At 46.1% G+C, this 72,089-nt stretch overlaps 1 pseudogene; it reads right to left on the bottom strand.

The window, feature by feature from the left end:
- Positions 1 to 51,212: 51,212 nt before the first annotated feature.
- On the bottom strand, positions 51,213 to 52,853 carry LOC141476760 (uncharacterized; annotated as a pseudogene).
- Positions 52,854 to 72,089: the final 19,236 nt, after the last annotated feature.

Below are 72,089 nucleotides of genomic sequence, written 5' to 3'. Positions count from 1 at the left end.
TATTTATTAGTATTAACTGATACCTTTTCAGGTTGGCCAGAACGGACATTGCTCAAATTTGGCAACAGTCAAGGGTACTACACCAAGTATCTCAAGATGATGCTTTACTTGTTTTTTCTGATCTTTGGAAAAAATTAACCTCGTGGCTGCCTGACTTTGCTTGGTTGAAGCAGTTGTTTGTATTATTAATTACAATGATAGTCTTAGGGATTGCAATTTGCACTTTACTTAGATGCTTTATGTGCTGTGCAAAAGGAACCACAAGTGATTACGAACTTTGGAAGAAGCATCAGCTTCGACAAAAAGTCGAGTCAGGAAAATATTTTAAGAAATGCTTAGAGAAAGAAAACATGCTGTAGGAATAAATAAAAGAATTTACTAATCTCTTAGAAAAGGGGGGATTGATAAGGGGAACTAACACTCAAGGGTTAATGGCAGGGCCATTGCTTGGCTTAAACTGTGTATCTATAGCCTTAGCCATTGCTAAGGTGTTTAGGCAAAGAAAGGATGTATTGAAACAAAGTGGTCACATGGCCTCGCTGGGAGATAAGGGAACAATTGGTATTCAAAGAAGGAACCCAGTTGTCCTGACAGAATGATCATCTGGTTTCCCAACCCCGTGGCCTGGAGCAACACATTAACATTAAAAGCAAGAGGTACACAGCAAGGAAGACATACGGCCTTCATCCCCGAGACCCCGGCCCACGACCACCAGGAGACACTGCGCATGTGCGGCTGGGAGGAGTTAAAGGCGGAGACTATGGAAATGATTTCTCGGAACTCATTGTAATAAAGACTGCCTTTTCGGGGAAAGGTTATGGATATGTATAGGTGCCCCTTGAATATGTAAAGTGTGATTGTATAAATTCTAAGCTAACTGCCGCAGTGGGTGCACACGATTTTGGTGGGGCGACCCCCTGTGCTGCCCGGCGCCAAATAAACATACCTACTTTACAACCTCACAGGTTGTGGAGTCTGCTTTCCGCACGTCAGTTCCCTCTTGGTCTCTGGCAGAGGTAAATCTACTATTCCTTTGATCCTTTCAAGATTTATTTTTCGACTCCCTTCACTGACTAGATGTCCCAAGTACTTTACTTCCGTTTCCACATACTGCAATTTTGCTTTTGAAACCCTCAAACCTTGCTGGCCCAAAAAGTTCAATAACTCATTCGTAGCTTCTTTTACCTTGCCTTCTTCCTCCCCAGATACAGAATCACAGAATCACAGAATCACAGAGGTTGGAAGGGACCTTTTAAGATCATCTAGTCCAACCAATGAAAAAAAAAAAAAAAAAACAAAAACCACCACACACGCAACCCACACACACACCACCACACCACCCAACACTAATCCATATTCCCAAGCACTATGTCAACTCCTCTCTTGAATACCTCCAGGGATGGTGCCTCAACCACCTCCCTGGGCAGCCCATTCCAATGCCTGACAACCCTTTCAGTAAAGAAATATTTCCTAATATCTAACCTGAACTTCCCCTGGCGCAACTTGAGGCCATTGCCTCTTGTCCTATCATCTGTAACTTGGGAGAAGAGACCGACCCCCGCCTCTCTACAGCCTCCTTTCAGGTAGTTGTAGAGAGCAATAAGGTCTCCCCTCAGTCTCCTCTTCCCCAGGCTGAACAGCCCCAGCTCCCTCAGCCTCTCCTCGTAAGACTTGTGCTCCAGACCCCTCACCAGCTTCGTTGCCCTTCTCTGGACCTGCTCCAGCACCTCAATGTCTTTCCTGTGGTAGGGGGCCCAAAGCTGGACGCAGTACTCGAGGTGGGGTCTCACCAGTGCCGAGTACAGGGGGACGATCACCTCTCGGGTCCTACTCACTACACTGTTCTTGATACAGGCCAGGATGCTGTTGGCCTTTTTGGCCACCTGGGCACACTGCTGGCTCATGTTCAGCCTGCTGTCGACCAACACCCCCAGGTCCTTTTCTGCCAGGCAGCTCTCCAGCCATTCTTCCCCAAGCCTGTAGCGCTGCCTGGGGTTGCTGTGACCCAAGTGCAGGACCCGGCACTTGGCCTTATTGAACCTCATCCCGTTGGTCTCAGCCCATCGATCCAGCCTGTCTAGATCCCTCTGCAAAGCCTCTCTACCCTCCAGCAGATCAACACTGCCACCCAGCTTGGTGTCGTCTGCAAATTTGCTGAGGGTGCTTTCGATCCACTCGTCCAGATCATTGATAAAGATGTTGAAGAGAACCGGCCCCAGTACCGAGCCCTGTGGGACACCACTCGTGACCGGTCGCCAACTGGACTTCATTCCATTCACCACCACTCTCTGGGCCCGGCCCTCCAGCCAGTTTTTAACCCAGCGGAGAGTATACCCATCTAAGCCATGAGCATCCAGTTTCTCCAGCAGGATACTGTGGGACACTGTATCAAAGGCCTTGCTAAAGTCTAGGTAGATAACATCCACAGCCTTTCCTTCATCCACCAAGCGAGTCACTTTGTCATAGAAGGAGATCAGGTTTGTCAAGCAGGACCTGCCCCTTGTGAACCCATGCTGGCTGGGCCTGATCACCTGGGCATCCTTCATGTGTTGCATAATGGCACTCAGGATGATCTGTTCCATCACCTTCCCAGGCACCGAGGTCAGACTGACAGGCCTGTAGTTCCCTGGATCATCCTTCCGACCCTTCTTGTGGATGGGCGTCACATTTGCTAGGCGCCAGTCGGCTGGGACCTCCCCAGTTTGCCACGACTGTTGGTAGATGATGGAAAGTGGCTCTGCAAGCACTTCTGCCAGCTCCCTCAGAACCCTCGGGTGAATCCCATCTGGGCCCATAGACTTGTTTATGTCGAGGTTATGGAGCAAGTCCCTCACTATCTCCCTTAGAATTACGGGGGCTTCGTCCTGCTCCCCGCCCCTAACTGCTAGCTCAGGGGTCTGGGTACTCGGGGGACACCCTACTCCACTGCTAAAGACCGAGGCAAAGAAGGCATTCAGTACCTCAGCCTTCTCCTCATCCTTTGTCACTATGTTACCTTCCATATCCAGGAGAGAGTGGAGGTTCTCCCGAGTCCTCCTCTTGCTATTAATATATTTATAGAAATTCTTTTTATTGTTTTTAACATCCAGGGCCAGGTTCAGTTCTAGCTGAGCTTTGGCCTTTCTAATCTTTTCCCTGCATAACTTTACTACACCTTTGTAATCTTCCTGAGTCGCCTGTCCTTTTTTCCAAAGGACATAAACTTTCCTTTTTTCCCTGAGCTGTGACCTTAACTCTTTGTTCAGCCAGGCCGGTCTCTTCCCTCGACAGCTCGCTTTCCTGCGCACAGGGACAGCCTGCTCCTGTGCTTTTAGGACTTCTTCCTTGAAAAGTGTCCAGCCTTCCTGGACTCCTTTGCCCTTCAGGGCTGCCTCCCAAGGGACTCTGTCAAGCAGACTTTTGAAAAGACCAAAGTCTGCCCTCCGGAAGTCCATGATGGCAGTCCTGCTGGTTCCCCTTCTTGCTTCCCTGAGAATCAGAAACTCTATCATTTCATGATCACTGTACCCCAGACGGCCTCCAACTGTTACATCCCCCACAAGTTCCTCTCTGTTTGCAAACAGCAGATCAAGTAGCGCTCCTTCCCTAGTTGGCTCACTCACCAGCTGTGTCAGGAAGTTATCCCCAACACACTCCAGGAATCTCCTAGACTGTTCCCTCTCAGCTGTATGGAGTGCCCAGCTGGTATCTGGTAGGTTGAAGTCACCCACCAGGACAAGTGCAAGTGATCTCGAGACACCTGCTAGCTGCTTATAGAACATTTCATCAACCTCTGCATCCTGGTTGGGTGGTCTGTAATAGACTCCCACCACAATATCAGCCTTGCTGGTCCTCCCCTTGATTCGTACCCACAGGCACTCAACTCTACTATTACCCTCATTTATCTCCACACATTCATATTCCTCCCTAACATACAGGGCCACTCCTCCTCCTCTCCTTCCTTGCCTGTCCCTTCTGAAGAGCTTGTAGCCATCCATTGCAGCACTCCAGTCATTCGATTCATCCCACCACGTTTCCGTGATGGCAACTACATCATAGCTTTCATGCCGTACAATGGCTTCCAGCTCCTCCTGTTTGTTGTCCATACTACGTGCATTTGTGTAAATGCACTTTAGCTGGGCTAGTTTTCTTGCCATTTTTATGGGGGGGTGAGGCCCAACACCTCCCTGACCATGCTCAGACCCTTCTGTGGTATCCAGCCTATCACTGTCCCTCATGTCATTACCACATGGGTTACCATCCTCCACCTCTGCTGAGGCAACAGGCCACAAGACCTTGCTAGCACTTTTACCCATCGGCACTGGTAATCTGCTCCCAGGCTCCTCCTTAGTAATCCTGCTTTCATCCCCATCCCCCTTCAACCCTAGTTTAAAGCCCTTTCAATGAGCCCTGCTAATTCTTGTCCTAATATTCCTCTTTCCCTTTGGGTAAGGCTTGCCCTACCAGTTGCCACCAGGTCTAATGTCCTATAGAACATCCCATGATGAAAGAAACCAAAGTTCTGACGGTGACACCAGCCTTGGAGCCAAGAGTTAATCTGCTGGCTCTTCCTGTTTATACCCTCATCAATCCCTGCAAGTAATGGGATGGAGGAGAACACAATTTGCGCTCCTGATCCCTTAACCAGCTGTCCAAGGGCCCTAAAGTCTTTCTTCAGGGCCCTTGGACTACTGTTAGCTACCTGATCCCTGCCTACTTGAAATACCAATAATGGATAGTAATCCGAGGGGCGGACCAGGGCAGGGAGATTTTTCTTTATATCCTTAATCCTGGCCCCAGGGAGGCAGCAGACTTCTCTGTGGGAAGGATCCGGTCTGCAAATGGGGCCTTCTGTTCCCCGCAAAAGAGAGTCACCCATCACAATTACCTTCCTCTTTTTTTTTGTTGCTGAAGTCCGAAGGCGTGGGGGTGGCTGGCTGACTCTGGGTAGTTCACTGTCTAAATCCTTGTCCCTATCCTCGTATGCCTGGCCCTCGACTTCCAAAGCACCGTACCTATTTTGTAGGTGCAACTGGGAAGGTGACAGGGGCTGGCAGGAGTTTTGCTTGCCCTTCCGAGGAGGGACCTGCCTCCATTCCTCATTGTCCCTTAGGTTCCTTTCTTCTGCCTGGTGACAAGCAGAAGGGAGATCATCCACATCCTGCAGAGCCTCTGCCCCACTCCTATGCCTCAGTGTACGGCTCCACCAATCTATTTCGCTTTCACTGTCTCTAATACTTCTAAGTCTATCCACCTCTTCCTTCAGTTCAACCACCTGCCTGAATAGGTGGTTTATTTGATCACACCGCACACATGCGGTGTCTCTGGCTCCATTAGGAACACATGCCAGGCTGAGGCATTCACTGCAGCTGGAGACCTGCACAGACACGTGTTTTTGTGGGACCTCCGTCTGAGTTTCCACATTCTTCCTTGTGGGGCATTTTGCACGTGTTGGGGCCATGTTATTGTCTAGAGCCACGAGGGGATCGACAACTGATGGCTGCTCCCACCCGCTGTGCGCTCGTGCGCTAATATATTTGCCCTTGCTCTCACGCGCACCCGGCACGCGCTCTGACTCTGCTGCGGCTAGCTGCCGCTGTCGCTGTCCGCGTGGTCTGGGCGAAGCTCGCGCTATGGCCGCTTTTAAGTTTGCCGCGGCTCGCCCGGCCCGCCCCCAGACACGTCAGCCTCTCGCTCCCTCTCGCGATTCCCGAGTCCTTTCGGGCCTCTCCGCCTTCCCTCGGCCTCTCCGTCTCCGGGAAGCCCCCTCTAGCTCGAGTTTAAAGCTGCAGCACTCACCGCTGCCGCTGTCGCTGTCCGCGTGGTCACATGGCCTCGCTGGGAGATAAGGGAACAATTGGTATTCAAAGAAGGAACCCAGTTGTCCTGACAGAATGATCATCTGGTTTCCCAACCCCGTGGCCTGGAGCAACACATTAACATTAAAAGCAAGAGGTACACAGCGAGGAAGACATACGGCCTTCATCCCCGAGACCCCGGCCCACGACCACCAGGAGACACTGCGCATGTGCGGCTGGGAGGAGTTAAAGGCGGAGACTATGGAAATGATTTCTCGGAACTCATTGTAATAAAGACTGCCTTTTCGGGGAAAGGTTATGGATATGTATAGGTGCCCCTTGAATATGTAAAGTGTGATTGTATAAATTCTAAGCTAACTGCCGCAGTGGGTGCACACGATTTTGGTGGGGCGACCCCCTGTGCTGCCCGGCGCCAAATAAACATACCTACTTTACAACCTCACAGGTTGTGGAGTCTGCTTTCCGCACGTCAGTTCCCTCTTGGTCTCTGGCAGAGGTAAATCTACTATTCCTTTGATCCTTTCAAGATTTATTTTTCGACTCCCTTCACTGACTAGATGTCCCAAGTACTTTACTTCCGTTTCCACATACTGCAATTTTGCTTTTGAAACCCTCAAACCTTGCTGGCCCAAAAAGTTCAATAACTCATTCGTAGCTTCTTTTACCTTGCCTTCTTCCTCCCCAGATACCAATAAGTCATCCACATACTGAAGCAGGAATACTCCCGATGGAGGTTTGAATTGTTCGAGCACTTGTTCTAACACTTGCCCAAACAAATTCGGGGATTCTGTAAATCTTTGGGGTAGTACAGTCCATTGATACTGCTGTTTCCTTCCGCGTCTGGATCCTCCCATTCAAATGCAAACAGGTCACTACTTCCCTCATCTAGGGGACAAGCCCAAAATGCATCTTTCAAATCAACCACACTGAACCATTTGTGTTGGTGAGGAGTGTTAAAAGGGGACATGCAGGGTTCTATTAACCCATCTTTGGCTAGTGCTTGTATTACTGGTTGCAGCCCTCGCCTTCCCTCAAGGGGAATTGGGTACTGCTTTTGTTGAATCACATTCGAATGTGGATAGAGTTTTACCTTGAGGGGTTCTATTTTTAATCCTCCTCGGTTCCCTTCACTCATCCATACCTCAGGACTTATCTTTTGCTCATCCTGTTCTGTTAACAACTTCATAGATACTGCTATCTGTCCTCTTAAAGTTTCTATAACTCCAAACCAGCAATAAGATCCCTACTTAGGGGGTTGCTCCCGGCTTCTGGTATGCATAACAGAGTTCCCATCGCTTTCTCAGTTTTGCTTCCCACAGTCATGGGTTCAGACATAGGGACTTCACCTTTTCTTCCTGACACAACTATTCACTAATTAGACAATCTTGCCCCTTGGGGTATAAAATTCAAAGAAGTTCTAGAAGCTCTGGTATCGACTAAGAAGATCACTTCTTCTTCCTGAGGTCCCACCTTCAAATTTATCAAGGGTTCCCGGTGGGACCTTGAGCTGGGAAACACCTGACCTCCCTATGCTACATCATCAAAATTCATCAACAACACTCATTCTTTCTTTCTCCAGTCAGGGCACTCTCACTTAAAATGGCCTACTTTCCCACCCTGCCGGTGACCCTTGAGTTGCTGGTAGGAGTGGACAGGGGAACCCTCTTCCCCATCCTCTTCTCCTGTTATTCACCCCTCTTCCTCACCCCCAAGTTTCTCGCCTTTGAGTTATCACAGGATCAATCCTTTGTTTTACAACTTGATCTGCAGTAGATACCATCATTTTTACTTTCTGCTTCTGGTTTTCCTCCTCCCTTCTGACATATACTTTCTGGGCCTCCCTCAGCAAATCTTCTAAGGGTCTCTCACTCCACTCTTTCATTTTCTGTAATTTCCTTTGTATATCCGGCCAGGCCTTCATAACAAACTGAACTTTTAATAACCCCAGTGTTACTGGATCATCAGGGTTCATGCCTGAATATTTTCTCATTTGATCCCTCAGCCTTTGTAAGAAGGCCGAGGGTGTCTCATCTTTTCCTTGTTGTATTTCAAAAGTTTTAATAAGATTTTGTGACCTAGGAATAGCTTCTCTAATGCCCAAAATTACCATTTCCCTCAGGTCTTTCATATTTGCTCTGTGTTCAGGATCATTATTATCCCACTGGGGATCCACATTCGTGAATTTCTGTTCGGCTGGCACTACACCCTGACCAGGTGGATTTCGTCTCTCCCACTCTTGCATAGCGGCCCTTCTAATCATTCCCCTCTCTTCTCCCGTGAACAAGATGTTCATTATTGATATCATCTCACTCCAGGAGTAAAAACTTGGTCCTAGAAATTGATCCAATTGTTCTGACACCCCGATAGGATCTTCAATCAGAGACTTCATTTCCTTCTTAAACGCCCTTACTTCAGTATTAATAAGTGGAGTGCTCACATAACCTACGTCTCCTAATGCTGTGGGAACTTCTCTCAGAAGGTATGCAGTCACCCTTTTCTCATTCCCTCCTGACTGTCCTTTTATTGGAGGGAAGGGGAGGTTTTCTACATCCCGGCGGCACTGTTCTATCTCTTTTCATAATCTGGAGTACTGCAAAGGAGGAGGGGTGGCACTGGCAGTTGGAGGGGGGGGACACTGGCAGTTTCTTCTTGAGAAGGCGCTATTTCTTCCCTTCTGGGATTTAAGGTGGTTGGATCTGGTGGGTCTTGAGGGGGGTTATAGGAAGGGGGTAAACAATCTAAGGGGTCCCACTTAGGGGGTTCAACTTCTTTATCAGTTAAGATATGACTAGCGGTCTGGACTGGGAACATATAAAACACATTTGGAAGGCCCCTAGTCCTAGATCTATTCATCTTAACCCAACAAAAATCATATTCACTTTCTTCTAATGAAGAGGGTTCCTTATTATTTACATACATGTTTAAAGTCTGACAAACCCAATCCTCATCAAATCCAAATTTAGGCCAAAATACACTAGGAGGTCTTATAGGTTCTTTGATCCAAACAAAACAACAATAATGTATAATTTTCTTTTTATCTTTATCCCTTGTACAATAAGAATTATTCCAAAATCTCAACATTCTCCCTAAAGGACTGTCTAGGGGAATGTTCCGAGGGTCTTTCTTATTATCCCCTTTTTCATCCCTAGGCCTAGAATTATTATTCCCCATTCTTATACTCCTTCCTTTTGCTTTGTCCTTCTCCAGCTGCGCCCCTCGTGGGACTACAGAACCGCGGATCCAGACTCCGCACTCGCTTCATACTACAGTACGTCTCAATCACTCTCACACACAAAGTCTCTTAGAATGCTCCCAACCAGCAAGGTAATAATCAGACAATCCAACTTTCTTACCTTGGTGTCCTGGTTTGAGGTAAAACAGAATTAATTTTCTGTTCAGTAATTTTTCCTTTTTAGCTGGGCCTCTTCTAACTAACTAAACTCTGAAATTAACAGCATATTGTTCAGAAACTGCTCACTCTCACAGTGATAAGACCTGATTATACCAAGGAATGATATGCAGAGAGGCCCTTGCTTATACTTATTGCTATAACAACCAAGGTCAGGTAAATTTATTTGCCCCATTGGAGGGTCGGAAGCAGAAAAGCGTAGAGGGGTCACACCTGTAGGGAGGAATGGACAGGACAGGTGACCCAAAACTGACCAACTGGGGTATTCCATCCCATCTGCATCATGCTCAGTATAAAAGCTGAGGGATCAAAGGGTCATCTCTCTTCCTTCAATGGCCGACATCTGAGGAGGACCCTGTCTGTTCGTCTGCCTTTGATCCCGATCCGAGCAATCCTGACTCCAGATCCGGAATCCAGCTCCTGTCCATCACCGAGTCCAGCCTGGGACTTTCCCCTGTGCCTGCTGGTGATGTGATCATCACCCTGGGAGCTTGATACGGTTTTGTATATACTGTATTTTTTTTTTCTTTTTTTTTAATTATTTATTATTTCATTATTTATTAATATTTTCATTAAAGTAGTTTAGTTTTTTCTAAACTCATAAATCTCTTTTATCTCTTCCTCTCCTCTCTTTTCCTTGGGGGGGGGGGGAGGGGCCATCTGTCGCTCTGATTGGTTAATCTGGTCAAAACCACGACAGATTTATTGGCGCCCAACGTGGGGCTCGACTGTGGTACGACTAGAGCTCTGGTAGATTGTCTAAATAGTTTGAATTCCAGCTTTCTCAGGGATTAAAACAGACAGCTCACATCATGTTTTTAGACAGGATATTGTATCATATCTTGATGGGGATTTCGTCCAGGTTACTTGATTCGGCACTGCATAATTTGCCTTATGTGTTGTATAATTTACTTGCTCTTTGTGTCTGTATGCGGTGGTTCAAACGTGGTATTGTGTTTGATCCTGATCCATACCGTGATTGAATGGCTGGTTTCTTTACCTAGATTCCTCGGGCATTTTGTACTGAATTCTGTTGCTAATTATACTTCGAATTTTACCTTGGGAATGTTTACTTCACCCTTTACTGCTCAGGCGAATATGTCATCATCAGAGACAGAGGATGCAGCCCCTTTGAATAGTGTGAATGACAGCTGCATTCCTAAAATCATTATTTTAGTGTTGATATTGCTGAATGGGCTGCAGGGGTGGTTTCTCTTTAAATCTTGGCGCAGAAATGCGATATGCACTGACACTGACCTTACTCGGACTCCATCCGCACCGGTACAAGTTGCTCCGGTGACCAGAAGGAAAAGGAGGAGGTCAGCTCAGCCCTCTGTCCCTTGTGACAAACAGCAAGTAAGGCCAGACAGCAGGGGAGAGGACTTTTCTGACGGAGATGCAGAGGAGCGTCCTTCTAGAGCTGATAAGGGAGAGGCTCCTGTGCCAGCAAGGGAGGAGGACTCAGATACAGAGATAATCATTAAATCCTTCTCTATGAAGGATTTGCGGAATATAAGAAAGGATTTTAGCCGTAATGATGGTGAGACACTTGTCTCCTGGTTGCTCCAATGCTGGGATAATGGAGCTGGTTGCATGGAATTAGACGGTGCAGAAGCTAAGCAGTTAGGAAACCTGTTCAAAGAGGCTGGTATAGATAAAGCTCTTGGGGAAAAGTCACAGACTCTCAGTCTCTGGAGACGACTCTTATCAGCTGTAAAGGACAGATACCCCTTTAAGGATGATATTGAATGCTGCCCAAGTAAATGGACCAACATAGAGAAAGGTATTAAGTACCTGAGAGAATTGGCTGTGAAAGAGGTGATTTATGGTGACTGGGATAAAACTGTAAATCCTGATGAGATGCCATGCAGACAACCTATGTTGCGGAAGTTTTCACGGAGTGCACCACCAATGTATTCCCACACTTTGTCGGTACTGATTTGGGCAGGAGTTGATGATGATTCATTAACTGTAAGTGAAGTGGCTAGCAGAATGCGACAGTATGATGACAGTCTCTCTCGTCCCCTAACTGTAGCAGCTGTAGAAAAATTGACTGATAAAACTGAGAAAATGATTGAGAAAAATGAGAAACTGTTTGATAAACTGTTTGATAAACTGTCTAGGATGGAGGAAAGATCCTATTCTTCCCCTCCATGGACCAATGTTGCAGCTGTCAGGAGAAGACACCCTCCTATGAGACCAACTCAGAGGAGACAGAACACACTACGAAATATCCTGTGGTTTTGCCTCTGTGACTATGGAGAGGACATGAGTAAGTGGGATAAAAAACCTACCTCGGCCCTACAGGCACGAGTAAGTGAGTTGCAAGGTAAAGCAGATAGAAGACAGAATCATTCCAGGAGGACTGCTGCTCCAGTTCGTAGGGGGCGGTTCTCCGGTCCACGTAGAAACTCATGTGCCAATTATAGACGTTAGAGGTGCCCTGCCTCCAGCCAGGAGGAGGAGAGGGATAACCGAGTTTATTGGACTGTGTGGATTCGATGGCCTGGCACATTAGAGCCACAAAAGTATAGAGCCCTGGTGGACACAGGTGCACAGTGTACCCTATTGTCATCGAATCATAGAGGGACAGAATCAGTCACTATTTCTGGTGTGACTGGTGGGTCTCAAGAACTGACTGTACTGGAGGCTGAAATGAGCCTAACTGGGAATGAATGGGAGAAGCACCCCATTATCACTGGCCCAGATGCTCCATGCATCCTTGGCATAGACTTTCTCAAGAGAGGGTATTTCAAAGACCCAAAAGGGTATCGATGGGCTTTTGGTGTAGCAGCTGTAGAGACTGAGGACATTACACAGCTGTCTACCTTACCTGGCCTTTCAGATGACCCTTCTGTGGTGGGATTGCTGAGGGTTAAAGAACAGCAGGTGCCAATTGCTACTGCCACAGTGCATCAAGGACAGTATCGCACAAACCGAGACTCCCTGATTCCCATTCAGAACCTGATTTGTCAGCTGGAGACACAAGGAGTGATCAGCAAGACTCGCTCACCCTTTAACAGTCCGATATGGCCAGTGCGAAAGTCTGACGGGGACTGGCGTCTAACAGTAGACTATCGTGGCCTGAATGAAGTCACACCCCCACTGAGTGCTGCTGTGCCAGACATGCTAGAACTGCAATATGAACTGGAATCAAAGGCAGCCAAGTGGTATGCTACAACTGACATTGCTAATGCCTTTTTCTCTATTCCTTTAGCAGCAGAGTGCAGGCCACAGTTTGCTTTCACCTGGAGGGGTGTCCAGTACACCTGGAATCGACTGCCCCAGGGGTGGAAACACAGCCCTACTATTTCCCATGGACTGATCCAGACTGCACTGGAGAAAGGTGGAGCTCCAGAACACCTGCAGTACATTGATGACATCATTGTGTGGGGTAACACAGCAGCAGAAGTTTTCAAGAAAGGTAAGAAAGTAATTGAGATTCTTCTGAAAGCAGGTTTTGCTGTGAAAAGAGGTAAGGTCAAGGGACCTGCACAAGAGATCCAATTCTTAGGAATTAAATGGCAAGATGGTCGTCGGCAGATCCCAATGGATGTTATTAACAAAATAACATCTATGTCCCCACCTACTAACAAAAAGGAAACACAAGCCTTCTTAGGCATTGTGGGTTTCTGGAGAATGCATATTCCAGGTTATAGTCAGATTGTGAAACCTCTCCATGAAGTGACTCGAAAGAAAAATGAGTTTACGTGGGGTCCTGAGCAACGACAAGCTTTTGAGCAAATTAAACAGGAGATTGTGCGTGCAGTAGCCCTTGGACCAGTCCGAAGAGGACAGGACATTAAAAATGTGCTCTATACTGCAGCCGGAGATAATGGGCCTACCTGGAGCCTCTGGCAGAAAGCACCAGGGGAAACTCGAGGTGGACCCCTAGGATTTTGGAGTCGGGGATACAGAGGATCTGAAGCCAACTATACTCCAACTGAGAAAGAAATATTGGCAGCATATGAAGGAGTTAGAGCTGCTTCAGAGGTAATTGGTACTGAAGTACAGCTCCTCCTGGCACCCCGATTACCAGTGTTGGGCTGGATATTCAAAGGTAAAGTTCTTTCTACTCATCATGCCACCGATGCTACCTGGAGTAAGTGGGTTGCCTTAATCACACAGCGAGCTCGAATAGGAAATCCAAATCGTCCAGGAATTGTAGAAGTGATCACAAACTGGCCCAAAGGCAGAGACTTCACAATGCCACTAGATAAGGTGGTAACACGTGCTGAGGAGGCCCCACCATATAATGAACTCTCAGATAATGAGAAACAGTATGTTTTGTTCACTGATGGATCTTGTCGTATTGTAGGAAAGCATCGAAGATGGAAAGCTGCTGTATGGAGTCCTACACGACGAGTTGCAGAAGCAACTGAAGGAGAAGGTGAATCAAGTCAATTTGCAGAGGTAAAAGCTATCCAGCTGGCCCTAGACATTGCTGAACGAGAAAAGTGGCCAATGCTCTATCTCTATACTGACTCATGGATGGTGGCAAATGCTCTGTGGGGATGGTTAAAACAGTGGAAGCAGAGCAACTGGCAGCGCAAGGGTAAACCCATCTGGGCTGCTGAATTGTGGCAAAATATTGCTGAACGGATAGAGAAACTAGTTGTAAAGGTACGTCATGTAGATGCTCACGTACCCATGAGTCGAGCCACTGAGGAACATCGAAACAATCAGCGAGTGGACCAGGCTGCTAAGATTTTCCAGACAGATTTAGACTGGGAACATAAAGGTGAACTGTTTTTAGCTCGATGGGCCCATGACACTTCAGGTCATCAAGGAAGGGATGCAACATACAAATGGGCCCGGGACCGAGGGGTGGATTTAACCATGGACGCTCTTGAGCAGGTTATCTGCGATTGTGAAACATGCGCCGAAATCAAGCAAGCTAAAAGGTTAAAACCTTTGTGGTATGGGGGACGATGGTTAAAATATAAGTATGGAGAGGCTTGGCAAATAGACTACATCACACTCCCTCAAACACGCCAGGGTAAGCGTTACGTGCTATACAATGGTGGAAGGAAGCACCGGATGGTTGGAAACCTATGCCGTGCTCCATGCCACTGCCCGGAATACCATCCTGGGCCTTAAAAGCAAGTCTTGTAGCGACATGGTACTCCAGAGAGAATTGAGTCAGACAATAGGACTCATTTCAAAAACAATCTTATAAGTACTTGGGCAAAAGAACACGGCATCGAGTGGGTATATCATATCCCCTATCATGCACCAGCTTCTGGCAAAATTGAGAGATACAATGGATTGCTGAAAACCACCCTGAAAGCAATGGGGGGTGGAACCTTTAAAAATTGGGACAAGCATCTAGCACAAGCTACCTGGTTGGTGAACACCAGGGGATCCATCAATCGAGCTGGTCCTGCTCAGTCAGACATTTTACATAATGTAGAAGGGGATAGAGTCCCTGTGGTGCATGGCAGGAATATGTTGGGGAGAACTGTTTGGGTTTTCCCTCCTTCAGGCAATGGCAAACCCATTCGTGGGACTGTTTTTGCCCAAGGACCTGGATGTACTTGGTGGGTGATGCTGGAGAATGGAGAAAGTCAATGTGTACCTCAAGGAAATTTAACCCTAGCTGAGAATACTCAGTTCTGAGCTGTATGATATTAATTGTTATATAATACTAACATTATCTAATAAGTGTTTTTCAGGATAAATAGTGGTGGTGAAACCTGAGCTAGCTTCTCCAAGTGATGTCCAGCAAACTCTTCAAGAGGGACATGCTACCTGTGGATATGGACCACAATGAATTTCATATCATCTTTTCTGCCCTGAGAGTCTGCTATGACAAAAAACCTGCAATTATGGACTAAAAGAACTCAATGAACTTTTGTGTATAAAGATAAATCATAAATAAGGGACTTCTGTATATATATTTGTATGTATTTGATGGATAAGATGTAATGATAATCAGAGCACAATGCAAATGGTATGGAATAAGGGGTGGAATGTCCTGGTTTGAGGTAAAACAGAACTAATTTTCTGTTCAGTAATTTTTCCTTTTTAGCTGGGCCTCTTCTAACTAACTAAACTCTGAAATTAACGGCATATTGTTCAGAAACTGCTCGCTCTCACAGTGATAAGACCTGATAATACCAAGGAATGATATGCAGAGAGGCCCTTGCTTATACTTATTGCTATAACAACCAAGGTCAGGTAAATTTATTTGCCCCATTGGAGGGTCGGAAGCAGAAAAGCGTAGAGGGGTCACACCTGTAGGGAGGAGCGGACAGGACAGGTGACCCAAAACTGACCAACTGGGGTATTCCATCCCATCTGCATCATGCTCAGTATAAAAGCTGAGGGATCAAAGGGTCATCTCTCTTCCTTCAATGGCCGACATCTGAGGAGGACCCTGTCTGTTTGTCTGCCTTTGATCCCGATCCGAGCAATCCTGACTCCAGATCCGGAATCCAGCTCCTGTCCATCACCGAGTCCAGCCTGGGACTTTCCCCTGTGCCTGCTGGTGATGTGATCATCACCCTGGGAGCTTGATACGGTTTTGTATATACTGTATTTTTTTTTCTTTTTTTTTTTATTATTTATTATTTCATTATTTATTAATATTTTCATTAAAGTAGTTTAGTTTTTTCTAAACTCATAAATCTCTTTTATCTCTTCCTCTCCTCTCTTTTCCTTGGGGGGGGGGGGGGGCATCTGTCGCTCTGATTGGTTAATCTGGTCAAAACCACGACACTTGGTCTGTGCACAGAGTTGCCTGGTTGTAATCTCTGTGCCTACTGCATTAAGTTCCTTTGTCTCCCCTTTTGGGGTTCGTATGGTCAGCCGTTTAACAAAGTCTCGGGATCCTGGTCAACTCCCCCGGAGCCTCAGGCGACAATACACGAGACCATTGAAATCAACGGGACGCGTCTTCCAGTCCTTCAGCGACAAGGACCCCCAAATGGGATGACTTTGGATCCCGGACGAGCCCCCAAATTTGTGAGAAACGCTCCTTGTCCAGTAACAACGGCTCAGGCAGTGATCAATACAAAGCACGTTTTATTTAAACATTCTTGCAAGAACTGGTGACCCAGCAAGCAAGCACACCAGGTTTGGGCACGTTTTGGTTTTATTCCCTTTTCCCAGCCGAAATTTCCCTCCCCCGTTTCCCCATTGGCTGGGTATTCCAGAGGTTACAGCCTATCAGAGACACCTAAGACTACTTCCATTTGTCCCGCCCCTGTTTACTTCTCCCCATCACTCCGCCTATATCAATTACTTCACTTATTTATTTATTCCCTTTTTTGGTAATATTGCTCAAGTTTGCTGGTCTCAGTTAAACGTTCATCCTCCTGTTAAACCGCCATTCCTGCATAGACTGGTTTCTTCTTTGTCTAAGGGATGAGCATTCTTGCATGTCTCCTGGTAAGCCTTTGTGTTGTTAATCATTCCCTAACTACCTCATTGCAGATCGACCAAGTTGTTCTGCAAAAGCTGGCCAAGCTGTTCCTTTGCAAAACCAATATCTTAATTTTTCTTACAAGTAATTTGTACTTTCATGTTGAAAAACTGTAGTCTGAAAGTCTCCTGGTTCATGTGCTTCATAGAAGCTTCTGGGTCAGGTCCCAGTCTGGTGGTCTTTCGCTGGCAGCAGTGGGTTTGCATCCTTTGGGCTTAGCAACGCCTAGAACAGATGCTTCAGAGGCTTCCTTACCTGCTGGCCATCATCCTTCAAAAACCTTCAGGCTGAGGGTAAGGGAATGATTCAGAGAATGAATGGTTAAAGGTCGTTAGTGTAGATTTAGTACAGCTTGGCAAAGAACAGAGCTCGGAGCCCAGGAGCCCAGCATTCCAAGATAAGGAAATGGCCTTGTGTATAAGAAAGTAGGAACAGCCTGCACGCTAAGGAGGAACCCAGTTGTCTGGGTAAAGTGTCCATCTGGTCGGGACCAGTTTCGCGGTTTGGGGTCCGGCCAGCCCAGCATTCTAAGCCAAAGGTAAAAGTACACGGTGAAGAAGACTACGAGCCTTCCTCCAGAAGACCCCGGCCCACGACCACCGGGCGACAGTACGCATGCGGCAAGGGGAGGAGACTTATGATAATGAGTTCCTAGAAATAATTAGAATAGTAATGCCTTTTCTTAGAATTAATTATAATAACCCAGCCCATATTAATGAATATGCATGCTTTTTATCATAAATAGATGCTTGTTTTACGACCCGGTGTGCAAGTTTGGAGGAGCAATCCCCCTTGCACCTAGCACTGCAATAAACATACCTGCTTTGTAACTCTCCGCGAGTTGTAGAGTCTGTTTCCACGCCTCAGGAACATATAATATTCAAAAGGTGCAAGCCTGGTTTATGGTTGACTGATATTCTGCCTGCAGTTCTACTTCTGGTTCAGTTTTTGCTGTGGCAGCAGATGCTGTTTGACACTTTTTTCTGTGCAGGATGCCTGGCATCCTAAGTTTTCTCTACTCAGTGGCTTGATTGTATTGCATATTTGATAGCTTGGTGGAGCTGGTGACTGGGCAGCATGTGATGGTCAATGTGCAGGAATACATCTGCTCTCTTTTTATGTCAGCTGGAGAATGTAATATCCCCAGACTGTGATATTACATAGGGGTTATGGTTTGCTGAAACCTCCTTTCTGTCTTTCTGCTGGGATTGCAGGCAATACTTTTCATGAAACAGATGAGGGATAGATGAAGTGCCTCCTTCACCCTTCCCCATACCATAAAGCTGCTGTGTCGCAAGGGTACCTTTGAGCTCTGGGAATAAATAAAAATAAGATATTGTGTGTAGCTGTACCTGCCTGATGCTCTTTCCTGTGGTTAGCTATGCTGAAGCTGGGCCAAGCATCAGATCCTGCTGGTTTGACAGCTCAACTTGGAGTGCTTCACGATAAACTTGTTTTTCTGCTTGCTGTATCCCTCCCAGATGTTCAGGGAGGCTGGTTATCCCAATTATGCTTGGCTTCACGCAACCTGCCTTCTGCTGAACACTTAAGTCCCAGTTCTTCACCAAAGCCCTGGACACATAGCAGGGTGTTTTCTGAGGTTTGTTTGGTATAGGTCTCTGTTCCTCTGATTCTGGAACGTGAAGCCTGGTTGGGATTTTGCTTGTGATAGTTACCGCTCAACTGAAGACCACAGTTTCCCCCCCTCTTCCCATTCTTGTGTGTGCTTGCCTGGACTGGGAATGTTGGTTTCCACAACTCACATCTGTTGTGCTCAGGGTGGGTATTTGCTGAGCATTCTTTGTAGCCCTTAAGCCTTGCCCTGGACTCTGCACTTCCAATTGAGTCCTCAGTAGACCTGGGGATGGGAGTGTGTCTCCTGCTCAGGATTGCTCATATCTGAACAGTCTCCCCTGTGGGCAGCTCTTGGTCTATCATTACAAATGTTCTGCTGACACCAGTATCTGTCTGGCACAAGCTATAAAGGCTGTTGTTGGAGGACACTGCCTTAGGATGCTTTCAGCTTCTCTGCTAGTTCAGTTGCTTTGAGACTTCGGAGTTTTCTGCTTAAGAAACTATATGCAGTATGGTGGTGGTGTCTCTCGGGCAACTCGTTAATGTCCTTCACAAGAACTTGTTGTCTGGTTCAAACTGCACCAGGATCCTCCACAAGTGCCAGGGCAAGACACTGGTTCAGATGGCAGTGTGTTGTGGTTCGGGCCAGGCTGGCCACTGAGACAAACAACATATGCTCTCCCTCACCTCTCTCTCCAAGGAGAGGAGGGAGCGGGAAAGAGACTTATGAGTTTAGAAGAAAATAAACTAATGAAAATATTAATAAAATAATAAAAAGAAAATAATGGGATATATGCAATATATACAAAACTGTATCAAGCTCCCAGGATGATGATCACATCACTGGCAGGCACTGGGAAAGTCCCTGACTGGACTCAGCAATGGATGGGAACTGGATTCGGGATCTAGATCCAGGAATGCACGGATCAGGATCAAAGGCAGACCTCCGTGGATGGCAGCCATTGAAGGAAGAGAGCTGACCCTTTGATCCCTCGGCTTTTATACTGAGCATGAGGCAGATGGGATAGAATACCCTGTTGGTCAGTTTTGGGTCACCTGTCCTGTCCGCTTCTCCGCACAGATGTGACCCCTCTATGCTCTTTCCCTTCCAACCCTCCAACGGGGCAAATAACAAAGTTAGCTGACCTTGATTGTTATAGCAATAAGTATAAGCAGGAGCCTCTCTGCATACCATTCCTTGGCATAAACTGTAAAGAATCAGGTCTTATCTCTCTGAGAGTGAAGAGTGTCTCCACAATATGCCATTAATTTCAGAGAGTTCAGTTAATTAGAAGAGGCTTAGCTGCAAAGTAAAATTACTAAACAGAAAATTGTTTCTGTTTTACCTCAAACTAGGACACAGTGTGTAAGCACAAATTTGATGTGCTGCTAATCTCATCCCAGCACTGGGATGTGGAGTGTGGCCATCCTACTGCTGTAACGGTTGTGCTACATATACACACCATTGAGACTGTGCCTGGCAAAGCCTACGGGCAGGTGTCTGTGATGGGGTGAAGGGTTGGGAGGTTTCTTTTGAGACTAATTGGATGTTGAAGGGAAAGCAGGAAGAAGGGGAAGTGCCTGTGCACTTCAATCCATTGTCAACAGAATAAGCCCAATTGTATTAAAAGCTTTGAGGACAGCCTGGCCTCTCAGTACAGGTGTCTACTTGTGCATGACCCTATGTCAGCACAAGTTCAGATGCAGTGCACAGGCATTAGAGCTCCACAGCTCTTTGCATCAGGCCACAGCGGGATATCCCACTGAGACAGAGGATCTCTGGTTACTGTGCTTAGAGTACTCCTTGTCAAACACCAGGCTTTGCAATGCATCAAAGCTCTGGTACCTGCAGTGCCTGGGTCCCTCAGGGACCTGTGTGGAACACATGCTCTGCAACACATCTAGCTATGATTTGGAAGAGGAAGTGAAGAATATAATTTTTTGATGATTCTAAGTTAATCGGGGTAGTTGGTTTGAAAACTGACTGAAGAATTACAGGAATTCCCACAACATTCTCCTGGAGAAACTGGCTGCTCATGGCTTGGATCGGTGTACTCTTCAATGGGTAAAAAACTGGCTACATGGTCAGGCCCAAACAGTGGTGGTGAATGAAGTTAAATCCAATTGGCAGCCGGTCACAAGTGGTGTTCCCCAGGGCTCACTATTGGGGCCAGTTCTTTTTAAAATCTTTATCAATGATCTGGATGAGGGTATCGAGTGCACCCTCAGTAAGTTTGCAGATGACACCAAGCTGGGAGGGGCAGGAGTATTGATCTGCTTGAGGGTAGAAAGGCTCTACAGAGGGATCTGGACAGGCTGGATCGATGGGCCGAGGCAAATGGGATGAGGTTCAATGAGGCCAAGTGCCAGGTCCTGCACTTGGGTCACAACAACTCCATGCAGCGCTACAGGCTTGGGGAAGAGTGGCTGGAAAGCTCCCTGGCAGAAAAGGACCTGGGGGTGTTGGTCAACAGCTGTCTGAACCTGAGCCAGCAGCGTGCCCAGGTGGCCAAGAAGGCCAACAGCATCCTGGCCTCTATCAGGAACAGTGTGGTGTGTAGGACTAGGGACGTGAATGTCTCCCTGTACTCGGCACTGGTGAGGCCCCACCTTGAGTATTGTGTCCAGTTTTGGGCCCCTTGCCACAAAAAAGACATTGAGGTCCTTGAGCGGGTCCAGAGAAGGGCAACGAAGCTGATGAGGGGTCTGGAAAGCAAGTCTTATGAGGAGCAGCTGAGGGAGCTGGGGTTGTTCAGCCTAGAGAAAAGGAGGCTGAGGGGAGACCTTATCACTCTCTACAACTACCTGAAAGGAGGTTGTAGTGAAGTGGGGGTCGGTCTCTTCTCCCAAGTCACAGGCGATAGGACAAGAGGAAATGGCCTCAAGTTGTGCCAGGGGAGGTTCAGATTGGATATTAGGAAAAATTTCTTCACTGAAAGGGTTATTAAGCATTGGAATGGGCTGCCCAGGGAGGTGGTTGAGGCACCATCCCTGGAGGTATTTAAAAAATGGGTTGATATAGTGCTTAGAGACATGGTTTAGTAATGTGGGTGTGTTTTTGTTTTTTTGTTGGGTTTTGGGGTTTTTTTGTTTGTTTTTTTTTTCTCAGAGTTAGGTTGATGGTTGGACTAGATGATCTTCAAGGTCCCTTCCAACCTAGACAATTCTATGATTCTAGAATGTTCATTGCATGTGCAGCAACAGCAATTCTGCCAAGGCACAAGTGACAGTCCTGCAGCATCCGCAGCCTGCCAGAACCATGAGCATTGACCTTGGCTGGGGAACCCTGTCTACAAGCTCTCCCCTGTGCTTTCTGACCACACCTGGAAAGATGGAGGAAAGTGATATCCACAGAAAATGTGGCTTAGCAATTTGTACAGCCTGGCCTTGTCTCACATTGGAAGCTGCTCTTCCCTACAACCACTGCTCCACCTCAGTCTGACCCACTGACCACATTCATCATTCACTGGAGGAATCCAGCCATTACAGGAGAGGACAGGCACAGTCAGCATGCCTTCATGGGAGTTTACTTTTCCAGCTCTAGCTGCATAAAACCTCAAGCAGTTCCCTGTTCAGTGTCTCAGTTTCCCCACCTGTGAAATAAGGATCATAACACTTACCAAGTTGCTGCAGATGTTGTAAAGTTAACTTCATTATGGGATGCTGGCAGTCTGTAAACACTAATGAGAATTCTGCAAGACTGATTTTCCACCCATAAAGCAGAGACTCCTTGTGGCTTTCCCAGGCATACAAGCTACTGCACTCAGCTTTCTTCACCCTCACCAAGGCAGGTATGCTGCAAAGACAGGGATCCCCATTATCCCCAAAAGCAAGAGCTTTGGTCCCTCTACCAGCTGCATCCAGGCCATCTGCCAGGCAGGAATATGATCCACCAGGCGAGCCTGAGCGAAAGCTGTCAAGGCACGGAAGGGCTGGGGCTGAACTGCTCTGGAATTCCAGCAATGCACAAACACTCTATCAGCCTGTATCAAGAATGACTCCTCCCTGCCCCAAACCAGGCTGAATCACTGGAAATACCAAAAAGCGATGAGGTCATGTTCCCAGAGCAAGGAACTGGAGCCAGATATATCTGTGTGGAGAAGCATGCTAAAACTTGGTGTACAGGCTGGAGCCTCTAGCAGACAGGCACCCCAGGCATTTGTTTCATTTAAAAACAGCTTGAGGCTGCCAGGAGATTTTTTTTCTCTGCGGGGAGCAGGGAACTGGGCAGCACTACAGAGGCTTTAAAACTCTTTATCCAGACCATTGAAAGAGGCACAAACATTAGAGTTCATGAGAGTATAGATTTGGGTTCAGCTCATTACAGGAATAAGGCAGAGGAAAAAATATGACTGGATCCCAAGATCAGTGTTCCCAAAATCTCAGTCCTGCTGTGATACCAGGCTCAGGCTTAAGTAGTTCAGAATCCCCCTGCAGCATTACACATGCCCATTACTATCCGGTTGCTTTTGCTACAACCTCAGACAGCTTCCACACAAAAAAACCCCACAACAATTAGTTTGGTAAGTTTTTGTTTGGATGAGCAGCAAATAGCAGTGGCTCCTCCTATTGCTCCTAAAATGAGCATTTAAGGTACTCCGCCATCAGTAAATAGGCTTTTCAAGGCAGTGCAGTTCCAGCCTTTCCCAGTTCTCAGTGAAGGGAGACTGGAGACATTTTACTACTCAGACTGTGAAGGAAACTGCAACATAGGAAAGGATTGAGGAATTCACAATAGCCTACTCTTTCTCCTCTCCGTAGGACGAGACATTTGGATGGATAAGAAGAACGCCCACAGTTATATGAAGAAGAGGCTCTAAGAATCAAGATTTTGTTCCTGTGACGAAACGGGAAAAAGGACTTCACTGAGAGGTTCAAATTAACAATTTATTTGGACTTCACTCACAGGTCCAATACGTCACTATTGCGAGTTCTATGTGTACAATGGCGATTACACTATTGCAATTTAAAAGCAATTCACGGAATACACTATTGCAACCTACAAGTGATCCCGAAGAGTAACAACACAAACCACAAGCGCGCTAGATATTAATACCTTAAAAGAGTGCACAAATCACGATCTTAATAGCATGCCATATACCATACGTATGTTTCTTTATCACTTACCCTTTCTCTCAGGTAAGGTCACTCAATCCCTGGGAAGTTACCCTGTACAGCGTCCTGGACAAGGGGGGGGACGAATCTCCTACAGGCCAACTGTATCGTTGGAAGATTACCCCCATTTTCCTCCTCAAACCTCGCGGTTTATATTTCCTGATTCTGTGGGGGTGCAGGATTATGCCTGAGTGGATTACACTATCTGGGATGTTTACCTCTGGTGGTGCGATGGCCAAGTCTCTGTTGCCAATTTTGTGATGTCTAGCACTCAAAGTCATGGGACTAGTGGTGGGATGGGACTCAGGGCATTTTATTTGTTAAGGGAGTTAAGGCTCCATTTGGTTTCGGTTCTTATTGTGATGCAATCTTGAGACAACCCCGGGCTGAGCCGTTTTTGCAGCTCCCCCCAAGTTATCTCTGCATAGACAAGGCAAGGCGGAGATGAAGCTGAGTTGGATGACAACCCCCTGCATCTCACCTGTTGTGCTCTGAAACCGGTTTGGCTGGGTGCTCCCATACATTCCACCCCGTGACCTGAGTCACAGATCCACCACGGATATGTCATCATCACCCAATGTGTCTGTATAATTTTCATCTGAGTGTCTAAGTAGATCCAGGTATTCCCCAGTTTCCAGGTGGACCCTTACCTGAGAGATAGATTTTACAATAATTCTTTTGACACAACTAACGGCAATGCATACTACAATAATGCAAATTATGATAACAATAAATGTTTGCAACAAGTTAGAAATCCATCCAGTAAATACCCATCCTATTTTAGCGAAAATATTTCCCAACCAAGTGTCCTTCATTTGGTCCTGCAGCTCATGTGTCACTTCAGCTATCTTCTTCATCTTCTGGAGGTTTTCCCGGAGAGGTAGTGACACATTAGGAATTGTGACACAGCATTCTTCTTGTTCGTGGTTTGCCTTTAGGTATCCACACACTCCTTGTTCTTTGAGTAGTATCATGTCTAGCACGAGTTGGTTTTGAAGTGCAATTTTCGAAACAGCTTGCACTTGGGCATTGAGCAATTCAAAGTTGTCATTAGTAAGGTTTGCTAAAGTTTCTACTTGTGCAGTTAAATTGGACAACATAATTCTAGTTCTAAGGTGACCTATTCCTAATCTGAAGAATCCTTCCACCCATACTGCTAATTTCTGGGATACAGTCCAACCAGTACCATCTGTACTTCGTTTGGTACGGGGATGCCACAGTCCTTGAGAAATAAATTTTTCAGAGTAGTAAGAAGGACATAATGATGGTACTCCCAAAGTACATTGCAGACCAGGATGAATAGGGTTTAACATATCTGTCAAAGCCTTGTATCATCTTATAGATCACATTGTCTGGTTCAGCGTGATTTATAATTGGGGATCCATCAACATGTTGTTCAAAAGCCCGAGGCTGTCTATTCCATATTCTAGATTGCCTACTTATACCTATGATTATTATGGAGCTAATGACTATTATTACAAAAGGCCTTACAATCACTGCCATGATACAGCATCTAATATTAAAACTTAGGTTAACAAACAACCAAAATTATTTTTATCAAAACAAATATACAAAGATCAGAAAAAAAAAAACCCAACAACTCAGAAAACAACCAAGAACTTCTGGTCCACATTCAAGTTCTGCACAGTTTGTCCATTCCATGCAAGCACAGTTCATACTTCGGGTCGACGCATCTTAGGTCTCCACCCCGTCGTACTCCTCGTCCCTCCTTTTGTTGAGGCGCACCTGCAAGCAAATGGAAAAGTGCTGCTCGACCGTATATATGATCGACAATGAGTCAGTTAAAAATCTGGTATGATCCACCTACTACTTATTCGACGTATGCGGTCAGAGTTATCTTTTGCTTCCCATGCATGTGATCCCCTTGGATTGGTCAATGTCAGGGGTATAACTCCAGTTTGAGGTATTTTGACCATTACTGGTTGACCAGGATGCAATGGTACAGGGATTTCATCAATTTTTTGTGGTGCCTTGGAGATCATTTCTCTAGTAGGACAAAACGCTTTTATTTTTGCATTTCCATTTTCACCCCATCTGTTATTAACAGTATATACTGCTTCAGATAGTCTCAGGTTCCAATTTGATTCATGGACCTTTGCAAATCTTTTAATTAATCCATTGATCCGTTCTACCATTCCATTTGCCTGGGGGTAATAAGGGGTATGGAAGACCCAGTCAATACCTTCCCCTTTTGCCCATTCCTGGACGATGGCTGCTGTGAAATGTGAACCATTATCACTTTGGATGGCAGAAGGCATAGGTAAAGTACTAAACCATTCCTTTAGCACTCGAACAGTCCATTCTCCAGATGCTGTTGTGGTTGCGGTGGCTTGGGTCAATCCTGACACCACCTCTACACCTACTAGGATATATCTATAATGATTAGATGCTTTAAGTGGCCCAATATAATCAATTTGCCAAGTTTGCCAGAGTTTTTTCCCTGCCCTGATATGTAAAGGTGGGGCCTGATTTGGATGATTCATTTTTAATCATAGGCGACACTGTGGACAGTGTGTTATTGTCCTTTCACAGTCTGCCAGTGTAGCAGGCCACCCTCTGGCTTGACATTCCTTATACAGATCAGCTTTCCCAGTGTGGCCACGCCTTTCATGTAACCATTCCCTTAACCTTACCCACTCCTGTGCATCTGTACTCTCATCCGCTTCTAATGTATGTATGCGGGTGAGATAGTCAACTCTATTGTTCCAGTGGGCAACCTCAGTTATAGCTTTATCATGTGCCTTTACCCAGCCTATTCGCAGTGTCTTTTCCTTTCCCACTTCTAATAGCTGCTTCCAGTCCTCTATTCTCCACACAGGCACTCGATTGACTTGCCAATCATTAGTTTCCCAATGCCCGATCCATTCGGTTGCCCCTTTGAACACTGCATAGGAGTCGGTATATATAGTTTGAGCTCCATGTTTCACAGCTAACAACACAGCCCGTAGCTCCCCTATTTGGGCACTACCCTCTCCTTTTTCAATCTCAGTTTTTCCTGGTTTTATCTCAAGAGCTACTGCTGTGTATTGCCAAATCCGGGTTTTGCGGACTGCAGAAGCATCTGTAAACCATACTCCTGATTGATCTGATTCAGCTGTGAAAGGGGGTGCTTCTAAAATAGGTGATGGTTTGTTAGGTTTGACTAACATAGAAAGGTCGGCGTTAACATCCTTCTGTAATTTAGATATTTTTACCGGCCCTTCAGTAATGGTAACTAACTGACAAATACCTTCCAAATAGGAGTACCATTTCTGGACAGTGGGTTTTTTGGCAATTCCCTCAGGGGGAGGAGTCCCTTTCCTAACTGATTCCAGGAGAAGGAAAGGCCCCCGGACGACCATACCTTGGTTCATGCAGATCCTCTCAGCCTTTTTTATTGCCCGCACTAGTGATAACATACCTTTTTCCCAGTCAGTGTATCTCTGCTCAGTATCATTGCATGAATGAGAAGAGAATTCCAAGGGTCTATTGGGGCCTTCTGGTCCCCGTTGGTATAAATTACAATGAGAACCATGTTCACGGAATCCCCACTCGATCTGTATAGGATCTGTCTGGTGTATAGGGCCTAAAGTCTGATATATGCGAAGTTCATGAATCAGTAAATTCAAGGCTTCCTCATGCTGAGTGGTCCACTGCCACACAGCATTTTTCTTAATCAAATTATACAGGGGTCTAGCAATTATAGAAAATCCAGGGATATGTTTTCGCCAATAACCTAAAGTCCCAAGTATCTGTTGTAGTTCCCTTTTGTTCTTTGGAGCTTTACCAGCTTCTACCTTTTCCAGGGTATCAGCTGGTATAGCCACAGCTCCTCCTGACCACCAAACTCCTAAAAATTTAACCTCTTGACTTGGTCCCTGACATTTAGCAGGAGGGATTTCTAATCCCAATGAAGTCAGTGTGTCCCAGACCTTACTGGACACTTCTCTGACTGCCTCTTCATTGTCCCCACCTATTAAGATGTCATCAATGTATTGGTACATGCTTACCCTATCTGGTACTTTTATCTCCTTCAATATTTTTGCTAATGCATTATGGGCAATAGTGGGAGAGTGTTTGTATCCCTGTGGGAGCCGATTAAAGGTATATTGCACTCCCTCCCACGTGAATGCAAATTGAGGTTTATCTTCCTCCTGAAGAGGAATCATAAAAAACATGTCCTTAACATCTAATGTGCACATCCATGTGTGGTGGTTAGCTTGAATCTGGGTAACCAAGTCAGCATGGAACATCGGCCGTAAGGGGCATTGCATTGCTATTAAGCCTCATGTAGTCAACTGTGAGTCGCCATCTACCGTCCGCTTTACGTACCGGCCATACTGGGGAGTTATAGGGTGAGTGTGTCCTGATTATAATGCCACGGGCTTCCAGGTCTTTAATAACTTCCCTGATCCCCGTTTTGGCTGCGGCTGGTAGTGGATATTGATTAACGTTCGTTACCTGGGAAGGAGGCAGTCTAGTGGCTGTCTCCAGTAACCGAACTTCACATGGTGGGGCTCCAAAGCTCCACACTGTCCCATCTGGCAATCTCCAGACTTTGTTTGCTAATACATCAAATCCCAAAATGTCATTACAATAAGGACCAATGACTACTTTTATCTTAGTCATTCGGTTTTCTCCTGGAAGCCAGACACATACCGTACCAATTGGTCTGATTTCAGGGACTCCAGTCACTCCTATTACATTTATTTTCTTCCGTGTGGGGACTAAACCTAACTTTTTTGCTGTTTTTTCAGTGATGACACTTATTTGAGCTCCAGTATCAATTAGAAAATTTACAGGTATTCGTCTGGGGCCAGTAGCTAAAGTAATATGTGGGTCACTTAAATGGTTAGGCCATTCTAAGTTAGATATTACGCGGGTGGGTCAGCCTAAAATACCCCCCGCGCTTTCTAGTCTTTTAGATCTATTAAATCCTTCCTTAAATCTGAGAAAGGATTCGCAGGAGCAGAGGGTTTATCTCTCTGTGTTTTAGCAGTATCAGTATGTTCTGTAGTCTTGCTAATAGGCTGCTCCACCAGGTTTACCATAATACGAATATTCTCTGTGGACTGCCCATGTAACATTGATCGGGGTATTCCTAATGCTAAAGCCTTTCTCCACAATTCATTACGCTGGGGGTCAAAGCGAGAATTAGTTTGTCGGGGAGGACGAGGATTATTATGCCCAACAAACTGTGCCTGGCGGACCCGGCGCTGTAAATGTGAGTCTTCCTCTAACCAACCCATGTCTCTACCAAAAATCACTATTTCTTGTAATAGTTCCCCCCAAGTCAAAACAGGCTGCTGCCGCTGGTGCGGGTTGCGAGTATTATGGTTAATTGCCTGTGCAATCTTTTCCTTTAGGTTTTGCACATACATTTTCACAGAATCAGGGAGACCTCTAATCAATGGTTTAAGGTGGACCGGATCTACCGGAGCGGCAAGGGGAATGCCCTGCTCACCACGCTCATACATGGCTTGTATACAGGCAGCCTTTTGTACAGACTCAGCTAGCCCAGACAGCCCAGCAGTTTTAATAGCCAGTGGCTCGCCCCGTTCTCTAGAATCTATCCCCCCTGCCCAGCGGGCGACGCTAAGTGTTAAGGGTTGATCCCCTACCGGACCCCTATCCAGAAATAGGCCAGGACCCCAGTAACCTCTTGCTTCCTCCTCACTCAGCAAGATACGATCGCCTCCTTTTAGCGAAACATTCCATAAATATTCAGTTGCACTTTCCCCTGGCTTGTGTGAAAATTGTTCTTGCATTCGGGCAAGCTCGGGTCCGGACCATGGGGTGATACGTGTTTGTCCCGGTTTGAAGTAAAACCGAACCAATTTTCTGTTCTGTAACTTTACATCCTAGCTAGGCCTCCTCTAACTTTCTGAAATTAACAGCATATTGTGGAGAAAACTGCTCGTTCTCAGAATGATAAGACCAATGTTTGTGCTCCATGCCAAGGAATGGTATGCAGGGAGGCCCTTGCTTATACTTATTGCTATAACAACCAAGGTCAGCCAATTTCGTTATTTGCCCCCTTAGAGGGTCGGAAACGGAAAAAACGTAGAGGGGTCACATCGGTGGGGAGGAGTGGACAGGACAGGTGACCCAAACCTGACCACAGAATCACAGAATCACAGAATCACAGAATCACAGAGGTTGGAAGGGACCTTTTAAGATCATCTAGTCCAACCAATGAAAAAAAAAAAAAAAAAAAAAAACACAACACAAAAAAACAAAAACAAAACCACCACACACGCAACCCACACACACACCACCACACCACCCAACACTAATCCATATTCCCAAGCACTATGTCAACTCCTCTCTTGAATACCTCCAGGGATGGTGCCTCAACCACCTCCCTGGGCAGCCCATTCCAATGCCTGACAACCCTTTCAGTAAAGAAATATTTCCTAATATCTAACCTGAACTTCCCCTGGCGTAACTTGAGGCCATTGCCTCTTGTCCTATCATCTGTAACTTGGGAGAAGAGACCGACCCCCGCCTCTCTACAGCCTCCTTTCAGGTAGTTGTAGAGAGCAATAAGGTCTCCCCTCAGCCTCCTCTTCCCCAGGCTGAACAGCCCCAGCTCCCTCAGCCTCTCCTCGTAAGACTTGTGCTCCAGACCCCTCACCAGCTTCGTTGCCCTTCTCTGGACCTGCTCCAGCACCTCAATGTCTTTCCTGTGGTAGGGGGCCCAAAACTGGACGCAGTACTCAAGGTGGGGTCTCACCAGTGCCGAGTACAGGGGGACGATCACCTCTCGGGTCCTACTCACTACACTGTTCTTGATACAGGCCAGGATGCTGTTGGCCTTTTTGGCCACCTGGGCACACTGCTGGCTCATGTTCAGCCTGCTGTCGACCAACACCCCCAGGTCCTTTTCTGCCAGGCAGCTCTCCAGCCATTCTTCCCCAAGCCTGTAGCGCTGCCTGGGGTTGCTGTGACCCAAGTGCAGGACCCGGCACAATACCAACTGGGGTATTCCATCCCATCTGCCCCATGCTCAGTATAAAAGCTGAGGGATCAAAGGGTCAGCCCCTTCCTGCGATGGCCGACGTCCAGAGAGGACTCTGTCTGTTCATCTGCCTTTGATCCCGATCCGTGTGTTCCTGACTCCAGACTGGAATCCAGTTCCCATTCGTCACTGAGTCCAGTCTGGGACTTCCCCAGTGCCTGCCGGTGATGTAACTGACATCCTGGGAGCTTGATACGGTTTTGTATATATTGTATCTATTTCATTATTTTCTTCTTTATTTTTATTTTAATATTAATTTTTCATTAAAGTAGTTTAGTTCATTCTAAACTTCTGAATCTCCTTATCTCTTTCTCCTCCTCTCTCCTCTTTTTGGGGGGGAAGGGCCATCTGCCGGTCCGGTTTTGGTAAATTCAGCCAAAACCGCGACAGATTTATTGGCGCCCAACGTGGGGCACGACGACTGTGGTCTGTTAAGATTGCCTGAATAGTTTGAATTCCAGTTTGCTTTCACCATGTTGTACCTACAGAATATTGTATATGGTATTTTTAGAGAGCTTTGTATGAAGTTCATTGACACAGTGGTGTTAAACTGGCCGAATATATTGAAAGGTTTATTTGTTTTTTGTGTTTGGATGCGGTGGGTCAAGCGTGCTGTATTCGTGTGGATGTGCCTCCAGATGTATAATGTGGTCAGTTGGATTGCTATGGTACCTGCATATCTTGGGCATCATGTGATGGATTCTGTTGCTAATCACACTTTCGATTTTCGCTGGGGAAAGTTTACCTTGCCTCTTAGTGATTATCCCAAAGTGATACCAACGGAATTAGGGGGTGAAAAACCTGTGGGCTCTTTGGAGAATGATTGTGATTATTGTTACGGTCACTTAATTGTAATAGTGCTGTTGGCTTTACTGAATGTAATGCAGGCAGTATTTGCTATGAAACGTCAGTGCAGAAGTGAGCGTTGTGTGACATGCACTATTGCTGCTCAGACACAAACAGAACCAGCCCCAGCCCCGGCCCCGGCCCAAGCCAAGCCAGCGGCACCGGCCAAGGCCACGCCGACACCGGTGCCAACGGCACCGGCTGCTCCCCCACAGCCACCGGCACAAGCCAAGGCTCCGGCCCCGGCGAAAGCCACGCCCCTGGCCCCGCCGACACCGGCCCCAGCGGCAGCGGTCGCTCCCCCACCGGCTCCGGCACCGGCTTCGGCACAAGCCGCGCCCCAGCCTGTCCCGGCCCCGGTCACTCCGCAGCCGGCGGTAAAAGTGGCTCCGCCGCCCGCACCCCCCGCATCTCCGTCGCCAGCCCCTCCCCCGCCCGCAGCTGCACCGGCCGCTCCGGCCCCGACAGCCAGCGCTGTCACTGCTCCAGCTCCCAAACCGAGCACTGCCGCTCCCCCAGCGCCAGCAGAACCGGCACAAGTTGCTCCGGTGACCAGGAAGCAGAAAAAGAGGTCGGCTCGGTCCCCTGCCCCTTACGACAAGGACATGCCCAAGCCAGAGAGCAAGGGAGAGGGTTCCTCTGATGAAGATGCAGGACAGGGTCCGTCTGGTGTAGATAAAGGAAAGCACCCTCTTACAACACAGTCAACCAGTTGGGCAGCCCCTTCTCAGGTAGATAGGGGAGAGGGTCCTTCTCAGCCAGCCTCAATACAGGATGATGCCTCAGATGTAGATGTAATTATTAACTCTTTGTCCTTAAAGGATTTGCGAAATCTGAGGAAGGATTTTACTCGTCATGATGGGGAGCCACTTCTCTCTTGGTTGCTCCGATGCTGGGACAGTGGAGCTAATTCCATAGACTTAGATGGTAGAGAAGCCAGCCAGCTGGGAAATCTGGCCAAAGAGGGAGGTATTGATAAAGCGATTGGGAATAAGGCAGAGGTTCTCAGTCTCTGGAGGCGACTGTTATCAGCTGTAAAGAGCAGATATCCCTTTAAGGATGATATCCAAAGCCGTCCAAGGCAATGGACCAGCATGGAGAAAGGTATTAAATACCTGAGAGAACTGGCTATTCGAGAAGTGATTTATGGTGATTGGCAAGTGACTATAAATCCTGATGAAATGCCATGTCAACGACCTTTGTTGAAAAAGTTTGTGCAGAGTGCATCATCAGTGTATTCCCACACTTTGTCAACAATGGTCTGGGGAGCATCTGATACTGATACCCCAACTGTAAATGAGGTCGCTGATAGGGTGCGACAGTATGAAGATAGTCTCTCTCGTCCCATCGGTGTTGCAGCAATAGAAAACCTGACTAAGAAAGTGGCTGAACAAACTGAGAAGATGGCTGAACAGAATAAGACACAGAATGAGACAATAGAGAAAATGACCAAGGCAATAGTTGAGCAAAACGACACAATTTTTCACAAACTGCTTGAAAAACTTGCTGAGATTGGGAGAGAATCTTACTCTTCTCCAGCTCAGGCTCAAGTTGCAGCTCAGGCTCAAGCTCCTGCTCAGACCCAAGTTGCAGCTCAGACTGAGGTGCCTGCTCAGACCCAAGCTGCAGTTAAGACCAGAGTTGCAGCCATTAAGAAAAAACGCCCTCCTATGAGACCAACCAAAGGGAAACAGGACTCGTTCCGAGGTTTCCTGTGGCTTTGCCTCTGCAATTATGGAGAGGACATGAGGAGATGGGATAAAAAACCTACTTCAGCCCTACAGTCACGAGTGCTTGAGTTGCAAGGTAAAGCAAACAGAAGAAAGGATGGTTACATGAATATGGCTGCTCCAGTTCAGAATATGCACTGCCCCTGTCCAGACAGGAACTCACCTTGCAATTGGAGATGCTGTCCTCAGCATTAGGGTTGCCCTGCCTCCAGCCAGGAGGAGGAGAGGGATAACCGAGTTTATTGGACTGTGTGGATTCGATGGCCTGGCACATTAGAGCCACGAAAGTATAGAGCCCTGGTGGACACTGGTGCACAGTGTACCCTAATGCCATCGAATCATAAAGGGACAGAATCAGTCACTATTGCAGGAGTGACAGGAGGATCTCAAGAACTGACTGTACTGGAGGCCGAAGTGAGCCTGAATAAGAATAAATGGGAAAAGCATCCTATTGTGACTGGCCCAGATGCTCCGTGCATCCTTGGCATAGACTACCTCAAGAGAGGGTATTTCAAAGACCCGAAAGGGTATCGGTGGGCTTTTGGTATAGCAGCTGTAGAGACTGAGGGTGTTACACAGCTGTCTACCTTACCTGGCCTTTCAGATGACCCTTCTGTGGTAGGATTGCTGAAGGTTGAAGAACAGCAGGTACCACTTGCTACTTCCACGGTGCATCGACGACAGTATCGCACTAACCGAGATTCTTTGATTCCCATTCAGAACCTGATTCGTCGGCTGGAGACTCAAGGAGTGATCAGCAAGACTCGCTCACCCTTTAACAGCCCGATATGGCCAGTGCGCAAGTCTGATGGTGACTGGCGTCTAACAGTAGACTATCGTGGCCTGAATGAAGTTACACCACCACTGAGTGCTGCTGTGCCAGACATGCTAGAACTGCAATATGAACTAGAGTCGAAGGCAGCCAAGTGGTATGCTACAATTGACATTGCTAATGCCTTTTTCTCTATTCCTTTAGCAGCAGAGTGCAGGCCACAGTTTGCTTTCACCTGGAGGGGTGTCCAGTATACCTGGAATCGACTGCCCCAGGGGTGGAAACATAGCCCTACTATTTGCCATGGACTGATCCAGACTGCACTGGAGAAGGGTGGAGCTCCAGAACACCTGCAATACATTGATGACATCATTGTGTGGGGTAATACAGCAAAAGAAGTTTTCAAGAAAGGTAAGAAAGTAATTGAGATTCTTCTGAAAGCAGGTTTTGCTGTGAAAAGAGGTAAGGTCAAGGGACCTGCACGAAACATCCAATTCTTGGGACAAGCACTTAGCGCAAGCTACTTGGTTAGTTAATACCAGGGGATCCATCAATCGAGGTGGTCTTGCTCAATCAGACCTTTTACATATTGTAGAAGGGGATAAAGTCCCTGTGGTGCATGAAAGGAATATGCTAGGGAAAACTGTATGGGTTTTTCCTGCCTTGGGCAAAGGCAAACCCATTCGTGGGACTGTTTTTGCTCAAGGACCTGGATGTACTTGGTGGGTGATGCTGAAGAATGGAGAAGTTCAATGTGTACCTCAAGGGAATTTGACCCTGGGTGAGAATACTTAATTCCGAGTATGATGTTAGTTGTTTACAATACTAACAGTGTTCTATAAGTGTTTTTCAGGATGACACTGCAATGATGAAACCTAGCCGGATTGATCAAGTGGCGTCTAGTAAAACTTCTCCGAGATGGACATGTTACCCATGGGCACGAACCACAATGAATTTCACACTGTCTTTCCTACCCTGAGAACCTGATCTGCTGTGAAATGGACTTAAGCTTTTGTATATAGAGATAAATTATAACTGAGTGATTTACATATATCTATCTATATATGTATGTATGTATAGATATTATAGATGATAGTAGTTGTAATCTAAGCATGATGCAGATGGTATGGAATAAGGGGTGGAATGTCCCGGTTTGAAGTAAAACCGAACCAATTTTCTGTTCTGTAACTTTACATCCTAGCTAGGCCTCCTCTAACTTTCTGAAATTAACAGCATATTGTGGAGAAAACTGCTCGTTCTCAGAATGATAAGACCAATGTTTGTGCTCCATGCCAAGGAATGGTATGCAGGGAGGCCCTTGCTTATACTTATTGCTATAACAACCAAGGTCAGCCAATTTCGTTATTTGCCCCCTTAGAGGGTCGGAAACGGAAAAAACGTAGAGGGGTCACATCGGTGGGGAGGAGTGGACAGGACAGGTGACCCAAACCTGACCAACTGGGGTATTCCATCCCATCTGCCCCATGCTCAGTATAAAAGCTGAGGGATCAAAGGGTCAGCCCCTTCCTGCGATGGCCGACGTCCAGAGAGGACTCTGTCTGTTCATCTGCCTTTGATCCTGATCCGTGTGTTCCTGACTCCAGACTGGAATCCAGTTCCCATTCGTCACTGAGTCCAGTCTGGGACTTCCCCAGTGCCTGCCGGTGATGTAACTGACATCCTGGGAGCTTGATACGGTTTTGTATATATTGTATCTATTTCATTATTTTCTTCTTTATTTTTATTTTAATATTAATTTTTCATTAAAGTAGTTTAGTTCATTCTGAATTAAAGAATAAGGCTAGGTATGGCTTGAAGGTTTGCTTAGCAAATATAACTTGGCTGACCACAAATAGGGGCCTACACCCCTGCAGAGCTACGATAAGTAACAAGACAGGAAGGTACCTATGTAGATAGCAATTGTGAGGCCAGCACAATGTTATCTTATCTCTGACAAATGGGGGGCTCCAAGAGGGAGGTAGCATATGGTAATGAGTTACTGGAAACTAATGAATATGTTAAAACTCCTTGCATGAATATGTATGTATGGTGTGCATATATGTTGTTAAACTGACTCTGTCGGGCACGCACATTTGGAGGAGCTATCCCCTGTGCGTCCAGCGCTGCAATAAAGGATACCTGCTTAATAGTCATCCCGACTATTGAGTCCTGATTTCGTCTTTCACGGCATCAATTCTGGCACCCCAGATGGGACCCTCTCTGCTCGGCTGCAGGACCCTCTGAGAACAGGACTCCCTAGGGTACCCCCGGGATCTTCCCGGAGGGACTCCTCGCCTCATACGGATCACTGCGGGGGCAGACAAGGACCATCTAGAAAATAAGGTATTCTTTTAAGAAAAATTAGGAAAAAAAAAAAAAAAAAAAAAAAAAAAAAAAGAGTTTTGGTTTTTGGAACCGGTCACTTGGGGTTCCCATAAGTCGTAGGAGACGTCCTACGCAGGGCGCTGTATGCCAGGCTACTAGTGCCTGAGGGCATACTGCGTACGTGAGTTGTGCTGCGCAACTCAGGTTGTGCTGCGCTCTCTTGCATTACGTACACTTGGTTTGTGTACGCGGGTACAGGCACATTTTGTGCTTTGTACTCTTGTATTTCGTACACTTGGTTTGGTTTGTGTACGCGGGTACAGGCACATTTTGTGCTTTGTACTCTTGTATTTCGTACACTTGGTTTGGTTTGTGTATGCGGGTATGAGCACATGCTGTGTTTTGTACTTTTGTATTTCATACACTTGGTTTTAGTACGTTAGGTACGGTCGCGAGTAAAGCTAAGTACCTTTGCATTAACGTACTTTGTGGTGGTAGTAACTTATCGGTATTGAAATTGGAACTGTTTAAAGGAATTGTTTATTGAAAGTTGATTTGGATTTGGTAAAAGGTGTGTGAATGAATTGAGCTAGCTCTTGTATGACTGAGACGCGGCACAGCTGCGAAGCGAGTGTGGAGTTCTGATCCGCGGTTCCGTTATCCCACGAGGGGTGCGGCCGGAGATGAACAAAGCGAGTGTATTTGGTTGACTGGATGAATATGATCGGTCATATAAATGGATATTGTCCTTTCCACCCAGATAACGGGTGTAAAGCAAACAATAAGTGTTAAGCGTTAAAATTGTTTTAAGATTTTTTCACTGGTTTGGGTCTAATCCAGATTGTACTGATCTTGAGTGCCCTAATTGCCAGCTGTGGATGCAGTGGGAGGAATATTGAGGAGACAGATTGTATCCTCTAACTGTACTGTGTTAAATTAGCAAATATGGGGGGACAGCAAAGTGGCGGAATTGTGAAAAAGAGCCCCATAGGATGTATTTTAAAACATTGGAAAAATATAGGAGGACCGTCAGGTGGGAACGTGAATAAGAAAACTTTGATAAAATATTGTAATCAATGGTGGCCCTTATACAAATTAGATGATGGAGAAAAGTGGCCTCTTAATGGAACTCTAAACTATAATACTATGTTGCAGTTGATGTTGTTCTTACGGAGAGAAGGAAAATGGGATGAGGTTATGTATGCGGATATGTTTTTCACTTTGCGAAATCATCCTGAATGGCAAAAGGACTGCGGATTTAATATACCACCGCAAGACCCTTTAGTTTTGTCCCTCGAGAAAGAACATAAAGATAAAAGGAAGGGGCAGCAGAAAATGAAGAGATGTTGCTCGGCATGTAGTATTGGACAAAGGTGTTTAAAAGTGACAGAATCCAGTAAGAGGAAAGAGGAAACAGAAGATCAGCTTGAGGATTTGGGAATGCCCCCCCCCTCCATTGCCAGATCCGCTTTCTCCACCCCAGTCGCCATTCCCTGAGACAGAGGGTGGCGGTAGCGGTGAGGAAGAAGGGGAAGCGGCAACTGCTTTTACTCCAGTTACTGCAAGAACCAGGAGTAAAACTCAGAGAGCTCCACAACTCCTAGCCCCGTTACGGGAAGTAATGGGATCTAGTGGACCAGCTAGAGTGAAAATTCCGTTTTCCACCACTGATTTAAATGACTGGAAGGAGGTAGCTAGAGGGTATCGAGATGATCCCTCTAAGGTGGCAAAACGATTTGAATTGATAGTTAGAAATCAAGAATTAATGCCTGTAAGCAAGGATTTTGTAAATGTAATAGGAGCCACTGGCCAGCAGAGAAAGGCGTTCTTTTCGGAACCCCTTAGATTTAAATTAGGAAAACAGATCGGAATACATCGATTTTTATACTTGCCACATTCCCCCAAATCACTGTTAGGGCGAGATTTATTAGAGCAATTAGGAGCAGTGATAGTTTTTAATCAAGGAGCCATGGAATTAAAAGTGAAAGAAGATCAGTTGATTGAAATTTTGAGCCTAGCCCTAATGCACTCTGAAAAGCCCACTGTGTCATCACCCGAACTTGAAGAAATCATTAATCAGGTATATCCAGGGGTTTGGGCTACAGGGACTCCAGGAAGGGCGAAACACGCTACCCCCATAGTAATACAACTTAAGGAGGGAGCAAGCCCAATACGTCAAAAACAATACCCCCTGAGATTAGAAGATCGCAGAGGGATAGAAGGTCCAATTAAGAACTTTTTACAACATGGACTACTAGTGGAATGTGAATCAGAATATAACACCCCCATACTGCCGGTAAAGAAACCAAATGGAACTTATCGGGTAGTTCAGGACCTAAGAGAAATAAACAAAATTGTTAAAGATTTACACCCTGTAGTTGCCAATCCCTATACATTACTTACCAAATTGAAAAACAGTCAGGTATGGTTTACAGTATTAGACCTAAAAGATGCATTCTTTTGTCTGCCTTTGGCTAAGGAAAGTCAGAAGTTGTTTGCTTTTGAATGGGAAAGCCCTACCACTGGTAGGAAAACCCAGCTTACTTGGACAGTGTTACCCCAAGGTTTCAAAAACAGTCCAACAATTTTCGGAAATCAATTAGCACGTGAGCTTGAGGGATGGAAGCCTCCTTCCAAAAATGGAACCCTTTTACAATACGTGGATGACCTGTTAATAGCAACTGAAACCAAACCTGAGTGTATCCAATGGACTGTGAGCTTGTTAAACTTTCTTGGACTAAATGGATATCGAGTCTCTCAACAGAAAGTTCAAATGGTACAACAGCAAGTGACCTACCTGGGATATGAATTATCTGGAGGACAACGGGAGTTGGGAACTGAACGAAAAGAAGCCATCTGTAAAACCCCACTTCCTCAGACGGTAAAAGAACTCAGAACCTTCTTGGGAATGACAGGTTGGTGTCGATTATGGATTTATAACTACGGAATAATAGTGAAACCTTTATATGAACTTTTGAAAAATAATCCCATTAGATTGATATGGTCCAAAGAAGCTCAGAACGCATTTGAAATACTCAAAAAGGAACTCATGAGAGCCCCGGCCTTGGGCTTGCCTGATGTAACCAAACCTTTTTGGCTCTTTTCTCATGAGAAACAAGGAATAGCTCTAGGAGTTTTAGCTCAGCGGCTGGGACCATACAAAAGAGCTGTAGCTTATTTCTCTAAACAATTAGATGAAGTAAGTAAAGGATGGCCAGGATGTTTACGAGCGGTAGCGGCCGTAATACTAAATATTGAGGAAGCCCGGAAATTTACCTTGGGCCAGAAGATGACAGTGTTGGTTTCGCATACTGTATCCGCTGTATTGGAACAAAAAGGGAATCACTGGCTTTCCCCATCCAGGTTTCTGAAATACCAGGACTAACATTGTGAACCCAGCTTCTTTCCTTAGTGGAGCAACAACGGAACCGCTAACACATGACTGTTTGGAAACAATAGAGGCTGTGTATTCTAGCAGACCAGATCTGAAAGAAGAACCCCTGCAGGATGCACAGGACTCCTGGTTTACGGATGGAAGTAGCTTTGTCCGACAAGGTATCCGTAAGGCTGGATATGCAGTGACCACAACAAATAAGGTAATTGAATCCCAACCATTGCCTACCGGGACATCAGCTCAAAAGGCTGAGATTATTGCCTTGACTAGGGCTTTGGAACTGGCGAAAGGGAAAAGGATAAATATATGGACAGACTCCAAATATGCCTTTGGAGTTGTTCATGCTCATGGAGCAGTCTGGAAGGAACGAGGATTGCTAACCGCACAAGGAAAACAAATCAAACATGCAGAAGAAATACTTCGTCTACTGGAGGCAGTACGGTTACCAGCTAGCGTCGCCATCATGCATTGTCGAGGACATCTGAGGGGTAACACTGACCAAGAAAGAGGTAACAGATTGGCTGATTATGAGGCTAAACAGGCAGCAGAAAGAATACAGAAAGAACAAATTCTAGCCTTAATTCCAGACAATAGAAATCAAGACCTGGATGACCACAAGGGCATTAAATATTCTAGATTAGATGAGGAGTTCATACGAGAATTAGGAGGACAAGTTCCTTCCCGGGGATGGGCTCATTTGAGTGATGGTAGAATGATTATACCTGCCAAACTAGTGTGGGGACTTGTTAAAGAAGAACATGATAAGACACATTGGGGAGCAGATTCGTTATATAAATTTTTAGGCCAAAGATGGATAGGGAAGAATTTATATACCACTGTTCGACAGGTGACTCAGCAGTGTGAAACATGTTTGAGAAATAACCCCAACACAGGTAATCGAGTACAGTTAGGAACTATTGGGAAAGGAAACATACCAGGAGACCATTGGCAAATCGATTTTTCCGAACTCCCAAGAAAAGGGGGGTATAAGTACTTATTGGTGCTTACAGACACCTTTTCTGGATGGCCAGAGGCTTTTCCCTGTAGAACAAACCAAGCAAGAGAAGTGACTAAAGTGTTATTGAATGAGATAATACCTCGATTTGGGGTACCTATAGTCATCTCATCAGATAGAGGTACTCACTTTTGTGCACAAATAGTGCAGCAAGTTAGCAAACTATTGGGAATTGATTGGCAGTTACACACCCCATATAGGCCGCAGGCCAGTGGGCAAGTAGAAAAAATGAATCACATGATAAAACAGCAGATAGCCAAAATATGTCAAGAAGCAGATTTGTATTGGTATCAAGCATTACCCATAGCTCTGCTTAGACTACGTGTAAAGCCAAGAGCTAAAGAAAACCTAAGCCCTTTTGAAATACTATATGGGAGACCATACCAGACAAAATATAAAGGAGAAGATTTAAACCAGTTGGGTAATTCTTATTTACAAAAATATGTTATTTCTTTGGGAAAACAATTAGAGAAAATCAATAAGAGTGTCCTAGGAACTAGAGTTAAGGGATTGGATCACGCTATCCATCCCTTTAGTCCTGGAAATTGGGTTTATATCAAAAATTTTTCAGGCAATCCACTGGAAGAGAGGTGGACCGGACCATTTCAAGTGTTACTGACCACCTTCACTGCAATCAAGGTGAAGGAGCAGCCGTCCTGGATTCACTACTCTCGAGTGAAAAAAGCTCCAGACAAGCAGTGGACTTCTGAACCTTTAGGACCTTTAAAACTAAGATTACAAAAGACGGCTCCGAGGCATAAGGAAGATCCCCAATTTGAGCAGAAATGGACCTCCGAACGTACCGGATCAGCAAAACTGCGATTCCGGAGATCATTATTGTGATCTTCTACATCACAGCTGGATGGACAGAGAACTGCACCACCCATCAAGACCTAGATGATGTCCCCGACCCCGAAGACTGGACCAGGAATGGACATTTGGGCAATGCAGGTCTGAATATCACATATAAAAAGACTAAGGTATACACAGTTTTAAAAATTGATGGCCAGATTAAAAGAGACTGGGGAGATTCACAACAGATACCATCCTTTGAAATAAGAGAAAACAGCTTGATTGATAAAGCATGTAAATTTGATATGACACAAGTGTACTTAACCTCTGTAATAACGGTTGGCATTTATGTATATAATTTATAAGAGCCACAACAATGCATATTTTCAGCAGTATGTACATTCCACCAAGATTACTGTCGAGCAGAGGTCCAACCTAAAGTTAGTTCAATGATTAGGTGCATAGGAGTTATACATGATGCAAGGGAAATTATAAGATCATACCGACAAGCGGCCTTGATTTTAGTCCCAAAGGATATAACCGCCACACATGGTATGGATACTCTCTCTCCCCAACTTATCCCCTTTCCAGAAGTGAAACGTTCAAATACTATTCTCAATTATAATGCACCAGTAATATATAAAAATTATGTAATATATAGGGAAAATATAGCATGCAAAAAGGAGATAAAAACTTTCACTCAAACATTTACCTTTAGGAGTAGGGTTACTTGTAATGCATCTGAAAAGGCTGAAAACATCACTATAAATATAAAATACAATAGCACTGAAAAAGGGAAATTTACCATATGGGAAGTACCAACAACTGCTTTGAAGGCTACATGTCAGCAACCTCAATGTAGCCTTACTATAGTAAATAAAGGAGAAGCAGTTTATAAGATATGCGCACTATGGAGTCTAGAAAGCCGTGCAGCAACATTCCTATTCCCCTTTGTGCTCTATGTGCCTCGGAGAAATATAATTACTCCAAGTCCAACCACCATCCCTCTGTTTGAACCAGCTAAATGTGCTGTGAAATACCATAACCTTTCGTTCGCAGGCCCTTATGTAGTGAGACAATCCAATGAGCAGAAATTATTTCTGGACCCCACATATTCTTTAAAGAAGGTACGGGTAAAGGTACAAGCTGATATATCTCAGATGAAATCAGAATGCTTACCTTTTATTTCGCAAAGTCTTAAAGGATGGAAGGCATGGTTACATTCCAGAGCTCACCACTCAAGGAAACAGAGAGATTTAACAGGATGGTTTGGATCTGGACTAGGAGTTTTAAACTCGATTGATCAGGAAGTAATAATTAATAAACTGAGCACAGTCACCTCTGATTTAGGAAGGCTAGAAGTACCACTAAGGTCATCTTTAATCACTCTGGCTGAAACTCAGCAATTAACTGTTGATTTCGTTTCCCTATTATCTAACCATACTACTGAGGATTTCCAAGCAGTAGCAACTTTTGTAAAAGGACTACAAGGAAATGTCTCTATTGCCATTCAGTGTATACAAACACAACTTTGGATACAATCTGTGGTTTCTGATATAATCAGAGAAGGGATGTCAGGAAACCTACCACAGGAAATTAGAGAAATTATCGCTAAGAACGATACTACCACCCCATTCGAATTAAAACATCGGGCTTGGTGGCAATTAGTTAATTTCACCTATGATGACACAAAAGAACGAATTGAAGCCTACGTGCTGACAATTCAAAAGGCAAAGGTATGGGATATTTTCCCTATTTTAGCACTAGGGGCAATCCATCAAGATGTAGTAGTCAGACCAATAAACCATAATGTTTGGGCAAAATATAATGATGATATAAGAAAATGGCAGACCATTAGTACCGAAGCCTGCATCCCAAAGGAACAACTAGGATATGTTTGTGAGAATGCAGTAATTGAAAACGAAGATTTGTGCTTAGACACAGAGGACAGTACATGCACGTTTGAGATGCTTCCCTCAGAACATGCTCAATCACAGGTGTATTATGTAGGAAAAGGATGTGTCTGTATAAGGACTAGTTGTGTTAATGTCAGCATTGATACTTGTGAAGAAGAAACAAATGGAACTAACTTTTGTGTTTGTAATTTTACCAAGATACAAGGTTGTGATTTTAATTATTCTGCTCCAATAACCACTTCTCAGTTGATCTCTGACAGTTTCATGCTATACAATGATATACCTAAATTACAGATTGGAATGGACATTAATGTCCTGAAGAAAATGCTTTCCCACCCAGACATTAAAATGTTGCTAAAGAGGGTGAAGGAAGCTTCGAAACGAACATTATGGCAAGTCCAGCATGATACTGTAGAAATAAAGAACATCATCACAGCCATTGAGAAAACTGGTGAACATCATTGGTGGGACATTTTTCTAAATACCTCACTAAAATCTCCAACCGCTGCACAGGTTTTCAATTTCCTAGTGCATCCTGTACTAGTGCTGATTTTTGCAGCCCTACTGCTGACTATTCTCAACATTTGGCTGTGGTGGAAAGTACGAACTGTTGCTCAACAAGTACATGTATTATGGACTGTAAACAAAATTATGCAAAAGAATTTGCAATAGCATAAAGAAAAGGGGGGATTGAATTAAAGAATAAGGCTAGGTATGGCTTGAAGGTTTGCTTAGCAAATATAACTTGGCTGACCACAAATAGGGGCCTACACCCCTGCAGAGCTACGATAAGTAACAAGACAGGAAGGTACCTATGTAGATAGCAATTGTGAGGCCAGCACAATGTTATCTTATCTCTGACAAATGGGGGGCTCCAAGAGGGAGGTAGCATATGGTAATGAGTTACTGGAAACTAATGAATATGTTAAAACTCCTTGCATGAATATGTATGTATGGTGTGCATATATGTTGTTAAACTGACTCTGTCGGGCACGCACATTTGGAGGAGCTATCCCCTGTGCGTCCAGCGCTGCAATAAAGGATACCTGCTTAATAGTCATCCCGACTATTGAGTCCTGATTTCGTCTTTCACGGCATCAATTCTAAACTTCTGAATCTCCTTATCTCTTTCTCCTCCTCTCTCCTCTTTTGGGGGGGGGAAGGGGGGGGAAGGGCCATCTGCCGGTCCGGTTTTGGTAAATTCAGCCAAAACCGCGACAGTGTTGTAGTACATCTCCGATCATTTCTATCATTTGACTGCACCTCCGTTTTAATGAGGGGTCGAATTTCAATATTACTTGTCCCCTCGGGCTCCACATCTGGGTCACCCCAGATGTCCCCGTCCCAAGTATCAGGGTCGGCACACATAATTAAGTTCCTGACTTGGGTGGGAGAGGGGGTCGGAGCACTTGACAACAAAAGATCTAATTTTTCTTGTAACCTCCGATTCCTCTCCCTTTCAGCAGCTAATTCGTCTTTCAAAAACATGTTTTCAACTTCCAATTGTCCTTCATGGGCCCTTAAGGCCTCTTTTGTCTTTCGTTCTTCCTCTAAAGCAGCTTTGGTAGCCTCAACTTCAGCTTGCAATTCACACACCTTTTTACTACAATTAGTCAGCGCCTCTGCTTCCGAGTTAGCTACACCCATTTTCTTAACAGCCTCAGTCTTTTTTCTTTTGTTCCTTCTGACACTGCTCTACCCATTCCACCACTTTCCCCTCACTTTTCCACAACCTCTTAGCCTTCTCCCTATCCGCGGGAGAGGGTTTACAACCATGTTTCTGCAATAGCTCGTCCATTATACACCCTGCTCGCTGCGCCATTTTTTGTGATGAAACGGGAAAAAGGACTTCACTGAGAGGTTCAAATTAACAATTTATTTGGACTTCACTCACAGGTCCAATACGTCACTATTGCGAGTTCTATGTGTACAATGGCGATTACACTATTGCAATTTAAAAGCAATTCGCGGAATACACTATTGCAACCTACAAGTGATCCCGAAGAGTAACAACACAAACCACAAGCGCGCTAGATATTAATACCTTAAAAGAGTGCACAAATCACGATCTTAATAGCATGCCATATACCATACGTATGTTTCTTTATCACTTACCCTTTCTCTCAGGTAAGGTCGCTCAATCCCTGGGAAGTTACCCTGTACAGCATCCTGGACAAGGGGGGGGACGAATCTCCTACAGGCCAGCTGTATCGTTGGAAGATTACCCCCATTTTCCTCCTCAAACCTCGCGGTTTATATTTCCTGATTCTGTGGGGGTGCAGGATTATGCCTGAGTGGATTACACTATCTGGGATGTTTACCTCTGGTGGTGCGATGGCCAAGTCTCTGTTGCCAATTTTGTAATGTCTAGCACTCAAAGTCATGGGACTAGTGGTGGGATGGGACTCAGGGCATTTTATTTGTTAAGGGAGTTAAGGCTCCATTCGGTTTCGGTTCTTATTGTGATGCAATCTTGAGACAACCCCGGGCTGAGCCGTTTTTGCAGCTCCCCCCAAGTTATCTCTGCATAGACAAGGCAAGGCGGAGATGAAGCTGAGTTGGATGACAACCCCCTGCATCTCACCTGTTGTGCTCTGAAACCGGTTTGGCTGGGTGCTCCCATACAGTTCCATCAGGACATAAAACATATCCTAATCAGAAGCCAAGGGGGAGCAAAGATAGGACCAGACAGCTAATCCCAGGCATCTCACCTGGCTGGCTGGGCAGTGGTGATTGAGCTGGCATACTCTCTCCAACAACAGTGTCTGGCACATTGAGCTGGTAGGCTATGCCTGTACCAGTCTTTTTCTCCTGCAAGTGCTTTCATATTTGCTAATAAAAGAAATAAGAAAATCTGTGGTGACCCATGCGTATATATTGGGTTTACATGGCAATGTCTTGGTAGTGGGGGGGGCTTCAGGCATGGTTTCTGTGAGAAGCTGCTAGAAGCTGCTTCTATTTCTGATAGAGTCAATGCCAGACGGCTCCAAGATGGACCTGCTGCTGGCCAAGGCTGAGACAATCAGCGACGGTGGTAGCACCTCTGTGACAACATATTTAAGAAGGGGGGAAAGTTGCTGCACAACAGCAACTGCAGCCGGAGACAGGAGTGAGAATATGTGAGAAAAAACAACTCTGCAGACACCAAGGTCAGTGAAGAAGGAGGAGGAGGAAGTGCTCCAGGCAGAGATTCCCCTGCAGCCCACGGTGAAGACCATGGTGAAGCAGGCTCTTCCCCTGCAGCCCATGGAGATTAATGGCCCGAAGAAGGCTGTGACCCCATGGGAAGCCTGCGCTGGAGCAGGCTCCTGGCAGGATCTGTGGACCCGTGGAGAGAGGAGCCCATGCTGCATCAGGGTTACTGGCAGGACTTGTGGCCCCATGGGGCACCCACGCTGGAGCAGTCTGTTCCTGAAGGACTGCACCCCATGGAAGGGACACATGGGACTCTGTCAAGCAGGCTCTTGAAAAGACCAAAGTCTGACCTCTGGAAGTCCATGATGGCAGTCCTGCTGGCCCCCCTCCTTGCTTCCCTGAGAATTTAAAACTATCGTTTCATGGTCGCTGTGCCCAAGATGGCCTCCAACCATCACATCCCCCACAAGTCCTTCTCTATTCACAAACAGCAGACCCAGCAGGGCTCCCTCCCTAGTCGGCTCTCTCACCAGCTGTGTCAGGAAGTTATCCCCAACACACTCCAGGAACCTCCTAGACTGTTCCCTCTCAGCTGTATTGTGTGCCCAGCTGATATCTTGTAGGTTGAAGTCTTCCACCAGGACAAGGACAAACGAGCTTGAGACCTCTCCCAGCTGCTTATAGAATATTTCATCTACCTCTACATCCTGATTAGGCAGTCTGTAACAGACTCCCACCATGATATCAGCCTTGCTGGCCCTCCCCCTGATTCTTACCCATAGGCACTCAACCCTACTATTACCCTCAATTAGTTCTCGACATTCATAACCCTCCCTAACATACAGGGCCACCCCTCCTCCTCTCCTTCCTTGCCTGTCCCTTCTGAAGAGTTTGTAGCCATCCATTGCAGCACTTCAGTCATGCGAGTCATCCCACCATGTTTCCGTGATGGCGAGTACATCATAGCTTTCCTCCTGCACAATGGCTTCCAGCTCCTCCTGTTTGTTGCCCATGCTGTGTGCATTAGTGTAAAAGCACTTCAGCTGGGCTACCAGTCCCACCACCTTTTCAATGTAGGAAGGCCTAACTTCTACCTGACCATTCCCTGGCTCAGCCATAGTTTCCAATCCATCGATGACCCTTGCGTCTCTGCTGATGGATTCCCCCTCTTCCCCCTTCAAACTTAAAGACCTTTTGATGAGGCTTGCCATCTCTAGCCTTATTACAGCCTTGATCTAAACACACTCACTCTCAACTGCCTTGTTTGAGCCTGGGTTGTTGTGAATGATTTTTAAACCCTTTGGGATCATCTGGTGGTTAGCCATTCCCTGGCTGAGACCAGTTTGGCTGCAGAAGCAGCTTGGTTGAAGACATAGCTACAGTGTTGTCTTGCTTACTAGTGAACCAACCTGCCAGTGTAGAGTCGCTTCACCCCAGGAGAGACCTGTCCCGGTTTGTCACTGTGTAGGAATAAGTCATGAAGGCTCATCGTGTTTGAAGAAGCAGCCCCCTGTGTGGAGCCCTCTTGCCCATATTGATGAATACTTGGAGATGAAGTTGTGGCTGTATTTTGTCTCAGACAGATCTGGGGAGCTGCACCTGGCACGAGATTTACTGTTGTTACATTGGGAAGTTTTTCCTTTCTTGTGCAATGGTACCCCAATGTCAGGAGAGTTATCTCTTCCCAAGGTCAGCTGGACTGGGCTGCAGTGGAGAATTTCTGCACCATGGAGGGGGAAAGCATAAAGTACCTTCCTCATTGCAGGCACCGGCAGCCCATGGAAAGGACATCAGAATGTGCAGGAACAGGGAGTTTTAACTCCAATAACTGGTCCTTTCCCAGCTGTGTGGAGGGGTAGTGGCTATACCAGCAGTTTTCTGGAGAGAAGAGACAATAGATAATACAACCTGGTTGCTCTCATTAACAGGGAGAATTTCAGGATGGCTTAATGCCTAGCTGGCTTCACTCCTCTTGTAGGTATCACCAGGACATAGACTTGTTACTTTGGGATCCCTGTACTCTCCTGGAAGCTAGGCTTTTAACACCACTCACTGATGCGATTGGCCTATGTCAACTGTTTTCAACCTTTTTTTCTTTTGAGGCTAGGCAATATTTTTTCAAAGAAGGTCCCCCCCAACCTCTACAGAACAGACATCATTTGCTACAGAATTACATGAAATCCCTGTTCTTTGTCACCAGTTGTACCCAGAGGTCACTGGTGTAAGCTCTATGCCTGTCTGGCACCGGGCTTAATGAAAATAGGCTATGCCTGCTGTGGTATAGATCCTGAAACAGCTCCTCAGCCTCTTGCTGAGGTCTTTCAGTGCTAGTTTAATGGGCAGTAGCTGAAATCTGCAAAACCCCTCTACTGCTGGTTCCAGCTGTGGTGGACAATGAAGGCAAAGCCCCCAAACCCTTTGACACATTGCTGCTTTGCTGAGCTAGTCCCTATCCCCCCATCTTCCTTATTTGGTGTAAATCCAGTTGCAATACAGTTTGTAAGTTATCCTGAAATGGGAGGGAAAGAAGAATCCTAGCAGGAAGTGCCCAAGACAAGTGACCTTGAGAGAGAGAGGGTAAGTCCCAGTGACTGTGGAGCCCCTGTGTATGGGGAGAGGTCCTGGACTATGGGGGTGGGCTGCTGCACCACGATCTGGTCACACACAGAGATGGAGCAATGCTCTGATCAGCATTTCTCCCAAGTGTGAATGGGCTGCTGTAGCACTGTGCACCAGAGAAGGTGTGGAGCTGGGGCTGTCTCAAGTGGGGCATGGGATGGAAAATTGCATAGGTCTGCATTACTGATAGCAGATGCTGTGTATGGAGCTGTAGGAGCTGCTAGAGAGTGTGAAGTTGGAGGGGGTCTCCCCTCGCTAGTGGTCACTTCACCTCATGGCTTCCCCTTGCAGGCAACTGCCCTCCCACCCTACTGCCTGAGCAGGCAGGCCATGGAGTCAGCCCTCACGCTTGCTTCTTTCTGAGCTTGCTATAAATGGCTCTCTCTAACATGAACTGCATTTCTGCCACAGTCCTCTCCAGAGTACATCTGTATTTACACTGGGGCTTTCACTAGCAATCTTGCTCTTGCATTGCTGGCAGCCCGCAGCCCTTGCTTTTCTCTCCTGCCCACATGCTCTGTGAGTGAGACAAGCACCCTGGCACCGCTGTGCCCAAGGAGAAGCAAGTGACTGGCAGCAGGAGGAATACCTGAGCCAGCTCCCATCTGGAAGGAGTGCCTTGTCACATTGCTTCTTGCCTGCCATCCTGCAGCAATGGGGGAACTGCCTGCAGACACTCCCCATAGCATGGCTTGCTGATCCCTGAGCCGACACAGAGACAAGCTGTTTTGCTTTGGATTATCACTGGCTCTACATGCTATATTCTTCCTGGTGCACTCATGCTGTTGCTGGTACACCTGGCTTCCAGCTGCAGCGAGCTGAGCCCACAATCTGGGGAGATTGTATCTGGCAAAGTAGGGGCTGATCCCTTCCATTTCTTATGCTAAAAGTAATGTGGCCAGTCCTGTGCCCATCTGGAGAGTATGCTTCAATTAGTAGTGTATATGTGGTTTTATTCTGCATTGTTCTGTAGCTCTGATGAACAGTCAGTGTGTTGCTCTGGCTGTAGCCTCTATTACATGGAAAGAAAACGCATATATCCATTTTCTTTTTACTTACACACTGGAAAATCAAGCCCTGGTTCCCTTTCTACTCCAGTATGGTGTTCTGGTGCTCAAAAGCATGTCTGTCTTTGTTCTTGTGCAGCATCCTGTGCATGTTCTACAGGTCGTGTTGTGGATTGGGCTGGGCTGGCCACTAAACAAATGATAGATGCTTGCTTTAACCTCTTGTTGCATGAAAAGGGGGGGGGAATAGTTTGGCACTATTAGTCCAGTCGCGTTCAATTTATTGAACTATCGCAATTTGGATGCACTAAATAGTGTACCACACTTTCAGCTTAGTCACGCTCCATGGACTCACATGGCCATAATTTAGAGAGTTTGGCGGCATCCAATGAGAAACTTTTACGACTAGCTTAACGAACAGTGCAGTTTATTAAAGCAACAGAAGTACAGGTTCTTTTGGTTTGCCGGTGATAAATATACTGCCTACAAAAGCACATGCAAATAATAAGATTACAAATAATACAGCCTGGCTATAACATGCATTAAATCAAAAGCAATTCTATAAAGGTTTCTAAGTTTCCTGGGGAAAAAGTCCAAATTCTTACCCAAAGGGGTCCCGATGGGGGGGAAGAGAGGCTCAGCCTGTCGGCTAATCCCAGAAGTCGGAGGAAATTTACGATGGTATCTTTCCTGATGGTATCTTCCCTAACATTCCCCCTTTCTTGAGCCATTTTTATATTATTTTTTAGCTTCAAGGTGGAGCTTGAGTAACTCTAGTCATAAATACCTTTATTATGATTGGTGTAAAATTCTCTTGCCTCGCATTTAAAGGTATAGTTTATGAAAAATTCAGGGTGCAAACTCAGGGAGGAGTGGTCACACCTTGGAGGCGGGTAGCCTTTGGGATGGAGGTGTGTTTTGGTATTATAATGACATTATAATGAGCAAAGGTCATACAAAGGACAGCATTTTGTCAAAATCTGTCAGACTCTTGGCTCAGGGTGGTAATTGTGCAGCTTATCAGCTCCATGGTACCCTCCAGCTCCCATCTTCTGCAGTGTTGTCACAGAGGTTGTCCATGGAGCCTTCACGCCGTTCCACCCCCCGTGTGGCTTCATAAGCAATTATCCAATTATCCAGGGAACACTATGGAATGGCCTTGCATACCAGCTGCAGCTGTACTCCATCCTGGAAGCTCCTTCAATGTTATATCATTCTTTAATGTGTGAACAACGCTAAAGTTTAAATTTTAAGTCACCTTTGGCCATTATTTGATATTTTCCACCCTGTGACTATAGTCACTCAAGCTTCACTATATTAAAAAGAATTGGGAACATCCCATGTGCTCTTATGGTGAGGACTATCAAGTACATATACATCTTGTGGGGATATCAGAAGGGTTAAACGCTTCATCATCATCCAAAGTTTAACACACAAGATAATTGTCAAAGCAAAACATAACACAGTGAGGATTAGTAAAACAACAACCGGATGAAGTATCTTGTTGAAAGTTCCTGTAGCAGTCGGCAACCATCCAAAAAGAGTGTCCCACCATTTATGCTCCTCATCTATCTTGACTCTTTCCAACACCCGATGTATTTCTTCCACATCACGATGGACAGTAATTAGAGTTTTTTGTCCATTTTCTTGGACTTGTCTCAACAGCTGCTTCAGGTCATCATGTCGCAATAGCTTCTTCACCAACATGAGATTCATTCCAATAGGAGCAAAGGGTAGATCACGAATCAGGGTGTAGTTTGACTGCAGCAATTGATAAGACGTCACAGGAGGTGAATAACTAAAGTCACATCCTACTGTCTTTGTAAAATTACAAACACAAAAGTTTGAGTGATTATTTGTATTTACAACAATGTCATTCATGAATATAAAATTACATGAAGTTCTCACACAAACACACCCTTTCCCAATATATACAAGTACAGTTTCTGGGGTTTCATCAGGATATATTTCAAAATGACAAATGTTTTGTTCAGTGTCAAGACAAATGTCTTGTGCCTTGATGGTATTGCTTTCGCAAATGAATCCTTGCTGTTCTCGTGTGATGCAGGCATCAGCATCAAACGTTTGCCATTTATTTCCGCTCTGTTGTGCCCATATTCTATGTTCTATTGGATAGAGTATGGTTCCGTTATGATTTAATCCTAATGCAATGATTGGGTATATTGTGTATACCAAAGCATTGTGTATTGTTAGGATTAAAGCTGTAGCCTTATTGTTGATGGGGTCATGAGTAAAAGTAACTAAATTCCACTGGGATTGAAATTTCCTTTCAAATTCAGTTGCATTATCCCAGATTACCTTTCAAATTTCAGTGAGTAAGGTACCTTCTTCACCTTCTCATATAATTGCTGCTACTGTGGATTGCATCCACAACTGAGCTTGGATACAACTAAGAGCCAGAGAAACATTGGTTTGGGCTACATCAAGTGCATTCACAATCAATTGGTGGTCCTTCTCATTAATTCTTTCCCACTGAGGCAACACATCCGATAAGAGCCACTGGTTAGTTCCCAATGCTAATAGAGAAGACCGCAATGGGGGTCCCAATTTGTTTAGATCACTTGTAGTTGTGCTCAGTTTGTTGGCAAGTACTTCAGCATCTATGCTGTTTAAAACTCCCAACCCTGTTCCTAAGATGCCGGTCACATCTCTCTTTGATTGCCTCGAGGGAGTGAGGGTTCGTCCATGCAACCATGCTGACCACCCTGCATATGATGTACTCAGGAATGGTGAGCAGGTAGGTTTGACCACAGAAATATTAGTTTGCATTGATAATTCCACCCGTTTGAGGGAGTATGATGGACTGAACAATACTTGTTGTTGACCTATATTTTTAATTATATAAGGACCAATGTTAAAGATATAAGGGGTTAGACTAACAGGAGGCCGAGTGGATACACTTCTAGAAATCAGTGTGGGCGGAGGTTCTTTGTCCATAGACACCGATGTTGCTGTGTCAATCATAAATTCAAACAATAATTCAGTGCCTCTATAGCCCCAAAGACAGTACACAACTATTGGCTTGACAAAGGTAAAATTGTACCAACAATCTGAAGTTGGTTCTGTTATTTTATAACATTCGGTCTTATAGTCTTTTGGCTTGGTAGAGTCAACATGGATTGTCTTAATTTCAGTTGGTCTATGGTAGGTAGACCCATTGATCACTCGGCATCTGATTTGTATTTTCTTTCCTGGGGTGGCTTGGAGTTTAGCCATCCTCGGGGAGTCGTTCCAACCCCATTCACCTTTGTGGTATACTGCAATTCCTTGTATCACTAGAGTTGAGAGATTTAAGCCTCTTTTGTTCTGTGGTGTTCCAATACTTGCAATATATCTTGACAATGCATGGTTCCAAGGGTCAGATTCAGTTGTATCTATTTTGAACTTGAATGACAACCCTATTTTGTGTTGCTGCCAAAGACAAACCACAATAGTGGGTTCCACCAGTGTGAAATTATGCCAGCAATCCCATTGATCTGGAATGCAATACCTGGTAGCTACTGGGTCTGACAAAATACTGGCTATCATTATTCGTGTGGCCTTTTCATGGGTTGTCCCATTGATCATTCTGCATCCTACCCGGATTTCCTCTCCTCCTCTGTCCCTCAAGAGTGGATACCATCTATCCCAAGTCCACTCACGTTTTGAAAACACCTCAGTCCCATGCATAACCACAGTGGCCAAGTCTAAAGTTTTCCTTGGTGTTCCCATCGCTAAATTGTGACTGACGTAAGCTTGGGACCATGGCCATTCTGGGTCTTTTTGACTACAAATAGCAGGGAATAAAATGATAAAACATAATATCATCAATTCAGTCATTTTAAAACTTGGGACTCCAAATAGCCATACACAATAAAAGTAATATTACTGCCAGGATGAATGTCAAGACTCCCTGGAGGCACTCAAGGTTAACGTAGGCCAATCTGACTTGATTCGGAGAATGAATGGTTAAAGGTTGTTAGTGTAGATTTAGTACAGCTTGGCAAAGAACAGAGCTCGGAGCCCAGGAGGCCAGCATTCCAAGATAAGGAACTGGCCTTGTGTATCACTGGCCTTGTGAGACCACGCGGCGAGCGACAGCGGCAGCAGTGAGTGCTGCGGCTTTAAATTTGATTTAGATCGAGACGGAGAGGGGGCTTCCAGGAGACGGAGAAGCCGAAGGAGAGCAGAGAGACCGGAAACGAGTCGGGAATCTCGCGAGGGAGCCGAGAGGCTGACGTGGCAGGGGGCGGGCCAGGCGAGCCGCGGCAAATTTAAAAGCGGCTACAGCCACAGCAGGTTCAGAGCGCATGCCGGGCGCACGTGAGTGCAAGGGCGGGTACATTAGCACGCAGGCGCACGTGCGCAGAGCGTGTGGGGCTCGTGCGCAGGACAAAGAGGGAGAGTCTGAGGGCGAACGGTCTGTTCGGGCTCAGGAGAGGAAATGGCAACGAAACGCCCCAAAGCCCCTGTGAAGAAGAATGTGGGAACTCAGACCAAGCTCCCGCGCCAAGACGCGGCCGTGCAGGGCCCCGGCTGCACCGAATGCCTGAGCCTGGCTGTGGTACCACAGGGACCCAGAGACACCCATTGTGTGCGATGCGAGCAGATAAACGACCTGCTCAGGCAGGTGGTGGAACTGAGAGAAGAGGTGGAAAGGTTAAGAAGCATTAGGGAATGCGAAAGTGAAATAGACTGGTGGAGCCGTACCCTGAGGCAAAGGCAGCAAGAAGAGGCTCTAATAAAAGTAGATGATCCCTTCCCACCCTGTCACCGGGCAGAGAGAGGGGACTTAATAGAAAGGGGGGAATGGAGGCTGGTCCTTCCTCGGAGAGGCAAGCGGAACCCCCAACAGCCTCCCTCACCTTCCCAGTTACATCTGCATAATAGGTTTGGAGTTCTGGATTTTGGGGATGAGGTAAATGAGAACAAAGAGGACGATCTACCCAGTGAGGCACCCAGGACTAGTCACCCACCCCCCATGCCTCAGGACCTCATCAACTAAGAAAAAAAGAAAGGTGATTGTAATAGGTGACTCCCTTCTGAGTGGAACAGAGGGCCCAATCTGTAGACCAGACCCGTCCCACAGGGAAGTCACCTGCCTCCCTGGGGCCAGGATTAAGGATATACAGAGGGAAATTCACTCCCTGGTTCAGCCCTCAGATTATTACCCACTACTGATATTTCAAGTGGGCAATGATGAGGTAGCCACCAGAAGCCTAAAGGCAATGAAAAGGGACTTCAGAGTGCTGGGATGACTGGTCAAGGGATCAGGAACACAAGTGGTGTTCTCTTCTATCCCACCAGTCACAGGGATGGATGGGGGGATAAATAGGAAGAATCAAAAGATCAACTCATGGCTGAAAGACTGGTGTAAACGGCAGGATATTGGATTCTTTGATCATGGGCTGATCTACAGGTCACCAGGCATGCTGGCAGCAGGTGGGGGAAGCCTAACCCAAAGGGGAAAAAGGATATTGGGACAAGAATTAGCAGGGCTCATTGAGAGAGCTTTAAACTAGTTTTGAAGGGGGATGGGGTTGGAACCAGGGTTACTGAAGTGGTGCCCGGGAGTAGCGTGCCAGTGCTAGTAGGTAAAGGTGCCAGCACGGCCTTGCAGCCTGTTGTGGCAGTTGATGAGGGAGAGAAGGACACATGTGGCAGTGAAGACATGAAGAGTAGTGATAAGATGGTAACTGCATAAATGTCTGCACATGAACAGGTGGGAATTAGTGCTTGCCCTCCCAGAAAAATAGTGGGACGATTAGCCCAGCTGAAGTGTATCTACATGAATGCACACAGCATGGGTAACAAACAGGAGGAGCTGGAGGCCATTGTACAGCAAGAAAACTATAATCTAGTTGCCATCACAGAAACGTGGTGGGAGGAGTCGCATAACTGGAGCGCTGTGATTGATGGCTACCAACTTTTCAGAAGGGACAGGCAAGGAAAGAGAGGTGGTGGGGTGGCCCTTTATGTTAAGAGCAGTATTGTATGCCTTGAACTTAGCAATATGCACAATGACAGCGTTGAGTGTCTATGGATAAGGATTAAGGGGAAGACCAATAAGGCAGACATCGTGGTAGGAGTTTGTTATAGACCCCCAAACCAGGATATAAAGGCAGATGTAATATTCTATAAGCAGCTGGCAGAGGCCTCACGATCACTCCCCCTTGTACTCATGGGGGACTCCAACTTCCCAGATATCTGCTGGAAATATAACACAGCAGAGAGGCAACAGTCCTGGAGATTCTTGGAGTGCATGGAAGACAACTTCCTAATGCAGCTGGTGAGGGAACCGACTAGGGAAAGTGCCCTACTGGACCTGCTGATAGTTAACTCAGAAGGTCTTGTGGGGGATGTAAACGTTGGAGGTTGTCTTGGACAGAGTGATCATGAAATGATACAATTTTCAATTCTTGCTGAAGCAAGGCGGGGGGCCAGCAAAACTGCCACCTTGGACTTCCGAAGGGCAGACTTTGGCCTCTTCAGGAGCATGGTTGCAAGTGTCCCTTGGGAGACAGTCCTGAAGGGCAAAGGTGCCCAGGAAGGCTGGTCGCACTTCAAGGAGGCACTCTTAAAAGCCCAGGAAAGAGCCATACCCAAATCCCAATAAACAAGCAGGAAGGGAAGAAGACCAGCCTGGCTAAATAGAGAGCTTTGGCTGGAGCTCAGGAACAAAAAGAAGGTTTATGATCTTTGGAAAAGGGGCCTGGCAGGCAAGGAGAAATACCAGGAAGCGGTGAAGATATGCAGGGGGAAAATTAGAAGGGCCAAGGCTCAAGCCGAGCTCATCTTGGCCACTACAGTTAAGAATAACAAAAAGGGTTTTTTTTGGTATGTAAACAGTAAAAGGAAGATTAGGGATAATGTGGGCCCACTGATGAATGAGATGGGCACCCTAGTGGTGGAAGACACGGAGAAAGCAGAGTTGCCGAATGCCTTCTTTTCTTCAGTCTTCACTGCTAAGGCTGTCCCTCATGAATCTCTGGCCTTGGAGGCAAGGGGGAGGGTATGGAGAGAGGAAGTTTTTCCTCCAGTAGAGGAGGACCAGGTTCGGGACCACTTGGCCAAACTGGACATTCATAAGTCCATGGGCCCTGATGGGATGCACCCGCGAGTGCTGAGAGAGCTGGCAGATGTTATTGCTGGGTCACTCTCTATCATCTTTGAAAGGTCATGGAGAACAGGAGAGGTGCCTGAAGACTGGAGGAAGGCCAACATCACTCCAGTCTTCAAAAAGGGCAAGAAGGAGGACCCTGGGAACTACAGACCAGTTAGTCTCACCTCCGTCCCTGGGAAAGTAATGGAGAGACTCATTCTAGATGTCATCTCCAAACAAGTTGAAGAGCGGGGGGTTATTGGAAGTGGGCAACATGGGTTTACCAAGGGTAAATCATGTTTGACCAATCTGATAGCTTTCTACGATGCTATAACTGGTTGGTTGGATGAGTGGAGGGCAGCAGATGTCATCTACCTTGACTTCAGCAAGGCTTTTGACACTGTCTCCCATAGCATCCTCATTGGGAAACTAAGGAAGTGTGGGCTGGATGAGGGGACAGTGAGGTGGATTGAGAACTGGCTGTGTGACAGGACCCAAAGGGTAATGGTTAATGGAACAGGTTCAAGCTGGAGGCCTGTAACCAGTGGTGTCCCCCAGGGGTCAATACTTGGTCCAGTCCTGTTCAACATATTCATCAGCGACCTGGACGAGGGGACCGAGTGTATCCTCAGCAAGTTTGCTGATGATACCAAACTGGGAGGGGTGGCTGACACCCCGGAGGGCCGTGCTGCCATCCAGCGAGACCTGGACAGGCTGGAGAGCTGGGCAAGGAAGAACCTCATGAGGTTCAACAGGAAAAAGTGTAGGGTCCTGCACCTGGGGAAGAAGAATGTTAGGCACCAATACAGGTTAGGTGTGGACCTGCTGGAGTCAAGTTCCGAAGAGAAAGATCTGGGGGTCCTGGTAGACAGCAAAATGGCAATGAGCAAGCAGTGTGCTCTTGTGGCCAGGAAGGCCAATGGAATCCTGGGCTGCATAGGGAAGAGTGTGGCTAGTAGGTCGAGGGAAGTCATTCTCCCCCTCTACTCTGCACTGGTGAGGCCACAACTGGAATACTGCATCCAGTTCTGGGCTCCCCAATTCAAGAGGGATAGGGAACTACTGGAAAGAGTCCAGCGAAGGGCAACGAGGATGATTCAAAGATTGGAGCATCTCCCTTATGAAGAAAGGCTGAGAGAGCTGGGACTCTTTAGCCTGGAGAAGAGAAGGCTGAGGGAAGACCTTATCAATGCTTATAAGTATCTGAAGGGTGGGTTGAAGGAGAAGGGAGCCAGACTCTTTTCAGTGGTTGCCAGTGAGAGGACGAGGGGCAACGGGCACAAGCTGGAACATAGGAGGTTCCACTCAAATATGAGAAGAAACGTCTTTCCGGTGAGGGTGACAGAGTCCTGGAACAGGCTGCCCAGGGAGGTTGTGGAGTCCCCGTCTCTGGAGATTTTCAAGACCCGCCTGGATGCAGTCCTGAGTAACATGCTCTGACATGCTCTGGGCAATCTTGCTTGGGCAGGGGAGTTGGACTAGATGATCTTTATGGTCCCTTCCAACTCTAAAAAATTCAGTGAAATTCAGTGAAATAAGATAGCAGGAACAGCCTGCACGCTAAGGAGGAACCCAATTGTCTGGGTAAAGTGTCCATCTGGTCGGGACCAGTTTCGCGGTTTGGGGTCCGGCCAGCCCAGCATTCTAAGCCAAAGGTAAAAGTACACGGTGAAAAAGACTATGAGCCTTCCTCCAGAAGACCCCGGCCCATGACCACCAGGCGACAGTACGCATGCGGCAAGGGGAGGAGACTTATGATAATGAGTTCCTAGAAATAATTAGAATAGTAACGCCTTTTCTTAGAATTAATTATAATAACCCAGTCCACATTAATGAATATGTATGCTTTTCATCATAAATAGATGCTTGTTTTACGAGCCAGTGTGCAAGTTAGGAGGAGAAATCCCCCTTGCACCCGGCGCCGCAATAAACATACCTGCTTTATAACTCTATTCGAGTTATAGGGTTTGTTTCCGCACGTCAGTCTGTCCATGTACAGTTCATTTAAGGTTCCTATAAGACACAAAAGAAAAGAAAATATGCTCAGTCTTATTTGACCAACAGGGTTAGAAAGAAGGTGAGATCCACTGGGTGCTGATCCAGTGTAACTTTCCTGAACTATCTCTAGCTTCCCATGCATAGAGATTTTTAGGTTTTGCAAAACGCTTCACCAACCCATTGGTGCGTTTGACGATGCCATTAGCCTGAGGATAGTAGGGAGTGTGGAATACCCACCGAATCCCTTCCTCTTTGGCCCAGTCTTGTACCACTGTAGTGGTAAAATGTGAACTTTTATCACTTTGAATTTCTTCTGGTGTGCTGAACCATCTTTTAAGACCTTTGACTGTGTTTTTCCCAGTGGCTGATGCAAAATCAGCAGCCATGGTAAGGCTGGATATAACTTCTACCCCCAATTTGAGTAATGTCCCTTGAATGTTTTCCATTGTGTCTCTTACACTTTCTTGGTCCTTTCCCCCTATCAGGATGTCATCAATATACTGTGTTGTCAGGTGGGACAGAAATTTCTGCTAAGACCTTAGCTAAAGCATTGTGAGCAATGGTGGGTGAATGTTTATATCCTTGAGGAAGTCTGTTAAAAGTATACTGGATTCCTTTCCATGTGAAAGCAAACTGCGATTTATCCTGCTCATGGAGAGGAATCATGAAAAACATATCTTTGACATCTAAGGCTGCCATCCAGGAGTGGGCAGCTCCTTGTATCAGTATCACTATCTCAGCAATATTTGGGACTGCAACAGTTAAAGGGGCAGTGTTGGCATTTAATTGCCAATAATCTACTGTAAATCACCACTGTCCGGTTGGTTTCTTTACTGGCCACACCAGTGAATTATAAGGTGAGTGGGTCCTTTTAATAATACCCCTGTCTTCCAATTCTGTTACCACCCCATCAATCCCTGTAAGCGCCGCTGCAGGCAACAGATATTGCCAAACACTGGTGATTTGAGAGGAAGGTAAAGGTATAGCTGTTTCTAAGAGACTCAATCTCATTGTGCCTGATTTAGCTTCACGTCCTGCAAAACTCCACACAATTCCATCTGGAAGTTTCCACATTCGACCACACAATATATAGAATCCCAGAAGGTTAGTAGGTGCATTACCTCTGCCCTGGTTAATCTCTGTTCCCCTGGCAACCAGAGGGTAATTTTCACAGTGGGGCACTCTTTTATCACACCATCAATTCCTGTGAATTTAACTTTGTGCCGACCAGGTTTTATGCCCAGGGTTTGTGCCATTTCTTTAGTGATTACTGACATTTGGGCACGGGTATCAATAAGAAATTCCATCAATATTTTCTGGGGTCCAACAGGAATAGAAATGGTAGGTTCAGAATATGCACCAGAGAGCCATTGAATCGCTAATACCCGCCGGGAAGGGTGGCTCACTGCCCCCCCCCAGGGAAGGAAGTTTTTTTGCTGCGATTCATTTAAGTCAATCAGATTGTGTTCTGGTGCAGAAGGCACACTTTCCTTATGAGTTGGGGGGGTTATAGTTAGACATTTTTCCTCAGTTGAGTTAGTCTTTTTAGATAAAGACTGGATCAGTGCACGGAGATCCTCTGTAGAGGCACCGCGCAAGAATTTTCGAGGTACACCCAGACCTAAGGCTTTATGCCACAATTTACTCCGTTCTGCATCATATCTAAACCTTCTATCAGGTTGGGACCTTTGGGTATGGACCTGGTGGACTCATCTGGTGTGATCTGGGGGCTTTCCACTGGGTGGATTGACCCAACCCATTCGGCATCCATACCTATCTATTTCCTGTACAAATCCACTCCAGGTGGTTATGTGAGTGCACTGACTTCGGCCACTACTGCAATTAGCATCTTCACATGTGGCTCGCAAGCGGTCCTGAGTATTTGCTACAAATGTCTTAAGGCAATCAGGGAGACCGTAAATGAGAGGGGTTAATCAGGCCGGATCGATGGGAGCTAGCATTGGAGACTTCCTGAACTCATCTCTCTCATACATTGCCTGTATACAGGCTGCTTTCTCTACTGCCGCAGCTAGATCAGAATAGCTGGTTGCTCTAATTTCCAGTGGTTCCCCTCTCTCCTGAGGATCAATACCACCTGCCCAATATGCCACTCAGGCATTTAAGGAATTATTAGCACCTCCTAGCCTGGTGGTTACAGTTAAGAATACTCCTGGTCCCCAATAGCCTCCGGCTTCCTCCTTACTCAACATAATTCAGTCCCCCCCCTCAAGAGAAACTCACCACAAATATTGAACCTCTGACTCTACTGGCCACCTGGGATATTTCTCTTGTATTTTCATTAACTCCGCTGGTGACCATGGGACAGTACGGACAGTGGTGTGGATCTCATCATCGCTATCAACAACAGTTTCAGTTTTAACCAGAGGTCGCAAAGGAATCAGTTGAGATTCAGAATCAGGGGCCCCTTTGCCCTCATCATCGCTGTCAGATCAAATGTCCTCAGTCTGAATCTCACAGCTCGGGTTATGCAGTAATCTATGAATCTGCTTGACCGAAGCAGAAGGCTGCATCGTATCTAACAGCCGATTCACCTTTTCCAAAAGTTGCTTAAGCTGACTGTTCTCATTCAAAAGTTTATCAACACGGTTTCCTAATTTTTCTCCTGCCTCCCTCTCAAAGGCCAATGATGACTTCAGCACCTCATTCTCGGATTTCAGAGTTGCATATTCTATGGCAGAAATCTGATTGGGAGCAGGGGCATCTTTAACTTCTTGTGCACAAGAGAAACAGGAGCCTAAAACCTCACAAATAACACCTTTGCCTTTTCCGGCTTTAAGCTTGAGAGCAGCCTGACACCGCTCAATATGCTCTACCACCTTTTCTTCATCCCTCCAAAATTTATGGGCCCACTCCTTCCCAGCCAGGGAAGGGGCACAATCGTATTTTTGCAGTAAATTATGTATGGCAAACCCTGCTCGCTGCGCAATTGATTTACTGTTGCGTGAAAAGGGGGTGAGGGGAAATAGTTTGGCACTATTAGTCCGGTCACATTCAATTTATTGAACTATCATGATTCGGATGCACTAAATAGTGTACCGCACTTTCAGCTTAGTCGCACTCCATGGACTCACACGGCCATTTCTGGCTCATGTTCAGTTTTTCATCTACCAGTACCCCCAGTTCCTTCTCTGCAGGGCTGCTCTCAATCCCTTCATCCCTCAGCCTGTATTGATGATGAGGGTTGCCCCGAGGCAGGTGCAGGACCTTGCACTTGGCCTTGTTGAATCTCATGGAGTTCACATGGGCCCAATTCTCAAGCTTGTCAAGCATTTGACTCTGTCCTGCACGACATAGATTCATAGATTCATAGATTGGTCCAGGCCGGAAGAGACCTCCAAAGGTCATCTAGTCCGACCTCCCCGCAGTCAGCAGGGACACCCCCAACTAGACCAGGTTGCCCAGGGCCTCGTCGAGCTTCACCTTGAATATCTCAAGGGAAGAGGCCTCAACCACCTCCCTGGGCAACCTGTTCCAGTGTTCCACCACCCTCATGGTAAAGAACTTTTTCCTAATATCCAATCTAAATCTCCCCTTCTCCAGCTTAAAACCATTGCCCCTCGTCCTGTCACTGCAGGCCTTTGTAAACAGACCCTCCCCAGCCTTCCTGTAGCCCCCCCTCAGGTACTGGAAGGCCGCTATGAGGTCTCCCCGGAGCCTCCTTTTCTCCAGGCTGAACAACCCCAGCTCCCTCAGTCTGTCCTCATAGGAGAGGTGCTCCAGCCCCCTGATCATTTTGGTGGCCCTCCTCTGGACCCGCTCCATCAGGTCCATGTCCTTTCTATATTGAGGGCTCCAGACCTGCACACAGTGCTCCAGGTGAGGTCTCACCAGAGCAGAGTAAAGTGGCAGAATCACCTCTCTGGATCTGCTGGCAACACATCTCTTGATGCAGCCCAGGATGTGATTGGCCTTCTGGGCTGCGAGAGCACATTGCCTGCTCATGTCCAGCTTCTCGTCCATCAGCACCCCCAAGTCCCTTTCCTCAGGGCTGCTTTCTAACACCTCATCCCCCAGGCTGTATTTATACTGAGGATTGTTTCTTCCCAGGTGAAGACAGGCAAGTGATCCTGCACTTCCCAGGCAAGTGATCCTGCACTTGCTTTTGTTGAACCTCATGAGGTTCAACTGGGCCCACCTCTCCAGCCTGTCCAGGTCCCTCTGAATGACATCCCGTCCTTCCGGTGTATCGACAACACCACACAGCTTGGTGTCATCTGCAAACTTGCTGATGGTGCTCTCAATCCCTCTGTCTATGTCTTTGATAAAAATGTTAAACAGTACTGGTCCCAGCACGGACCCTTGAGGGACACCACTAGTCACTGCTCTCCATCTGGACTTCAAGCCATTGAGTACCACCCTCTGGGTGCGACCATTCAGCCAATTCCTTATCCACCGAACCGTCCACCCATCAAATCCGTATCCCCCCAATTTGGCAAGTAGAATGTTGTGAGGAACTGTGTCAAAGGCCTTACAGAAGTCCAGATAGATCACATCCATAGGTCGCCCCTTTTCTACTGACCTAGTCACTTCATCATAGAAGGCCACTAGGTTAGTCAGATTCCAAAACTGAATCCAAAACCCCACCTGACAGCCCGGTATCGTCCCGTACCCGGAAGGGAACAGGGCGAGCAGTGATTCAGGCACCCTTAAGGGAAGCTGTGGGTCCGGAAGGACTACCTGTATTGATAAAAGTCCCTTTTTCCTTATTTGATTTAGAAACCTGGAAAAGCGTGGCAAAGAATTATCGGAATGATCCTGTAGGGGTTACTAAACATTTTCAGTTTCTGTTAAAGCAGCACAATCCTGACTGGGGTGATATCCAGTTATTATTAGATCACCTGACAGAAACTGAGAAACAACTGGTTTTAAAAGCTGCTCAAGATATAGCCATGGACCACCTGAAAGATTCAGGAAGAGACATTAAAGACTATTTCCCCTTGCAGGACCCTCATTGGGACCCAAATAGGAGCATTCACTTGGAAGCATTACACGGTTATAGAGATTGGGTTATAAGAGGGATGGAGAGGGCTATCCCAAAAGCTATTAACTGGTCAATGCTGTATGCTGTAAGACAAGGGCCGAAGGAGAGTCCCTCGGAGTTTTTGGATAAATTACGAGATGCAATGAGACGCTACACCCCCTTGGACCCTGGATCAGAGATAGGAATCCAGCAGTTAGTGTCTCTCTTTATAGGGCAGTCTGCTAGTGATATCCGGAGGAAGCTGCAAAAACTAAGAACAACTGAAAGCAGAAATCTAGAGACTCTGTTAGATGAGGCATGGAGAGTATTTAACAACCGAGAAGAAGAGGATAGGAGAAAGGACAGACGGGCACTGGTAGCAGCACTACACGGGGGGGGAAATAAAAAATGGGAACTTTAGGATACCATTAGAAAAAGATCAATGCGCATGGTGTAAGCAGAAAGAACATTGGAAGAATGAGTGTCCAAAGAGACGAAAAGAAAAAATTCAGGCCCATTTTAAAGGAGGTTGACGGGGACCTGGGGAATCTACCCTAGCGGATCCACTGGTTACTCTAAGGCTAGGGAAAAAGCAACAAGAAATAGAATTTTTGGTAGATACAGGCGCAACGTTCTCGGTTTTGAATCAAGCCCTGACCCCTATTGATACTGATTTTATAACATTAAAGGGAGCCACTGGCCAGAGTGAGAAGGCATATTTTCTCAAACCTCTTAGGTTCAAATTGGGAAAACAATTGGGGATACACAAATTTTTATATATGCCAAATTCCCCAAAACCCCTGCTAGGGCGAGATTTATTAGAACAATTGGGAGCAGAAATTAAATTCAAAAAAGGGAAAATGGAACTTCGGATAAGAGAAGATCAACTAATTGAAGTACTAAGTTTGGCCCTGATAGGAACTCCCATTACTCCAGGAGTGCCTGAGGAAATTAGAGACCAAATTTATCCGGGGGTATGGGCCTCGGGAGTGCCGGGGAGAGCAAAAAATGCTTCCCCAATAGTGATAAAGCCTCAACAAGGAGCACGACCGGTGAGAATCAAACAGTATCCCCTCAGGATAGAGGATAGGAAGGGGATCCAACAAACTATAGACCAGTTCATCGAGTATGGGCTGCTGAAAGAATGTGAATCAGAGTATAACACTCCAATATTACCTGTCAAAAAGCCGGATGGTAGCTATCGCATAGTGCAGGATCTCAGGGCTATCAACAAAATTGTTGAGGATTTACATCCGGTGGTAGCAAATCCATATACTCTCCTAACTAAATTGGTACCTGAATTGGCATGGTTTACCATCTTGGACCTAAAGGATGCCTTTTTCTGCTTGCCTCTGAGCCCAGAGAGCCAACTTTTATTTGCATTCGAATGGGAAAACCCAGAATCTGGAAGGAAAACACAGCTTACATGGACTGTGCTACCACAGGGCTTTAAAAATAGCCCAACACTTTTTGGAAATCAGCTAGCCAAAGACTTAGAACAGTGGAAACGCCCACCTGGGACAGGAGTGGTATTGCAGTATGTGGATGATATGTTACTCGCCACTGACACCAGAGAAACATGCCTAGAATGGACTGTGAGCCTGATAAATTTTCTTGGACTTAATGGCTATAAAGTTTCTCCACAGAAAGCACAGATAGCCCAGCAACAAGTGACCTATCTGGGATATGAAATAACCGCAGGCCAACGGACACTAGGGAAGGAGAGGAAAGAGGCCATTTGCCAGACACCTCGACCACAGACGCCTAAGGAACTTTGGACCTTTCTAGGAATGACAGGATGGTGCCGTCTCTGGATATATAACTACGGACTCTTGGTAAAGCCGCTATACGAGTTATTAAAATCTAACTCAAAGAATATTATGTGGAATAAGGAAGCAGACAGAGCCTTCCATCAGTTAAAAAAGAGGTTAGTGGAAGCACCTGCCCTGGGATTACCCGATACTACTAAACCTTTCTGGTTGTTTTCCTATGAAAAGCAAGGAATGGCCTTAGGAGTCCTAGCTCAGAATCTGGGACCCTATGGAAGGGCGGTGGCATACTTCTCTAAACAGCTCGACGGAGTAAGTAAAGGGTGGCCTAGCTGTCTCCGAGCAGTGGCAGCAGTGGTAATAAACATCCAAGAGGCCCGTAAGTTCACCCTAGGCCAGAAAATCACAGTTATGGTATCACATACAGTCTCAGCAGTACTGGAAGTAAAAGGGGGGCATTGGCTTTCACCTCAGAGGTTTCTTAAGTACCAGGCTATTCTGATAGAGCAAGATGATGTAGAAATAACAGTAACTAATATTGTCAATCCAGCCTCTTTCCTCAGCAGAACCGAAGGAGAATCAGTGACCCATGACTGCTTGGAAACAATCGAGGCTGTGTACTCCAGTCGACCAGACCTGAAAGAAGAACCATTGGAAGATGCAGAGGATTCCTGGTTCACCGACGGGAGCAGCTTCATTCAACAGGGGATATGCAAAGCTGGCTATGCGGTAACCACCACAGAGAAGGTAATAGAGTCCAAAGCCCTGGCCCCAAATACATCAGCCCAAAAGGCTGAGATAATAGCACTAACCTGAGCGCTGGAATTAGCCAAAGGAAAACGGATAAATATCTGGACAGACTCTAAATATGTTTTTGGGGTGGTGCATGCTCACAGGGTGGTCTGGAGAGAAAGAGGACTCTTATCTACACAAGGGAAACACATAAAACATGCTGAAGAAATTCTCAAGCTCTTAGATGCAGTATTACTGCCTACCAAAGTGGCTATCATGCACTGCAAAGCTCACCAAAAAGGGAACACCGCTATGCAACTGGGCAACGCACTGGCGGACCGAGAAGCCAAAAGAGCAGCAGAGATGGATAATGCAGAGGTACAATCCTTGGTCCCAGATGGTAAGATACAAATTGATGACGAACCTAGATATTCTAGGGACGATCACAAACTGATCAAAGACTTAAATGGGAAAATTGAAGGGAAATGGGTCAGAACCCCACAGGGAAAAATAATAGTGCCTTTCTCGTTACTATGGGCTGTAGTCATGGCAGAACATAGGAAATCCCATTGGGGAACAGAGGCACTTTACAGATACCTGAGTAGGCTAATATGTGCTCGGAATCTATATGCCACTGTCAAACAAGTCACTCAGCAGTGTGAGGTATGTTTACGGAACAACCCTAGGACAGGTCCCAGAGTCCAGCTTGGCCAGATAGGGAAGGGAAACTATCCGGGACAACAATGGCAAATTGATTTTTCAGAACTTCCAAGAAAAGGGGGGTTTCGATACCTATTGGTGTTAACTGATACCTTTTCAGGATGGCCAGAGGCATTTCCCTGCCGAACCAATAAAACAAGAGAAGTGGTTAAAGCATTGTTGCAAGAAATTATACCAAGATTTGGGGTTCCCGCAGTAATTTCCTTGGACCGAGGATTGTGGGAGACTGGCTAGCTGAGAAGGGTCGCGTAGACATGATCCAGCTGGCCGAGCAAGAACTTGAGAAACATCGGATTCAGCCCCCGTAACTGCTGAGCTGGCAAGGACACCCTGTCCTTGACTGTAATTGTTGTATGATAACAGGGAGATTGCAGCTGCTCAGGCATGGGAAAAGAGGATGAAAGTAACTGTAAAGAAGGAACTAAGGGCGGGGTTGAAGTTTGGAGGACAGGCCAATCAGAAAGATGTATTGCAGAATATGTATTAGCTAATTATAACGAAGCATAAAAGACGGCTGTACTATTCAATAAACGAAGCTTGCTGATCACTCATATTGAGTGTCCCTGTCTTCCCTCCGTCGTGACAGAGGATCTCATTTCACTGCAAAGGTTGTTTCAAAAGTAAGCAGATTATTGGGGATAGATTGGCAACTTCACACCCCATACAACCCACGATCGAGTGGTCAAGTAGAAAAGATGAATCACTTAATCAAAATGCAGATTGTAAAGCTAGGCCAGGAAGCTAACTTGGCCTGGCCTCAGTCATTACCATTAGCCCTTCTCAGGATAAGAACAAAACCCAGAACCAAAGAAGGTTTGAGCCCCTTTGAAATACTATATGGGAGACCATATAGTGTACAAGATGGGATATCCACAGAGTTAGGGAATGAAATATTGACAGATTACATGATAAATTTACAAAAACAGCTCCGAGAGGTAGAAAAACTGGTTCTGGGAACAAGAGCTCGTGGGCTGGATGGACCAGTACACGAGATCGAACCTGGGGATTATGTATATGTTAAGTCCAAGATACAGTGTTTAATCAGTCTGAAATCCCCTCAGGTATGTTGAGAACACCTTGGAGGAGAATTCGAGGAGTAGAAAACCCTCTAATGACAAGGGGAACAAGATTCCATAGCTTTGTAAGGTGGCTTATACCATCCCTGGGCGTCAGTGAATTGGAGAAAGCAATTGTAAACATATCGGCTACTATAGAAGCGCTTGAGAAATCTACAATCGATGCTATACAGGCACTTCAACAAGAAGTCCAGTCATTAGTAAATGTGGTGGGACAAAATAGAATGGCATTAGATTTATTAACTTGGAAAGAGGGAGGCTTATGTGCAGTGATTAATCAAAGCTGTTGCTCATATGTAAACCAAAGCGGAAGAATAGAGAAAGACTTAGAAAATCTCATAGCTAAAACTCAGATTTTGCATCTGACTGCGCAAGATGACACCACATTCAGGTTTTCCGACCTTTGGGAAAAGTTAACCTCGTGGTTACCTAACTTGGCTTGGCTTAAACAACTGTTTATCTTTCTAGTAGCAATACTTGTGTTAGGAATCTTAGTGTGTGCATTAACTAGATATCTTATGTGTTGTACCAGGGGGGCCAAAGACGAATACATTCAATGGAAGAAGCATCAGCTCCGTGAACGAGTGGAGTCAGGGAAGTATTTTAGAAATCAGATGGAGAAGGAGGGTGTGTTATAGGCAATTGTAAAAGAATTTACAAAGGTGAAAGAAAAGGGGGGACTTGATTCAGAGAATGAATGGTTAAAGGTTGTTAGTGTGGATTTAGTACAGCCTGGCAAAGAACAGAGCTCGGAGCCCAGGAGCCCAGCATTCCAAGATAAGGAGCTGGCCTTGTGTATAAGATAGCAGGAACAGCCTGCACGCTAAGGAGGAATCCAATTGTCTGGGTGAAGTGTCCATCTGGTCGGGACCAGTTTCGCGGTTTGGGGTCCAGCCAGCCCAGCATTCTAGGACAAAGGTGAAGGTACACGGTGAAGAAGACTGCGAGCCTTCCTCCAGAAGACCCCGGCCCACGACCACCAGGCGACAGTACGCATGCGGCAAGGGGAGGAGACTTATGATAATGAGTTCTTAGAAATAATTAGAATAGTAACGCCTTTTCTTAGAATCAATTATAATAACCCAGCCCACCTTAATGAATATGTATGCTTTTCATCATAAATAGACGCTTGTTTTACAAACCGGTGTGCAAGTTAGGAGGAGAAATCCCCCTTGCACCCGGCGCCGCAATAAACATACCTGCTTTATAACTCTATTCGAGTTGTAGGGTTTGTTTCCACGCATCAGCAGGAAGAGCTTGGATGTCCTTAAGGAATAATACAAATGAGAATTGGATAGTTCAAAATTGCATGGTTGTGTGCATGAGAAATAAGCAAAAAGTTCAGCTTCAGTTGGGAGCTCATTGGAGAAAGTGAGAGAAAACTCAGGCTCTATCAGTGACATGCAGGATAACTGTAAGCAGCTAGTATGATGCAGCCATGAAAAAGATAAATGTCATCCAATTTGACATGTTGGACAAAATATTTGTAGCAGAGATGAGGAAATTTCAGTGTATTAAGGCATGGTAAAATCTTGCTTGGAAGACTGTGTACATTTCCGGTCGTTCTCTGAAGACTGTATGCAAACTGGGCCAGGTCCAGAGAAAGGATACTGGTATGATCAAAGAAATGGAGAGCCTACCTAATGTGAAGTGATTAAAGAACTCAGATGATATAACTTTAAACATAGACTGGATAAACATTGATGTTAAAGCACATTTTTGGAGCATGAGTGAATAGGGGTGAGCTGTGCATGGATAAAGATAAGCTGGAAATTTAGAGAATGTTCTTAAACATCAGAGGAATGAATTTGGGGAATTAATTCTGTTAGAAAATAGTTAGCAAACAACAAGAAATTTCCATTATTTGAAAAAACACAAAACCAAACAAAACGACAAACCAGCAACAACTTTCTCTTTTCGAGTAATTTTCTTATTCTGGAGGTATGACTCCTGACTTGGGTTGCTAGCCCTGAAGAAATCAGTACTGCTGTTTTGGGCAGTGGGTACGGCTCGCTGGGGAAGGATCATCACAGGAGGCTGGTGAATCCTCCTGTTGTGAACATGTCACTGTGACTGGCATAACCCAACAGATTCCTGTGACTGTCCTCAGATGCTCTCAGAAGGCAGGCTTGGTGGGGATTGGTTAGTGGCCCCCTGGGGAAATGTTGAGGACTGAGGGCAGGCACTGCCACTACTCTAACATGTGCTTTTCTCAGTCTGCTTTCATTTTTGACCCTTCACAAAAACTCCCATATTTGTTCACACCTTAAACTGAACAGAAAAGTTGTCAAGTGCACATTGGTAATGATCAGCCTGTATTAATCTCTGTGTCTTTTAGAGAGAGATGTTGTTTGACCTTGAGGGGAAGGGCTTGCAGGGATGGAGAATGGGTTTTTTTCCTCCTCTTTTCCTTTCTGAGGATTTTTATAAAGTTTTCAGCACCTCCTGCTTTCCTAATGGCCTCTGTGTTCTGGTCCCCCTTGCTCCAGTTCATAGAATCTTACAACCATAGAATCACAGAATCATAGAATCATAGAATGGTTTGAGTTGGAAGGGACCTTAAAGATCATCGAGTTCCACCCCCCTGCCATGAGCAGGGACACCTCCCACTAGACCAGGTTGCTCAAAGCCCCATCCAGCCTGGTCTTGAACACTTCCAGGGAAGGTCATCCACAACTTCTCTAGACAACCTGTTCCAGTGTCTCACCACCCCCACATTAAAGAATTTCTTCCTAATATCTAATCTAAATCTCCCCTCTTTCAGTTTAAAACTGTTACCCCTGGTCCTATTGCCACAGTCTCTCATAAAGAGTCCCTCCCCATCTCTCCTGTAGGCCCCCTTCAGGTATCCTTTGGGTACTGAAAGGAGGTTGTAGAGGTGGGTGTTGGCCTCTTCTCCCAAGGGAATAATGGCAGGACCAGAGGAAATGGTATCAAGTTGCGGCAGGGGAGGTTTAGATTAGCTATTAGGAAGAATTACTTTACTGAGAGGGTGGTCAGGCACTGGAACAGCCTGCCCAGGGAGGTGGTGGAGTCACCATCCCTGGAGGTATTTAAGAAATGTGTAGATGTGGCTCTTCAGGGCATGCTCTAGTGCCCGAGATTGTTGGGTTGGGTGTTTTGTTTTGTGTTGGTGTGTGGTTTGGTTGGTTGGTTGGTTGGTTTTTATTTGGTTTTTTTTTTTTTGTGTGTGTGTGTATGGTTGGACTTGATGATCTCAAAGGTCCCTTCCAACCGTGAAGATTCTGTGATTCTGTGATACTCCCCAGAGCCTTCTATTCTCCAGGCTGAACAACCCCAGCTCTCTCAGCCTGTCTTCATAGGAGAGGTGCTCCAGCCCTCGGATCATCTTTGTAGCCCTCCTCTAGATGCATTCCAACAGGTCCATGTCCTTCCTGTGCTGAGGACTCCAAAGCTGGACACAGTACTCCAGGTGGGGTCACATGAGAGTGGAATAGAGGGGGAGAATCACCTCCCTCGACCTGCTGGCCACGCTTCTTTTGATGCAGCCCAGGATGTGGTTGGCTTTCTGGGCTGCGAGCGCGCATTGCCAGCTCATGTTGAGCTTCTCATCCACCAACACCCCCAAGTCCTTCTCCTCAGGGCTGCTCTCCAGCCATTCTCCACCCAGCCTGTATTTGTGCCTGGGATCGCCATGTCCCAGGTGCAGGACTCTGCACTTGGCCTGGTTGAACTTCATGCAATTTGCATGAGCCAATCTCTCAAGCCTGTCCGGGTCCCTCTGGATGGCATCTCTTCCCTCCAGCGTGTCAACTGTGCCATACAGCTTGGTGTCATTGGAAACTTGCTGAGGGT

The sequence above is a fragment of the Numenius arquata genome, chromosome W, assembly GCF_964106895.1.
Source record: "Numenius arquata chromosome W, bNumArq3.hap1.1, whole genome shotgun sequence".
Classification (NCBI taxonomy): Eukaryota; Metazoa; Chordata; class Aves; order Charadriiformes; family Scolopacidae; genus Numenius; species Numenius arquata.
Note: the sequence above shows the minus strand (reverse complement) of the source record. Positions and strands in the feature narration are given on the sequence as shown.